The following is a 72,089-nucleotide window of genomic DNA, read 5'->3' on the forward strand; positions in this document are numbered from 1 at the left end:
TGCTAAGGTCTATTTAACGCTGGTCTGACCAATCAGAATCCATGTTTCAAGATTGTTTTGATCATGCGGACTGGGATATGTTCCGGGTTGCCTCTGAGAATAACATTGACGTATACACGGAAACGGTGACTGAGTTCATCAGGAAGTGTATAGGGGATGTTGTTCCCACTGTGACTATTAAAACCTACCCAAACCAAAAACCGAACAAGCTAAACACCTTCTTCGCCCGCTTTGAGGATAACACAGTGCCACTGACGGGGTCCGCTCACAAGGACTGTGGGCTCTCGTTCTCCATGGCCGACGTGAGTAAGACATTTAAGGCTGCCGGGCCAGATGGTATCCCTAGCCGCATCCTCAGAGCATGCGCAGACCAACTGGCTGGAGTGTTTACGGACATATTCAATCTCTCCCTATCCCAGTCTGCTGTCCCCACTTGCTTCAAGAGCTTGCAGGGTACCTATGTAAGATGATGATGTTCATTGACTATAGCTTAGTTTTCAACACCATGGTACCCTGCAAGCTCATCATTAAGCTCGGGGCCCTGGGTCTGAACCCCGCCCTGTGCAACTAGGTCCTGGACTGCCCGCAACCACAGCTCTCCAGAGGGCGGTGCGGTCTGCCTAACGCATCACCGGGGGCACACTGCCTGCCTTCCAGGACACCTACAGCACCTGATGTCACAGGAAAGCCAAAAAGATCATCAAGGACATCAACCACCCGAGCCACGGCCTGTTCACCCCGCTATCATCCAGAAGGCGAGGTCAGTACAGGTGCATCAAAGCTGGGATCGAGCGACTGAACAACAGCTTCTATCTCAAGGCCATCAGACTGTTAAATAGCCATCACTAGCCGGCTACCACCTGGTTACTCAACCCTGCACCTTAGAGGCTGCTGCCCTATGTACATAGACATGGGATCACTGGTCACTTTAATAATGTTTACATACTGTTTAACTAATTTAATATGTATATACTGTATTCTACTGTATTTTAGTCAATGCCACTCTGTCACGACTTCCTCCGAAGCTGCCACCTCTCCTTGTTTGGGCAGGCTTCGGCGTTCGTCGTCACCGGCCTTCTAGCCACTGCCTCTCCTTATCTCATCATTCCATTTGTTTTGTCTTGTTTTTACACACACCTGGTTCATCAGTGCCTGTATAAGTGTTCCTTCTGCCCCCTTGTCTTTGTGTGTGATTGTTTATTGTGGAGGATAGCTAAGCTCGGTGGAGCTCCGTGTATTTTGTATTTCCCTGTGTGCCTTTTATTTTCCAGTGCGCCTGATTTGCGCACTAGTGTTTGACGCATTTCTGCGTACCTCTGTATTTATTTACCCTCCTGTGCCTGACTCCTTCGACATCACCTCATCATACACTCAGACATTGCTCATCCTAATATTTATATATTTCTTAATTCCATTATTTTACTTTTAGATGTGTGTATTATGAATTGTTAGATACTACTGCACTGTTGGAGCTAGGAACACAAGCATTTCGCTACACCCGCAATAACATCTGCTAAATATGTGTACGTGACTAATACAATTTGACTTGATATGAAAAGTTGTTTGACTTCAGCTCAGCGCATTCAGTTTCTGGGTCTCGTTCTGGACTCGGTTCTGAATCATTCGTTTTTGTCCCAACAGAGGAGGGTCTCGTTCCGGCTCTGTCTGGCACAGTTTCAGCTGGGGCACTCGGTGCCTTTTTCGCTTGTGCCTGCGCTGGGTCTCTCTCTCTCCTAAATCTGGCCCGTTATCTGGTCATATGGAGCCTCTCTCATTTCCTGTCGCTCAGTGCGACGTATCTTCCCAGGTCTCTCAACGTGGGTGCGGATCTACTTTCCAGGGATGGTCCTATCTCTATGGAGTGGAGACTGCACCCCTCGGGATTGGCCTAGATATGGGACCGGATCGGCAGGGCTGATGTAGATCTTACACATCACGAGAAAACGCTCATTGTTGTCTGTTTTTCTCAATAAGGGATCTGGGCACTCCGTTGGGAACATATGCTTTGGCATATCAGTGGCCTTGGACCCTGCTCTATGCATTCCTCCGGTGGACCTGATTCAGGCCACCGTGGAGAGGGTCCGTCAGGAGAGTCTGTTGTTGATTCTGGTGGCTCCCCATTGGTCCAGACAACCCTTGTTCCTGGAGATCATCCGCCTGCTGGGCGAGGACCCGTGGGGGGTTGCGTGTTTTTGGATTTGTCACCCATGATCGCAGATATGGGATCTGTAGGTTTTGCTCCTGAAAAGGTTGAATTTTACGGCTAGGGGCTTACCCTCTAATGTGATTTTGTCTATACAGTTAGTGCATGCACACTCTATGAGAGGTTGTATACATATAAGTGGTGTGCGTTTGAGGGTTGGTGTCAGATTAAAGGAGTTTCTACTTTTCAGAGCCATTTTGATGTTCTAGCAATAGCTTTTTGAGCAGGGCTTTTATTTTTCTATATTGAAAGTTTGTGGCAGCCATCTCGGCGTTGCCTAGCGGTGTGCATGCTCACTCACCTATGGGTGTGGCGGCTTCTTGGGCAATGTTCAGGGGCTTGACAATTGGTTATCTGTGCTGCTGCGAGTTGGGTTTCCCACTTACCTTTGTGAGGTTTTATTGGTAGGATGTAACTGCTCTCAGTGTGGCTTATAGTGTTCTTATGGCTGCGTCCTGGAATGGGTGTTAGGCAGCGTGCAGGTTGCGAATTTATCCGGGTTACCACAGTTTCCATGTGGGTTTGAACCTTGGGCTACAGTGATTTGTCGATGACGCGGTGTGCGAATGAGCATTATCAAGTCAAAGCAGGTGCCTGTTGGTTTGGACTTGCAGTTTCTTGTGTGAGTTCTGGCATTTCAGACTCCTTAGGTCTCTGTGTAAGCCTTTTTGGAACTGGTTGGGTCTATGGACTTGGGCCGCCATGGTTGATGTTAGGCAACGTTTTGTCTGGTTTCCCTGTGGTTTTGAGCCTTGGGCTGCCTTGATGTGTGGCAGCGTGCAGAGTGTGTATTTCTCAGGGTTAACACAGTTCCCTGTGGGTTTGAGCCTCAGGCTGCCGTGGTTCATAGACTCTGGTCAATGCTATGTTGAGCGTGTTTGCACTTTACCAAGTCACGACAGGTGTTCTGTTGTTTTGGACTTGTGGTTCCTTGTACGAGTTTTGACATTTCAGGCTCGCATGGTAAGTATTGTTATTGGAATCGTGGGATCTATGGACTTTGTCTACAGTGGCAGCGTGTCAGTGTGCATTGCCAACTTGCAGCAGGTTCTGGTTCCTTATATGGAGCTCTGACAGTTCAGGCTTCTCAAGTAAGTATTAGGGAAAAGGTGGCTTCTGTAACCCCTTTTTTTAGCCGGTAGAACCTGTATGTGGTTGGGCTGCCGTGGGCCTCCTAGTTTGTGCCAGCTTGGTGCGTTATTGTATCTCCCCATAGTATGGCAGCCTTGTGACCAACTGAAAGGGAATGTACTGTTATGAATATAACTAATGTTCCCTGTAGGAGGGAACGAGGTATAACATATTTTGGCCCCTGGCTGTCAGCGGGTTTGGGCCCGCTGAAGAGCGGTACTGAATTGAGGAAATGAATGCGAGTCCTGGTGTTATAGCCAGGAAGGCAGGGCTTCCAAGGGCGGCCTCTGCATTCATTGGCCTGTTGGGCATGTTTTTAAGTTTTCTTTAGGTGAATATGATTGGTTGTTGACTCCCCATAGTACGCTTTACCTGTTTCTCTACTTCAGGGAACAGTAGTTAAATTCATAACTGCAAGTTTCGCAAAAGGCCACAAAGTTCTGTAAATCGACAACATTGTTCCAAAAAATACTTGTAGGTGATTCAAAAAAACTGTAATACCAAATGCACAGTTTGAAAGAAAACCTTTATTTAAACTAGGCAAGTCAGTTAAGAACACATTCTTATTTACAATGACAGCCTACCAAATGGCAAAAGGCCTCCTACGGGGGCTGGGAGGTTACCGTCGTGGTAAGCTGCCTAACAGACAACCCGCAGAATTGCTCCAGCAATGTGTTAAATGCTCGGTCATGGCTTTCGGCCAAGGTCTGGAACCCTTCCATGAGACCACGAAGCAACTCCTCGTGCCTTCCAATGGTGGCTCCTTGGGAGGAGATGGCATGGCGGAGCTGGTCCGAGTCTGCTGGGTCAGTCATGGCCAGTTCGTACTATCACGTTTCAGGAGAAGACCCAGATGCAGACAGTGTCAAAGTAACAAAAGTTTATTACAAAAACAGGGGGCAGGCAGTCTCAGGGTCAGGGCAGGCAGAGGTCAATAATCCAGGGTGGTGTGACAAGGTACAGAACGGCAGGCAGCCTCAGGGAAGGCACAATGGTCAAAATCGGGAAAACTAGACAACAGGAACTTGAAAAAGACAGGAGGACGAAACAAAACGAACTGGCAACAGACAAACACAGAACACAGGTATAAATACACTGGGGATAATGGGGAAGATGGGCGACACCTGGAGGGGGGTGGAGACAATCACAAAGACAGATGAAACAGATCAGGGTGTGACAGAGAGCTTGTAAGGGTTGGTGTGAGGTGTGACCCAGGTGCAGTGCAGGATAGACATTAGGCAGTAGGCAGAGATGGCGAAACAAGGATCTTTGCTGATGGTCTTTACACGAAAAAGAAAGTCGGAGCAAATAAGACTCCAAAAAACAGGCTAACAGTCAAAATACGAAATACTAACTGTGAATAGTTGTGTGTTCTGTGCGCAAGTGTGCAACAAAAGTAACCAAGGTGAGACATAGCAACATCACAACATTGCTAGGGAAATTACCCAAGATGATCTTAACTTCGATTACAAATACAAAATTAATGTGCCACCTTTACAATACATTTTCATAAAAAAGTCAGGGATTTGTGTCCATCCTCCCGATTCAGAATACTGCATATAATTTTCATAGTCATGGCACACTTTGTGTAAGAGCTATTGAATATTGAAAGCCGAAAACGTAGTTTGATTTTGGCCAACAAAAAAAGTGTGGATTGTTCTCCATCCACCACTGATTCAGAATACACCATCTTTATAGTCATGGGATGCTTGGTTCAATAGCTATTGATGAGAGAATACCGAATATCCACTGAATATCCAATATATCGTGAGGAGAGTAAATAGCTGCATGTACTGTAACTCAGCAGCTAAGAAACATGAAATTGCTATACTGGCTGTTTGTGTCATGCTTATGTTTGCAATACTGACAGCAAAGTTTGTGCGAACATGTCGATAATGTATCTTATGTAAAACATGTAAATTGCTGCATGTAGCCCATTCCCCTCCTGAAAAAATTACATGAAATCGTGCCTATGCTCAGTAGCCTACTGAGGATATGCAATAGTTCGAACAGTTTTGTGTACAACATTAAGTTTGTAGGCTACACCAGTGTCCAGACAAAGGCGATCAAGGAGGGGGGAGCGGCAGCAGAGCACTCAGCACAGCAGCTACGTAGGCAGCGGAGTTGGCACTCAGCTACGTTTAAAAAAAATCCTGCGCATGCGCAAAAATATTTAAACCACTACAACTTATCCAGAACGCTGCAGCCCGTCTAGTGTTCAACCTTCCCAAGTTCTCTCATGTCACCCCGCTCCTCCGCACACCCAGTTGAAGCTCGCATCTACTACAAAACCATGGTGCTTTCCTACGGAGCTGTGAGGGGAACGGCACCTCCTTACACCCAGATCCTACACCCAAACGAGGGCACTACGTTCATCCACCTCTGGCCTGCTAGCCCCCCTACCTCTACGGAAGCACAGTTCCCGCTCAGCCCAGTCAAAGCTATTTGCTGCTCTGGCATCCCAATGGTGGAACAAGCTCCCCCACGACGCCAGGACAGCGGAGTCACTGACCACCTTCCGGAGACACTTGAAACCCTACCTCTTTAAGGAATACCTGGAATAGTATAACAGTAATCATTCTATCCCCCCCCTGCCCCACTGGCTATCTTAAGTTGAATGCACCAATTTGTAAGTCGCTCTGGATAAGAGCGTCTGCTAAATGACTTAAATGTAAAAAATTTAAAAATATTACTATTTTTGGCCAGGGCAAATTGGGATAATGAAACACTGTATCCATAGCATTTCTGGGTAACAATTAAGTACATTACTGTAATAGTTTTCCAGCAGCCCTTTTCTGCAGTTCAATGACCTAGTTGGGTGGAATGTTATTCATATTTTTTTATATTTCATAATTAAACAATTATTTGAAACCGCCGAAAATCCAGTGTTTTTGTCTTCTGTGACATATACAGTGGGGAAAAAAAGTATTTAGTCAGCCACCAATTGTGCAAGTTCTCCCACTTAAAAAGATGAGAGAGGCCTGTAATTTTCATCATAGGTACACGTCAACTATGACAGACAAATTGAGAAGAAAAAATCCAGAAAATCACATTGTAGGATTTTTAATGAATTTATTTGCAAATTATGGTGGAAAATAAGTATTTGGTCACCTACAAACAAGCAAGATTTCTGGCTCTCACAGACCTGTAACTTCTTCTTTAAGAGGCTCCTCTGTCCTCCACTCGTTACCTGCATTAATGGCACCTGTTTGAACTTGTTATCAGTATAAAAGACACCTGTCCACAACCTCAAACAGTCACACTCCAAACTCCACTATGGCCAAGAACAAAGAGCTGTCAAAGGACGCCAGAAACAAAATTGTAGACCTGCACCAGGCTGGGAAGACTGAATCTGCAATAGGTAAGCAGCTTGGTTTGAAGAAATCAACTGTGGGAGCAATTATTAGGAAATGGAAGACATACAAGACCACTGATAATCTCCCTCGATCTGGGGCTCCACGCAAGATCTCACCCCGTGGGGTCAAAATGATCACAAGAACGGTGAGCAAAAATCCCAGAACCACACGGGGGGACCTAGTGAATGACCTGCAGAGAGCTGGGACCAAAGTAACAAAGCCTACCATCAGTAACACACTACGCCGCCAGGGACTCAAATCCTGCAGTGCAAGACGTGTCCCCCTGCTTAAGCCAGTACATGTCCAGGCCCGTCTGAAGTTTGCTAGAGTGCATTTGGATGATCCAGAAGAGGATTGGGAGAATGTCATATGGTCAGATGAAACCAAAATATTACTTTTTGGTAAAAACTGAACTCGTCGTGTTTGGAGGACAAAGAATGCTGAGTTGCATCCAAAGAACACAATACCTACTGTGAAGCATGGGGGTGGAAACATCATGCTTTCGGGCTGTTTTTCTGCAAAGGGACCAGGACGACTGATCCGTGTAAAGGAAAGAATGAATGGGGCCATGTATCGTGAGATTTTGAGTGAAAACCTCCTTCCATCAGCAAGGGCATTGAAGATGAAACGTGGCTGGGTCTTTCAGCATGACAATGATCCCAAACACACCGTCCCGGCAACGAAGGAGTGGCTTCGTAAGAAGCATTTCAAGGTCCTGGAGTGGCCTAGCCAGTCTCCAGATCTCCACCCCATAGAAAATCTTTGGAGGGAGTTGAAAGTCTGTGTTGCCCAGCGACAGCCCCAAAACGTCACTGCTCTAGAGGAGATCTGCATGGAGGAATGGGCCAAAATACCAGCAACAGTGTGTGAAAACCTTGTGAAGACTTACAGAAAACGTTTGACCTGTGTCATTGCCAACAAAGGGTATATAACAAAGTATTGAGAAACTTTTGTTATTGACCAAATACTTATTTTCCACCATAATTTGCAAATAAATTCATAATAAAATCCTACAATGTGATTTTCTGGATTTTTTTCCCTCATTTTGTCTGTCATAGTTGACGTGTACCTATGATGAAAATTACAGGCCTCTCATCTTTTTCAGTGGCAGAACTTGCACAATTGGTGGCTGACTAAATACTTTTTTTCCCCACTGTATAAATTGTAATATTGGGATTTAAACTCAAAATGGAATATATTTTCAAATCTATATCTGACATGGTACAGGTGTCTTCTTTTTTTAAGCCCATAACCATGTGTGTGAGGTGAGGTATATACTTTTGTTTCAAAGTAGATTTGTTTAAGACTACCAAGAAACACTGTGTGACCCTGATTTAGCCCACTGCAGTAAAAGGTTAAAATGGTCTGTCTGGGAGTGGTCTGAGTGAGGCGTCTAATTGGCTGAGAGGTTTGGAACTCTTTGTTATTTAACTGATCATTTTTACATTTTACATTTTAGTCACTTAGCAGACGCTCTTATCCAGAGCGATTTACAGTTAGTGAGTGCATACATTATTTTTTTCATACCCCCCGTGGGAAACGAACCCACAACCCTGGCGTTGCAAATGCCATGCTCTATCAACTGAGCTACATCCCTGCCGGCCATTCCCTCCCCTACCCTGGACGACGCTGGGCCAATTGTGCGCCGCCCCATGGGTCTCCCGGTCGCGGCCGGCTACGACAGAGCCTGGATTCGAACCAGGATCTCTAGTGGCACAGCTAGAGAAGCCGGTGTTTATAGGCTATACAGTTCATTCGGAAAGTATTCAGACCCCTTCCCTTTTTCCACATTTTGTTATGTTACAGCCTTATTCTAAAATTCATAATAAAACATTTCCTCCTCAATCTACACACAATAACCCATAACGACAAAGCGAAAATGTTTTTTTAATTTTATTTAAAATTGATTAAAAACAAAAAACTGAAAACCTTAATTACATAAGTATCCAGACCCTTTGCTATGAGACTCGAACTTGAACTCAGGTGCATCCTGTTTCCATTGATCATCCTTGAGATATTTCTACAACGTGGTTGGAGTCCACCTGTGGTAAATTCAATTGATAGGACATGATTAGGAAAGGCACACACCTATCTATTTAAGGTCCCACAGTTGACAGTGAATGTCAGAGTAAGAACCAAGCCATGAGGTCAAAGGAATTATCCGTAGAGCTCCGAGACAGGATTGTGTTGAGGCACAGATTTGGGGGAGGGTACCAAAAAATGTATGCAGTATTGAAGGTCCCAAGAACACAGTGGCCTCCATCATTCTTAAATGGAAGAAGTTTGGAACCACCAAGACTCCTCCTAGAGCTGGCCGCCTGGCCAAACTGAGCAATCAGGGGAAAAGGGCCTTGGTCAGGGAGGTGAACAAGAACCCGATGGTCACTCTGATAGAGCTCCAGAGTTCCTCTCTGGAGATGGGAGAAACTTCCAAGGACAACCATCTCTGCAGCACTCCACCAATCAGTCCTTTATGGTAGAGTGGCCAGACGGAAGCCACGTAAAGTAAAGCCTCAGTAAAAGGTACATGACAGCCCGCTTGGAGTTTGCCAAAACGCACCTAAAGGACTCTGTTACGAACCCCGTGGCTTTAAAAGACTAGGGTGGATGGAAAAGAGACCGTAACATAACTCATGCAAATTAGAATATTGCCATGGAACAGTGAGAACAAAAATACACCGACATCCAAAAAGCTACCGTCAAACACAAAAATCTTTATTATAAATACACGGTAAACGGCTTGGGGAAAAGGGGCTGAGCAGGACCCAAGGAATGAAACAAAGTTTTAAAAAAAAAAACTCTACTGATCTTGCATGCCTCAAGAACCGCTAAGCTACTGCTAACCATGGGTGGTCCGCTCAGGTCTAACTAGTGTTTTTAGACAAGGTTTTCCTACAGGTAATGTATGCCCAAGGGCGCCTTGCTAAAAATCCCCTTTTCCCAGGAACAAACAAACAACATAGTTACCATATGGAGTAAACAGCAAATGAGTGAGTACACAAAAAGACCCCACAGTATCCATACTCACAAACAAAAAGAGTCTCTGTCAGAAAACACAACTGACTGGCGTTTAAAGCAAGAGGATGTGTGATGAGATTAGGTATGAAAACCAGAAACAGGTGGTGCAATCAGGAGAAGTGGCCACTGCTTGGTCCACTTCAGCAATCAGCAGATGAACTGATGACTGACAGGTGAGACACACCAACGACCTCCAATCCAGTCCTCTGTAGCTCAATTGATAGAGCATGGCGCTTGTAACGCCAGGGTAGTGGGTTCGTTCACCGGGACCACCCATACGTAAAAATGTATGCACACATGACTGTAAGTCGCTTTGGATGAAAGCGTCTGCTAAATGGCATATCATATCAATCAGGAACAAAAGGGACACCTGTGATTAGGACAGAAGGCAAGGAAAAACACAAAAACACAGGATACCTGTGTCCGTAACAGACTCTCAGACCATGACAAACAAGATTCTCTGGTCTGATGAAACCAAGATTGAACTCTTTGGCCGGAATGCCAAGCGTCACGTCTCAAGGAAACCTGGCACCATCCCTACGGTGAAGCATGGTGGTGGCAGCATCATGCTGTGGGGATGTTTTTCAGCGGCAGGGACTGGTATACTAGTCAGGATCGAGGGAAAGATGAAAGGAGCAAAGTACAGAGAGATCCTTGATGAAAACCTGCTCCAGAGCGCTCAGGACCTCAGACCGCAAATGTTCACCATCCAACAGGGAAACGACCCTAAGCACACAGCCAAGACAATGCAGGAATGGCTTCAGGACAAGTCTCTGAATGTCCTGAGTGGCCCAGCCAGATCCCGGACTTGAACCTGATCGAACATCTCTGTAGAGCCTTGAAAATAGCTGTGTAGCGATGCTCCCAATCCAACCTGACAGAACTTGAGAGGAACTGCAGAGAAGAATGGGAGAAACTCCCCAAATACAGGTGTGTCAAGCTTGTAGCATCAAACCTAAGACTCGAGGATATAATCGCTGCCAAAGGTGCTTCAACAAAGTACTGAGTAAAGTGTCTGAATACTTATGTAAATGTGATATTTCCGTTTTACATTTTTGCTTTTTCATTATGGGGTATTGTGTGTAGTTTAATGAGATACATTTTACATACATTTTAGAATAAGGCTGTAACGTAAGAAAATGTGGAAAAAGTCATGGGGTCTGAATACTTTCCGAATGCACTGTACACAATAACACTAATTCTTTACCTGTATAACAACCTTTGTGTTACCAATAAACAATTGAAATCTGTTCGTCTTATTATTTCTCTTCTCCTAATAGACTTTCCTTTTTAAGCTTACTTCTTAACAAAACAATATTATGATTATTCTATTTTTTCCTGACTGTAACGAAACATTCTGCACCTTTTTCACAACATAACTCAAACATTGAGCCTTCGCATTAGTCCTTTGTACTTGTCATTTTTCAGTTTATATTAGTTTTCGTTACCCCTTGCAGTACAGGATCATTTTTTAATGACAAAGTCTGTTAACTTCTGTGGAAGTTTAATTTGTCTGTGATGCCTGACTGGCTTGTATGTCTGTGGTCTTTGTGGTGATCCCTCACAGATAGTCTCTGGTTTGGACTCTATGTAATATCTCAGAGTAGGACTCTGTTCCACAGTCTCTTTCAGTTGTGTGGTGTCCTTTGGTTGTGGATCTAGCTCCTCAATTGTATACCTCTTCCCGAATGTTGTATTCCTGAAATACCTGGCTCCGGATGGAGATTGAACAACCACATTGTTTCCCTCTTTATTGATCACAGTGTGTGGTATCTTGTTGAAAGTTGTTGTGAACTTGTCTGTTTTGTCCTGTTTTAGGAGAACCTGTTCTCCGATGTCCACGTCAGAGTGTTTGGCTCTGCGACGGTTGTCTGCATAGATCTTTAATTTCCCTTTCTGCTCAGCATCATAGTCCTGTGTCTCCAGGTCACTCAGGGGTGTAGCTATATCCGGAAGCTTCCCCCTCATTTTCCTTTTGAAAAGGAGCTCAGCTGGGCTCCTGCCTGTGGGAGAGTGATCAATGGACCTGTAGACTGTCACGTACTTGTGTAGCTCCCTCTTCCAGTCCAGCCCCTCAGCTTGTGCAATGTGAATCCGTTTCATGAGGGAGGCATTTTGCCGCTCCACTTCACCATTTGCCTGTGCCAATTTTGGCATCGTTTTTACATGCTGTATCCCATATTCCTGGAAGAAGTTCTGGAACTGGGATGACATATACTGTGGGCCACAATCAGATTGGATTGTTAATGGTAGACCATGACGACTGAAAATTGTCTCCAGACTAGGGCTGTGGCAGTCACGAAATTTCATCAGCCGGTGATTGTCAAGCAAATAACTGTCGGTCTCACGGTAATTAACCGTTAAATAACATAAACACATTTAGCATCTCCTGGCTTCCACACATAGCCTACAAGCTATGTAGTAAATATATATATCTAATAAATGTATGTAATATAGCCTACACCTTCACAATAAATCCATAATTTATTTTAGACAGGTCTAAAGAAGCATGATATGAAAACAATGTAGTCTATTTCAGAAGAACAGAATAGCATACTCTGAGTTGTCCTTATGTTAGGTCCTGATCTGGCTATGCCAAATGGCTGTGGGCTACACTAGTTCATTTAGCAGACAAGATTTGCTTAGAATTCCGTGGCATTATTTTATATTATTTTATAGTATGAAGAATACAATTGAACAAAGCTGAATAAAATAGAAAGGATATCTTCTCCAAATGATTTGAGGGAGTGTGCACATGCAGCTATTCTGTGTTGAGCAGTTAACAAAGAAATAGGTACTCCTATATGCTTAATTTAGAGTTATTAATATAACTTTAGTTGTTCTACAAACATTGGGCTATATGTTTTGAATTTTAATACATTGTAAGGCTGCATGATGCAACTCTAATGGTGATTTGAAAAAAGTAACTTGAAAGGCATGAGCTCTGCTTTGTTTTTTTGCGCAGGCTGTACACACTTCGTCAGTCTCTCATTCACAAAGAAGCACTTGATAACGCCTTGAATTTCCCGGTGGCATCCCCTTTGTGTGGCCATAATGCACCCAAAATAAATCCATGCCTTTTGCAGCCCTAAATGCTGCCCACTCCAAAGCACCTTTGATCTCACTCACATTGCTCTCCATCAAGTGATCAGGTGTTTTTCACAGGCTACAAGTGAAGACATTGGGAATGCAACTGTGCATGTCCTTATCCAATTCCGAGGTGCATATTGAAGATATTGGAAGTACTGTCCACAATTACTTTTCGTCAGCCAACAAGATGAGTAGGCCTAACGAACAGCAAAAGCATTAGCCTATGTCAATCTACTATCCCCCATAGTACAAAAGTCGACCTATTCTATTATGTGCGTGTCACGCTCATTGAATGACGGGTCAGACCAAGGCGCAGCGTGATATGCATACATGTTTATTTTAACTGAATAAACACCACGACAATACAATAAACGAAACGAAACGTGAAGTCCAAGGTAGTACAGAAAACAAACCTTACACGGAACAAGATCCCACAACTAGACAGTGCCAATAGGCTGCCTAAGTATGGTCCCCAATCAGAGACAACGAGCGACAGCTGCCTCTGATTGGGAACCACACTGGCCAACATAGCACTATACATACTAGATCACAAACATAGAAAACGCACAACAAGGAATATACACACCCTGACTCAACATATAAGCGTCCCCTGAGTCAGGGCGTGACAGTGCGAGAAATAAATATTCCAAACATAGTCTGGGACAGTTGTGGGATGCGATAGATCCCAAATTAATACAACCACTAGAATCAAAAAAACATTTTTACGCAATAAGGCTGACCCAACAGATCAGAACGTTTAGCTTAAAATATTGATAAACTATTAGGCTATTTCTTCACATTATAAGCGCAGCGATGCGCACACGGCAGTAGGCTTTAAGCGCAAATGTTCCATCAGCGGGAAAACACCATTATCAAATGTGACCACAAATGCGATTATGCATGTAATGCTTTTATTATAAAGGTGCATTTTTATGGTGACAATTATCTTCCCCAAACTTGAAACTCACGCGCTGCTTATGTATCCTTGTAAAGCGAATTAATGTGCTTAATTTTAATAAGTTATTTGGCCACTTTAGTAGTGATACAAACCTTATTAAAACATATAGGCCTATGGGCTAGGCTACATGAGGTGTGCAACTACGATTAGAAAAAGTTGAAAAAAAAGGCATTGTTTCTTATGCTGGGCATCATTCACAAGTGATAATATATAATTCACAACTGATAGGCTAATGTTGTCACCCATCAGACTATTCTTGATTTAATCTTGTCTTTACATATACTAAATAATATATGTGTGACATTTGTTTTGATTTAGAATGGACCATTATCATGCACCTGTATGGAAACAGGGGCAGCGGGAAAAAATACGTAATCTATGCACTTAAATAGCGAATGGAGGACGCTTTTCCCTGTGGTTTATTGTCATGCCAGCCAGGTAGGCTATACTCCTGTTGTAAATATAAGCAATGTGCTTAATATTAGGAAAGTTGAAAAAGAAATATAGTAGGCCTAGCCTATAGAAAGCTGATCCTCCTCTTTTTAGTAGAGGCCATCACTCTGTTTTCTCGCACAATTGCATAGCCTATTGAAATGTTGTGCAACATGTGCTCATGGGCTCTCATTAAGTTTTTGATTAGATTTTCGAATTCATTTACATTGATGTCAGAGTGATTAGAGGGACAATAGAGTGCTTAGTACCAGGCAGTTAGCAAGTTTGGTAGGCTACTAATGACCATCAGCAGCATCAGAGCAAGGAGAAGCCTAATTACCGTGACTAAACGGTCACGTGGTATTTGACTGCCTTGACTCGTGACTGCCGGTGTGGCGGTAATGCGGTCACCGCAACAGCCGTACTTCAGACTATCAATCACCTTTTCTGCGGTAATAGATTGCATATCATATTCATAATATCTGCTGTAATAGTCTACAACTACTATTATTGAGTGTCCTGTTGGTAGTGGACCCAATAGGTCAGTGGCGACGTCCTGCTACGGCCCATCAGGTAGCGCTGTGGGTCTCAGAGGTTCTGGCACATTTGGTCGTGCTACAATCTGACAACCATGGCATGACTTGACGTTTCTCTCTGCAGCCTTGTCCATGCCCGACCACCATACTTTACTCCTGAGATGTTGTTTTGTGCCTACAATGCCCAAATGTCCCTCGTGTGCTAAGGCTAGAGCCCTCTGCTGCTCGGCCATGGAAATCCAATTGATGAAGCTCCCGACAAACAGTTATTGTGCTGACGTTGCTTCAAGAGGCAGTTTGGAACTCGGTAGTGAGTGTTGCAACCGAGGACAGACGATTTTGTCTCTCCCAACCCCTGCATTGATTCTGTTTGTGGGTAAGTTGTTATTAGTCTAAATACACTGTAGTCCTAGCCTGTTAGATTGTGAAAAAGATGGGTAGAGACAATGATGTGTGTCCACATTTAATGGAAGGTCAGCTGGGGTCAACTGAAGGTCATGCAGTGAATGTACTATATGATTATAGACTGATTGTGTTGTGGATAATGGCTTGGTTTTCTTAGTCAAGCCAATCTGAACAAGTCGCAGTCTGAGGATCTCGCTATCAAAGCCTTGTGAATCATGTGCATTGTGGAAACGACTGTATGTATCCCATCTGTGTCTTTGCAAGCGGTGAAAAAACTATTTACATATCTGCCACAGTACACAATAGTCGTGTGTATGATACTCTATGTAGAGAGAACTATGTGTCTTTTGTAATTTCCCAGGGAGGGAGCTACCTCCTATTTCCAGTGATGTGAGGCAGAAACAGAGGTTCTCCATCAACACACTTCCCCCCAATGATTTATTGATGTATTGTTTCCACGGTGTTGCAGGGAAGACATAGAGCGAGCCACAATCTCAGGGGACTGGAGGGATGTGAGGGATTTCTACCTGACCACCTTTGACTCCTTTCTAGAGATCAATGCTGCCTTCAAGGTAATTGCTTTTCAAATGGTTCCTGCTGGCTTTTTGTTTTATGTTGTGAGTTAGGCTTTTCCCCAAAATAACTTACCAATTTTTTTATATTCTAAATCCTTTGGTTTAGATTAGTTCCACTTCTTAAATTATTGATATTTGCAGCACCTGTTTCTCTGTTGTGAATTCTCTTAAGAAGGAAAGCATACAGAACAGCATGTGCTCGTTCTGGAAAGTGTTATTCATGAGGAAACCAATAGTGCGTAATGTAACAGAAAAACTGTTCATCATCTATACAGCTCATAACGGTCCGAGCCTTGTTTTGTTGGCGTCATGCGAGAATGGTTCAACACACACACACACACACACACACACAGTCTTGTGCAGCTAACCTTGTGGGGACATACAATTCAGTCCCATTCAAAATCCTATTTTCCCTAACCCCTAACCCTAACCCTAACCCTAACCTTAACCCAAAAACCTAACCTTAACCCTAACCCTAAACCAAACCCTAGCTCCTAACCCTATCCCTAAAACTAACCCTATCTCCTAACCCTAACATTAATTCTAACCTTAACTCTAAACCCCTAGAAATAGCATTTGACCTTGTGGGGACCAACAAAATGTCCCCAGTTGGTCAAATGTTTCTTGGTTTACTATTCTTGTCGGGACTTCTGGTCCCCACAAGTATAGTTAAACACGTCCACACACACACACACACACACACACAAACACACACACACACACACACACACACACACACACACACACACACACACACACACACACACACACACACACACACACACACACACACACACACACACACGTCCTCCCTGCCAAACAAGTCCAGGGTTTGGCACTAGCAGGTGCCCCTTGTGAGAAAACCGTTTGAGATGTCATTAAAAAGCCCTGAAATAAAACCATTTAACAGCGGGAAACCCTATTTTCCTCATTTCTTAGAAAGAAGCTAATGGCATATTTAACACAATAGAGGAATCTGGAGTCAACTCAAAATGTGTGAATGCTGTTTATGATACTTTACTCTGCACAGTAAGTACTGCTAACATGACATGTCTAGGGAAAAGGATATCGTATGGCAAAATAAACAAATGAAATCATATTCAGATTTTTTGCCCTAAATGTTATTTGTGAAACTAGCAGCATTTGGGTCATATTCACCCGATTTAAAGGTTAACTCATGTTTTTTTTATCTTTTGGTATTTGTTTCATTAGTCCATTGTTGATATATTCCCAAAATGTTTTGCATGTCAGCAATCAAGTTTTCAAGATATATCATTTCAAAATACAGAAATACAGCCAGTATTATACCTTTTTTTGCTAAATGCATCATACCGGCTGTATTTATGAAATTAAATCCAATGTTATTCGTCACATGCTTCGTAAACAACAGGTGTAGACTAACAGTGAAATGTTTACGGCCCTTCCCAACAATGCAGAGAGAAAGAAAATAGAGAAATAATAGAAAAGTAAAATACGTAATAAAAGTAATAATAGACAACTTGGTTACACACAAGGGGTACCAGTACTGAGTCGATGTGCAGGGGTACGAGGTAATTGAGGTAGATAGTTATATATAATTAGGAACAAAGTGAAAGATAGTAAACGGTAGCAGCAGCGTATTTGATGAGTTAAAAAAGTTAGTGCAAAAAGGGTCAAAGCAGATAGTTAAATAGTTAACCAAATAGCTACCCGGACTATTTACCAGTCTTATGGCTTGGGGTTAGAAGCTGTTCCGGGTCCTGTTGGTTCCAGACTTGGTGCGTCGGTACTGCTTGCCATGCGGTAGCAGAGAGAACAGTCTATGACTTGGGTGGCTGGAGTCTTTGACCATTTTTAGGGCCTTCCTCTGACACCGCCTGATAGAGATGTCCTGGATTGCAGGGAGCTCGGCCCCAATGATGTACTGTGCAGTGCGCACTACCCTCTGTAGCGCCTTACGGTCGGATGCCAAGCAGTTGCCATACCAAGCAGTGATGCAGCCAGTCGAGATGCTCTCAATAGTGCAGCTGTAGAACCTTTTGCGGATCTGAGGGTCCATGCCAAATCTTTTCAGCTTCCTGAGAGGGAAGAGGTGTTGTTGGGCCCTCTTCACAACTGTGTTGGTATGTTTGGACCATGATAGATCCTTAGTGATGTGGACAGCGAGAAACTTGAAGCTTTCGACCCGCTCCACTACAGCCCCGGCGATGTGAATGGGGGCGTGCTTGGCCCTCCGTTTCCTGTAGTTCACGACTAGCTCCTTTGTCTTGCTGATGTGGTATGTGAATTGGTGTGGTGTTGATGTGAGCCATGACCAGCCTTTCAAAGCATTTAATGGCGGGGTCATAGTCATTTAGACAGGTTACCTTGGCATTCTTGGGCACAGGGACTCTGGTAGTCTGCTTGAAACATGTAGGTATTACAGACTGGGTCAGTCAGAGGTTGAACATGTCAGTGAAGACACTTACCAACTGGTCAGCACATGCTCGGAGTACGCGTCCTGGTAATAAATCTAATTAAATAAATGTATTTTCAAATTTTTGCCATTTTTAGTTGCCACATTGTGCCAGTTTCGGGTGGTCTAAATAATGAAATATGATGTCTCATTTGGCTGACTGTATACATTTTCATTTCCTCCTTTCACTGAAAACTATTTGTTGTGTTTTTAGACCCAGAACGAAAGATGACCTTAGGGCATACTTAATCTTAGTTCAGGTAACATTTACTCCTTAACTGAACATCTTACTAAGTACTGTATATGCACTAGTACGTTTTGTATTTAAAAGTATGTAAAAGTGTCATTTTATAAAGTGTAAAAAATAATGTTTTCTGTTTCATGCTTTGTTTTTTGTGTATAATTTATTTTGGAAAAAGCTTGGACTGGTGCAAATGATCAGTAAATCCCTTTGTTGTTAAACCGTTAATTTCAGGACAGAAATAAAATGGCTATACTGCTCCCATCATCAGATTTTTGTTTTCAATTAATCCCTGTCATTTCCTGTGGAAAGTGGGTTATTTTGTGCTTTCCAAACCACCACTGCCACAGGCTTAAAGAGACTGTGAGGGTCCCATATACCCTGTAGTATTCTAGCCTCTGGGTTCCACTGAGACTCCTCTGTGGTTGCATGTGAAGTGATACAGAGGCGGCAGTTCTGGCTCACTGGATTCAGTGGCAGGACTACTGTCTGCTCTCGCATCAGTTCTGAAGATGGTTCTGGCTGTAGTGTAGTGAGTCTGCTTTATTTTGTGGTCTTATTTCTGTGTTTTTCATAGTGAGACAGTAGTTCTTTAGATGTCTAGGTGCTTATATAAAGATGATAGTCTTGTTGGTTCAGAATGTTTCGTTTCAGTGTACTGTGGTAGTGGATGTTAATTTAATACCTACAGTATACCGTGTCTCTGTTCCTCTTACACTAGAGTACTTTTTACTGCAACAGTAGTTCTGTCTGTTGGTCTAATGCCTAGCTATACGGTACAGTGGGCCAGGCCAAGCAAGACATGCTGGAATCCTTAGGCCTCCTCCCCCTCCATACAGCCCATTGACTCCAGTCATGTCTCAGTCAGTCAGTGCACAGCAGTACTGCAACAACTACTCTCTGTGCCCTGAGCTAGCTGTGTGACTAGAGTCGTTGATTTGACTTCACCTATTTCACTTAACCTCAAATCTAGTAACCCTAGTCCTTCTAAGGAAAATGCTGGTGATGTCATTAATTTAACTCCTCAGAACAAATGTGTACATGCTGTAACTAACAGTGTAGGACAATTGTAAATAAGATAGGAAATTGAATACAAAATAGAATTGCTTTAGCCTATCTATAAGTGTAGGTCTATTCTCTTGTTAAACGTTAATGTAGAGAATTTGGGTGGTTGATGGACTGGGAGACACACAGCACACATCTGATCAGCCAGATCCTTGATGTCATGTTCCATGTTCTCCATGGAGACAGGTTGAGGTCATTCTGGATTGCTGGAATGTCGGTTTCTTGTGGGATGCTATTTTTTCGGAGAGGCTGAATGTTTTACGGTTTTCGCTGAAGTTCAGTGCATAGAAACCTAATAAACAGACTGGACCATCATCAGCTTTTAAAGCTTTTGCTTGAATCTCTCTTTTCCCTATATTGGTGCTTGTTCCTTTTTTAAGCACACTTGCATTCCATTCTGGATTTTTAATAAAGAGTACATGTGTTTATTTGTTTTCTAGAACCCTCAGTATTCCAGCACCAGTACCTATGTGATCGCCCACCTACTGAGACAGATAGCTGCCCTGTCCGAGGCTGACCACCATTTGCTAGTGCACTGGTTTAAAAATTAAGTGCAGTCTGCAGTGTGTCTTATAAAACATTTTTCATTATAAAACGTTCCATGTGTCTGTTTCACAGTAACACAGCCCACAGTTATGAATGAGTTAAGTAGTGAAGTATTTATGATGTTCATAGAGATGACTCACACCCAGCCTGTATCCAGTTTAAGTATGAGTTGCCCAGTTTCTCCCTGCACATTGTCACAATCGTTGATTAAGTAGTCAGACCAAGGTGCAGCGTGGTATGCGTACATGTTTTATTTACGAATAAACACTTCACAAAAATAACAAACAACGACCCGTGACATTCTATGGGCTATAACGAAACTAGCCAAACAGAAACAAGATCCCACAACCCAGGCAGGAAAACTGGCTGCCTAAGTATGATCCCCAATCAGAGACAACGAGCGACAGCTGCCTCTGATTGGGAATCACACCCGGCCAAACATAGATATACAATCACATAGAATTTCACACCCTGACCAAACTACCTACAGAATAACAGTCTCTCCAGGTCAGGACGTGATACACATAGTCACACCCAAACAGTACCTTAAGTTGACTATGGCCTGTGGTTACATAAACGAAGTGTGTGTGTGTGTTCCTGTTCCTCCCTCCTCCCCAGACTGACTCCAAGGCGTTTCAGGCAGCTGGTGGCGCGTCTCCTTCACTTAATCTCCACTCGTCTGTTCCCGGCTCCTCCTGATGAGCTGTCCCCTCTGAACAAGTGCTCCTGGTGGATTCCGGCTGCCACCAAGTTCCTTGGCCTCTTCAATAAGTCATGTCCACAACATCGGGAAAAGGGGATGTTCACAGGGCTCTGGGTACACCGCAGTGCTGCGTAAAACAGTGTAAAACAGTATGTGCTGTAAAACCTGATACTCACACATAGGCTGATGATTGTGGATTACAGGAAAAAAAATAGGACTGAGCAGTGGAACAGGTTGAGAGCTTTAAGTTCCTTGGTGTCCACATCACCAACAAACTATCATGGTCCAAACACACCAAGAGAGTTGTGAAGAGGGCACGACAAAGCCTATTCCCCCTCAGAAGACTAAAAAGAATTGGCATGGGCCCTCAGATCCTCAAAAAGTTATACAGCTGCACCATCGAGAGCATCCTGATTGGTTGCATCACCGCCTGGTATGGCAACTGCTCGGCCTCCGACCGCAAGGCACTACAGAGGATAGTGCGTACGGCCCCGTACATCATTGGGGCCAAGCTTCCTGCCATCCAGGACCTCTATACCAGGCAGTGTCAGAGGAAGGCCCTAAAAATTGTCAAAACTCCAGTCACCCAAGTCATAGACTGTTCTCTCTGCTACCGCACGGCAAGCGGTACCGGAGCGCCAAGTCTAGGACCAAAAGGTTTCTTAACAGCTTCTACCCCCAAGCCATAAGACTCCTGAATAGCTAATCATGGCTACCCGGACTATTTGCATTTCTCCAAAAAGTACGATCTTTGTCCCCATGTGCTGTTGCAAACCGTAGTCTGGCATTTTTATGGCGGTTTTGGAGCGGTGGTTTCTTCCTTGCTGAGCAGCCTTTCAGGTTATGTCGATATAGGACTTGTTTTACTGTGGATATAGATACTTTTGTACCTGTTTCCTCCAGCATCTTCACAAGGTCTTTTGCTGTTGTTCTGGGATTGATTTGCACTTTTCGCACCAAAGTACGTTCATCTCTAGGAGACCGAACGCGTCTCCTTCCTGAGCGGTATGACGGCTGCGTGGTCCCATGGTGTTTATACTTGCGTACTATTGTTTGTACAAATGAACGCGGTACCTTCAGGCATTTGGAAATTGTTCCCAAGGATGAACCAGACTTGTGGAGGTCTACAATTTATTTTCTGAGGTCTTGGCTGATTTCTTTTGATTTTCCCATGATGTCAAGCAAAGAGGCACTGTTTGAAGGTAGGCCTTGAAATACATCCACAGGTACACCTCCAATTTACTCAAATGATGTCAATTAGCCTATCAGAAGCTTTTGAAGCCATGACATCATTTTCTGGAATTTTCCAAGCTGTTTAAAGGCACCGTCAACTTGGTGTATGTAAACTTCTGAATTGTGATACAGTGAATTATAAATGAAATAATCTGTCTGTAAACAATTGTTGGAAAAAGTACTTGTGTCATGCACAAAGTAGATGTCCTAACCGACTTGCCAAAACTATAGTTTGTTAACAAGAAATGTGTGGAGTGGTTGAAAAACAAGTTTTAATGACTCCAACCTAAGTGTATGTAAACTTCCGACTTCAACTGTATCTATGCATAGTCACTTTAACTCTACCCACATGTACATATTACCTCAATTACCTCGACTAACCGGTGCCCCCGCACATTGACTATGTACCGGTACCCCCCTGTATATAGCCTCCCTACTGTTATTTTATTTTACTTATCTATTTTTTACTTAACCAACAATGCAGTTTTTAAGAAAATAAAATGTTAAGGGCTTTTAAATAAGCATTTCACTATTCGGTGCATGTGGCAAATAACATTTCATTTGATTTGATTAGGCCTACCAGAAACAGAGCGAAAGTATATTTGTTCAAGGGAGGCTGTAGTTTCAGGTGCTGTCAGGAGGGTGAAGATCAGGGGGTGAAGTGGTTTTTCATGCATATAGAACCTGGGTAGAGATAATATTTCAGGTGTAAAGTAATTTATAGACGTGTAGATAAACTCTAATGCCATGGTATACCCTGTCCACACCAGACACAGCTAACAGCATATCCACGCCTCCTATAATCTCTTTCACAGACTTCTACAACATCACCTTGGACCACATCGACATCATGGAGCAGTACCACACCTGGCAGAGCCACGGGAACTCCAACAAGTGAGTCACCAGTCTACAGGAGCAACACTCATATCCCATAATCAGAGCCAGGAGTTTTTCCTGACCAGGACATTTTAAGAGCCCTTCTTATAGGCCATAACTTCTTCTTGGTTAAATGTCTTCAATTCTGAACAGAGTTGGGAAGCCCTGCTGGGAAGAATGGAAACCACAGCAAGTCATTTTCCCATTTCTCTATTAATCAGTATGAGTCAGTGATTGACAGCACATGGCACAGAGAGCAGAACACAATGCACATCAAATATACAGTGCATTCGGAAAGTATTCAGACCTGTTTACTTTTTCCACATTTTGTTACGTTACAGCCTTGTTCTAAAATTGATTAAATCGTTTTTTCCCCTCATCAATCTACATACAACACCCCATTTTGACAAAGCAAAAACAGTAAAAAAAAAAAATAATAATAATAATAATTCACATTTACATAAGTATTCAGACCCTTTACTCAGTACTTTGTTGAAGCACCTTTGGCAGCGATTACAGCCTCGAGTCTTCTTGGGTATGACACTACAAGTTTGACACACCTGTTTTTGGGGAGTTTCTCCCATTCTTCTCTGCAGTTCCTCTCAAGCTCTGTCCGATTGGATGGGGAGTGTCGCTGCACAGCTATTTTCAGGTCTCTCCAAAAAGTATTGTTTCTCATGGTCTGAGAGTCCTTTAGGTGCTTTTTGACAAACTCCAAGCGGGCTGTTATGTGCCTTTTACTGAGGAGTGGCTTCGGTCTGGCCACTCTACCATAAAGGCCTGATTTGTGGAGTGCTGCAGAGATGGTTGTTCTTCTGGAAGGTTCTCCCATCTCCACAGAGGAACTCTGGAGCACCTCCCTGACCAAGGCCCTTCCACGATTGCTCAGTTTGGCAGGGCAGCCAGCACTAGGAAGAGTCTTGGTGGTTCCAAACGTCTTCCATTTAAGAATGATGGAAGCCGCTGTGTTCTTGGGGACGTTCAATGCTGCTGAAATGTTTTGGTACCCTTCCCCAGATCTGTGCCTCGACACAATCCTGTCTCGGAACTCTACGGACAATTCCTTTGACCTCATGGCTCTGTTTTTCTCTGACATGCACTGTCAACTGTGTGTGCCTTTCCAAATCATGCCCAATTAATTGAATTTACTACAGGTGGACTCCAATCAAGTTGTAGAAACATCTCAAGGATGATCAATGGAAACAGGATGCACCTGAGCTCAATTTCGAGTGTCATAGCAAAGGGTCTTAATACTTAAATAAGGTATTTCTGTTTTTTATATTTAATACATTCAAAAAAACGGTTTTTGCTTTGTCATTATTGGATATTGTGTGTAGGCTGATGAGGATAACAATGCCGGGGGGGGGGCAATGCCGCGGTTTTAGAGGCCCTCTTGGCCGCAGAGACAACATTTGCTGTTTTAAAGCTAATTACCTGCAATTCTACACATTTTGTCATGGGGCAGAGAGAACATTTGACAGTTTTAAAGCTAGTTTCCTGCAATTCTACACATTTGTCATGGGGCTGATGAGACATAAATTGCAGTTTCAATGCTAAGTTCCTGCAATTATACACATTTTGCCATGGCTTATCAAATTTCAGAGAGAATCCATATATTTCTTAAAACCCATGCAAGATTTATCAAATGTTTCTCTCTCTCATTTCAGATACTGTATGCAATGCAATGGAAAGTAAATCAGCTTTTATTTAAATCTCAGCAGAATTAGAATATTAGCCATTAAGCCACATTCACACTGCCAATAAAAACATAATAACTGTGAGTGTGCTTGTGCTTGTTGCTTTTGGAGGCACGGAGTCTCTTTCTCCTTCTCTCTCAGTCCTCCAAGCTGAGTTATTCTTCTTTCCATACATTTTAGAAGTGCGGGCTGCTTGCCTAGACTAAATTAAAACTGTGGCCCGCTCATTAAACAATGGGAAACCATCCCATCTACTGAACACTCAACTGCTTTTTTTGTGTCAGAAAGTTAATGTCAGCTTTTCATAGCCGAGCTGTGAAAGGCACAATAATGTTTCAAGTTTGAAGGTCAGTGTTTTCATCTGGTTAAGGAATGCTACTGAATGCACCTGGGAATGTTTTCAGTCTACTTTTAGAATACTACTATATAAAATATCATTAGAGTAGACATTGAATAGACGTTTGTGTTACATTAGGCCTGTGGAGGGGTTTTCCCAGTCCCATTTATGCCCCTTTCACTGGATTAAATATCAAACCTGTTTGTTTTTTCAGGCATGTTCACCTACTTGAAGGATTCCTGTTGTCATTGGTTCAGCAGCTGGAAGTGTGACAACTACTCAGAGTTTCAATTGGTCGGGACTGTATCCTTTCATTCCTAACCCAGGAATTACTGTGTCAACGTTTTCAGATATACAGCAGTCTGCACCACACACACAACAGATGAGTCAATGCTGGAAAACCACACTGGAGAAACAGATACGTTAATGTATTTTTGATGCTATAAATCTGTCTAACCATTGCAAAAAGTGCATACATCTCCAATATCTGCTTATTATCTATCTATATTTCATAGGACTTATGTAAACCACTTTTGCGAGACATGAACAATAACAGAATCTTCATGATATAATGTCAAGCATGATGTTTCCTGCGTTCAATAAGTAAGAGATACAAAAATGTACAATTTCAAACCACTGAACATTAGGTGGCAGTGGCCACCTAATCATTATATTGACCTAATCATTAATATGTCATGTCAGTGTAAGCCAACGTTATCTGACATAACTTTCTTAGGGTTGTCCTCTAGGCTTGGCCGGTATCCAGATTGTCATACCTTCATACTGACCTTGTGCCATACCGAGATATATTCGGTAATACCGGAACTGAACACAAGGGGCACGATTAAAAAACCCCACTGAGCTTTTGTAATCCTAAGGTTAGCAATGCTAACAAGTACATGTAAAATCCCATAGAGAATGCTAACTGAATGCTAGCTAAATCCTAACGAGCACATTGCGAACATTTTATACAGTCTGACCTAAACTATTTGCAAGACAGACATCCAAGCTCACAAAGTTATACAAGTAACTCAAAAATGCTACTCACAGTGTGCTTCATGCACAAAACAAATATTAGACAGCAAGGCTCTTGATCAATGATGGAATTTTGTAAGAAGCTAACCACTTAGCTAGATAGCTAACTAGCTAGTAAATTATGAGCAAACCAAATGCACTAATGCAGAGCATTTAGCAAATTTTAGAGAGTTAACTTAATAGTTATAAGATACACTACATGGCCAAAAGTATGCGGACACGTGCTCATCGAATATATCATTTCAAAATCATGGGCATTAATATGGTGTTGCTCCTCCATTTGCTGCTATAACACCCTCCACTCTTCTGGGAAGACTTTCCACTAAATGTTGGAACATTGCTGTGGGGACTTGCTTCTATTCAGCCACGAGCATTAGTGAGGTTGGGCACTGATGTTGGCTGATTAGGCCTGGCTCGCAGTCGGCGTTCCAATTCATCCCAAAGGTGTTAGATGAGGTTGAGGCCAGTCAAGTTCTTCCACACCGATCTAACAAACCATTTCTGTATGGACCTCGCTTTGTGCACGGGGGCATTGTCATGATGAAACAGGAAAGGGCCTTCCCCAAACTGTTGCCACAAAGTTGGAAGCACAGAATCGTCTAGAATGTCATTGTATGCTGTAGTGTTAAGATTTCCCTTCACTGGAGTTAAGGGGCTTAGCCCGAACCATGAAAAACAGCCCCTGACCATTATTCCTCCACCAAACTTTACAGTTGGCACTATGCATTGGGGCAGGTAGTGTTCTCCTGGCATCTGCCAAACCCAGATTCGTCTGTCGGACTGCCAGATGGTGAAGCGTGATTCATCAATCCAGAGAATGTGTTTCCACTGCTCCAGAGTCCAATGGCGGCGATCTTTACACCACTCCAGCCGATACTTGGCATTGCGTATGGTGATGTTAGGCTTGTGTGAGGCTGCTCGGCCTTGGAAACCCATTTCATTAAGCTCCCGACAAACAGTTCTTGAGCTGACGTTGCTTCCAGAGGCAGTTTGGAACTCAGTAGAGAGTGTTGCAAACGAGGACACAGAAACCACTGTTCTGCGATTGGTCGGCCTGGTGTGCGTCTGCCTTGTAGTGGGATGTCACAATCAATCAATTAAAAAGTAGATACAAATATTCAAATTTAATACAAAACTTAAAATAAATAGTTTCAGCGGTATTGACTGTATTGAAAAAACATTTTCAAACGTATTTTATAAAGCCCTTTTTCAAATCAGCAGTTGTCACAGTGCTTTACAGATACCCAGCCTAAAAACCCAAAGAACAAGCGATGCAGAAGCACAGTTGCTAGGAAAAACTCTCTAGAAGGCTGGAACATAGGAAGAAACCTAGAGAGGAACCAGGCGCCGAGGGGTGGCAAGTCCTCTTCTGGCTGTACTGGGTGGAAATTGAAAGGGATAGTGTAAGATTTTGTCACTCACGCCCTTTTTACTTGCCCAGAGTCAGATGAACTCATGGATACTATTTTTATGTCTCTGCTTGCAGTTTGAATGAAGTTGAAGGTAGCTTTGTGAGCCATTGCTAACTAGCTGTTCCCATAGCCTTCCAGTCATTGCGGTAACACTAGTTAGCAACTTCCTTCAAACTGCACGCAGAGACATAAAAATGGTATCCATGCGTTAATCTGACTCTGGGTAAGTAGAAAAGATTTTGTGAACTTTCACCTCAGTAGTTGGAATCATATCAAACATTTTGAGTGAGTTTACCTTGTTTCTCAGCCCTCTGAATAGCATTCTGTCAACATCTAGTCCAGTTTATAGCATATTCTTTAGTGCAGCATCTCTGTTTTCATTAACTGCCATAGTGTGACAATTAATTAAAGTAAATTACATGAGTGTGTTTTCAAGAGATGGCAATAGAAAGTAGTAAAGAAATTGAGTGAATAAGTTTTTCCTTATGTGTGTTTCAAGGGAGGGATGTATTAATACATTGGAAAGTTGATCATATCCAGTTTATTCCTACCTACAGGTGAGCTGGGGCTTGTCAAAGCTCTGTGTTACATAACATCAGCCTGTGACTAGCGACCTAGCAGGGCTGTGTGCAAGCTAAGTGCTAAACTAGCCAACCTGTTTCCATAGTCATCGCAGTCTGTCAGGTGGTCATGGAAAGAGCCAGGTTACAGAACAGGCCGAGAGTTAAAGCTCTGAGACTACATCTGAATCCCTCTTCCACTATAAAGCTCAAGGCAGTAAAAGGCAGCATGTCAAATAAAAGCCAGATGGATGAGGAAGGCCCCTCTTATAGCTCACAGTTTGGTCTTTGATAAGGACGGTGGATCACAGCCACTTACCTCAGTTTTTTTACATTGACAGTGTGTATGTTTCAGTGATGTTACAGTTACGTTTTGTACAGTGCCGTTCTTACTTTGTGCATGTTGCTTGGAATTTGTACACGTTGCAATAGTATTGTGCTGGAATTGAGCCTGCATATTGCTTTCACTTCCAATGAGATGGGTAGAGACACGTTGCAAAATGAGACTACAGGGACAGGGAGAGATTCAGAGGAGAGCTATTCAGAGAGAGAGTGAGAGGGAGATTTTGACATAGAGACAGCTGAAGACAGCCGGTTGTCCTGGCATTACCTCTGATTGCCCTGGGGCCAGAGATGCAATGTCAAGTAGTCAGTCTGTCAGCTCCTGTACTGATATAGCCTGGCAGGCTACTGTACCACTCTCTCAAAGCACATTGTACAGCACATTTATGTGTAATACAGTATGTTCCCTATAGCCTACTATTAAGTCTTTGCCCTCAAACTCCCCAAAATAAACGTGTGAAGCTCCTTCCCTTTGTTTATTTTGTTTATTTCTTTATTTCACCTTTATTTAACTAGGTAGGCCAGTTGAGAACAAGTTCATATTTACAACTGCGACCTGGCCAAGATAAAGCATAGCAGTGCGATAAAAACAACAACAACACAGAGTTACACATGGGATAAACAAAAACATACAGTCAATAACACAATAGAAAATCTATATACAGTGTGTGCAAATGTAGTAAGTTATGGAGGTAAGGCAATAAATAGGACATAGTGCAAAATAATTACAATTTAGTATTAACACTGGAGTGATAGATGTGCAGAAGATTATGTGCAAATAGAGATACTGGAGTGCAAATTAGCAAAATAAATAACAATATGGGGATGAGGTAGTTGGGTGGGCTAATTACAGATGGGCTGTGTACAGGTGCAGTGATCGGTAAGCTGCTCTGACAACTGATGCTTAAAGTTAGTGAGGGAGATAAGAGTCTCCAGCTTCAGAGATGTTTGCAGTTCGTTCCAGTCATTGGCAGCAGAAAACTGGAAGGAGTGGCGGCCAAAGGAGGTGTTGGCTTTGGGGATGACCAGTGAGATATACCTGCTGGAGCGCACACTATGGGTGGGTGTTGCTATGTTGACCAATGAGCTAAGATAAGGTGGGGATTTGCCTAGCAGTTATTTATAGATGACCTGGAGCCAGTGGGTTTGGCGATGAATATGTAGTGAGGGCCAGCCAACGAGAGCGTACAGGTCACAATGGTGGGTAGTATATGGGGCTTTGGTGACAAAACGGATGGCACTGTGATAGACTACATCCAATTTGCTGAGGAGAGTGTTGGAGGCTATTTTGAAAATGACATCCCCGAAGTCAAGGATCGGTAGGATAGTCAGTTTTACGAGGGCATGTTTGGCAGCATGAGTGAAGGAGGCTTTGTTGCAAAATAGGAAGCCAATTCTAGATTTACTTTGGATTGGAGATGCTTAATGTGAGTCTAGAAGGAGAGTTTACGGTCTAACCAGACACCTAGGTATTTGTAGTTGTCCACATACTCTAAGTCAGACCCGCCGAGAGTAGTGATTCTAGTCGGGCGGGCGGGTGCAAGCAGCATTCGATTGAAGAGCATGCATTTAGTTTTACTAGCGTTTAAGAGCAGTTGGAGGCTACGGAAGGAGTGTTGTATGGCATTGAAGCTCGTTTGGAGGTTTGTTAACACAGTGTCCAATGAAGGGCCAGATGTATACAAAATGGTGTCGTCTGCGTAGAGGTGGATCTGAGAGTCACCAGCAGCAAGAGTGACATCATTGATATACACAGAGAATAGAGTCGGGCCGAGAATTGAACCCTGTGGCACCCCCATCGAGACTGCCAGAGGTCCAGACAACAGGCCCTCCGATTTGACACATTGAACTCTATCTGAGAAGTAGTTGGTGAACCAGGCGAGGAAGTCATTTGAGAAACCAAGGCTATTTAGTCTGCCAAGAAGAATGCAGTGATTGACAGAGTCGAAAGCCTTGGCCAGGTCGATGAAGACGGCTGCAGAGTACTGTCTTTTATCGAACGCGGTTATAATATAATTTAGGACCTTGAGCGTGGCTGAGGTGCACCCATGACCAGTCGGAAACCAGATTGCATAGCGGAGAAGGTACGGTGGGATTCGAAATGGTCGGTGATCTGTTTGTTAACTTGGCTTTCAAATACTTTCGAAAGGCAGGGCAGGATGGATACAGGTCTGTAACAGTTTGGATGTAGAGTGTCACCCTCTTTGAAGAGGGGGATGACTGCGGCAGCTTTCCAATCTCTGGGGATCTCTGTAGCTCAATTGGTAGAGCATGGTGCTTGTAACGCCAGGGTAGTGGGTTCGATCGCTGGGACCACCCATACGTAAAAATGTATGCACACATGACTGTAAGTCGCTTTGGATAAAAGCGTCTGCTAAATGGCATATTATTATTATTATTATTATTATTATTATTATTATTATTATCTCAGATGATACCAAAGAGAGGTTGAACAGGCTAGTAATAGGGGTTGCTACAATTTTGGCGGCTAATTTTAGAAAGAAAGGGTCCAGATTGTCTAGCCCAGCTGATTTGTAGCGGTCCATATTTTGCAGCTCTTTCAGAACATCAGCTATCTGAATTTGGGTGAAGGAGAAACGGGGGGGCATGGGCAAGTTGCAGCGGAGGGTGCAGAGCTGGTGGCCGGGGTAGTGGTAGCCAGGTGGAATGCATGGCCAGCCGTAGCAAAATGCTTATTGAAATTCTTGATTATCGTAGATTTATCGGTGGTGACAATGTTTCCTAGCCTCAGTGCAGAGGGCAGCTGGGAGGAGGTGCTCTTATTCTCCATGGACTTTACAGTGTCCCAAAACTTTTTGGAGTTAGTGCTACAGGATGCACATTTCTGTTTGAAAAAGCTAGCCTTTACTTTCATAACTGATTGTGTGTATTGGTTCCTGACTTCCCTGAAAAGTTGCATATCGTGGGTGCTGATTGATGCTAATGCATACGCCACAGGATGTTTTTGTGCTGGTCAAGGGCAGTCAAGTCTGGGGTGAACCAGGGGCTATATCTGTTCTTAGTTCTGAATTTTTTGAATGGGGCATGCTTATTTAAGATGGAGAGGAAAGCACTTAAAGAACAACCAGGCATCCTCTACTGACGGAATGAGGTCAATATCCATCCAGGATACCCGGGCCAGGTCAATTAGAAAGGCCTGCTCGCTGAAGTGTTTTAGGGAGCGTTTGACAGTGATGAGGAGTGGTCATTTGACCGCGGACCCATTACGGACGCAGGCAATGAGGCAGTGATCGCTGAGATCCTGGTTGAAGACAGCGGAGGTGTATTTAGAGGGTAAATTAGTCAGGATGATATCTATGAGGGTGCCCATGTTTACGGATTTAGGGTTGTACCTGCTAGGTTCCTTGATAATTTGTGTGAGATTGAGGGCAACTAGTTTAGATTGTAGGATGGCCGGGGTGTTAAGCATATCCCAGTTTAGGTCACCAAGCAGTACGAACTCTGAGGATAGATGGGGGGCAATCAATTCACATATGGTGTCCAGGGCACAGCTGGGGCTGAGGGGGGTCTGTAGCAAGCGGCAGCAGTGAGATACTTATTTCTGGAAAGGTGGATTTTTAGAAGTAGAAGCTCAAACTGTTTGGGCACAGACCTGGATAGTATGATAGAGCTCTGCAGGCTATCTCTACAGTAGATTGCAACTCCGCCCCCTTCGGCAGTTCTATCTACACAGAAAATGTTGTAGTTGGGGATAGACATTTCAGAGTTTTTGGTGGCCTTCCTAAGCCAGGATTCAGACACTGCTAGAACATCAGGGTTGGCGGAGTGTGCTAATGCAGTGAAAACTCAAACTTAGGGAGGAGGCTTCTGATGTTAACATGCAAGAAACCAAGGCTTTTACGGTTACAGAAGTCAACAAATGATAGCGCCTGGGGAGTAGGAGTGATACTGGGGGCTACAGGGCCTGGGTTAACCTCTACATCACCAGAGGAACAGAGGAGGAGAAATAAGGATATGGCTAAAGGCTTTAAGAGCTGGTCTTCTAGTGTGTTGGGTACAGAGAATAAAAGGGGCAGATTTCTGGGCGTTGTAGAATAGATTCAGGGCATTATGTACTGACAAGGATATGGAAGGATATGAGTACAGTGAAGGTAAACCTAATCGTTGGGTAACGATGAAAGAGATAGCATCACTGGAGGCACCGATTGAGCCGGTCTCCGTGTGTATGGGGGGTGGGACAAAGGAGCTCTCTGAGGCAGGTTGAGCGGAACTGGGGGCTCTACAGTGAAATGGTATAATAATAACTAACCGAAACAGCAATAGGCAAGGCATATTGACATGGGAGAGAGGCATAAAGCAATCACAGGTGTTAATCGAGAGAGCTAAGACAACAACTGGTAATGGCGATGAAAGTTTGGGCTGAGGCTAAACAGATAAACAGGACAGATAAACAGGATGGGGTACTGTGTAAAGGACTGGTCCAGCAGGCATCAGCTGTGTAGCTGAGTTATCATAAGGTCCAGTGAACAGCAATAGGTGAGTCCGGGAGCAGTTCGATAGCTGCTACGGCACAGGCGAGCAGGAGACACGGCTGTTGATTGTGTGTGCTAGCGGGCTGTGGCTAATCAAATCAAATCAAATTTTATTGGCCACATGCGCCGAATACAACAGGTGCAGACATTACAGTGAAATGCTTACTTACAGCCCTTAACCAACAGTGCATTTATTTTTTTATAAAAAAGTAGAATAAAACAACAAAAAAGTGTTGAGAAAAAAAGAGCAGAAGTAAAATAAAATAACAGTAGGGATCTTCTAGCAGATGGATCTTCGTGGTCGTCACAACGGGAAGCCTGTTGAAACCACATCAGACGATTACGTCGGCAGACTAGTCTTGATGGATCAGCGGGGCTCAGTGTCGACACTAGGAGGTCCCGTCCGGTTGACAGAGAGGTAGATAGCCGGGAGATGGGCCTGGCTCCAGGCTAGCTCAAGGCTAACTGGTGCTTGCTTCAGGTCAGTGGTGATTAGCCAACAACAACATCCATTCGGTTGCAGCTAGCTAGTTGCGATGATCCGGTGTTAAGGTCCAGTGATTCAGTGATTCCGGCAGAAAATCCAATATGTGCCTTGTTGTGTCGAGAAAACGTTGCTAATTATTCTGTGAGACCAAGGAAATCCGCTGACGCTGTACTTTGATCATAAAAGTTTATTTATATCAAAGGGTTACAGCTTCAATTTACAGATACCTGCCGGCATCTGGAGAACAGCCAACCCAAATTCTAAATATGCTATTCTGACCTCCTTTGTCTCAACCAAGTATTTATCCTATGTAATCTGATATGGGTGTTTCCCCTACAGACCAATCCCAGGAGGTCACCTAACAGACTTCCTCTGCTTTAGGGTGCCCCTCTAAAACTGCTCTCCAGATGTCTCCCTGGGCCAAATCAACATTCTCTAAGCTACCATTTGCAAACATTAACAAAGTCATAAATTCCTCAGATACTACATATTCCCCCCTTCGAGACAAATTAAGTCTTGAAAACAAAAAGAATAGGATTATGACAAGTAACAATTTATCTTATTGAGTATCTTTAACAATAAACTAAAAACACATTTTTCTATGGAGTGTAAATACATTTCTATGAAATATGAACAAATCTTTATGGAGTGTGAATACATTTCTATGAAATATGAACAAATCTTTATGGAGTGTGAGAGCGAAAAACCTGTCTGGCAGCCTTCTTTCCAAATATCCATCCATCAATCAAGACAGTAAAATTCTCTCACGGCCCCTCTGCCCCAGGCAACCACCTAAGTACTCCAGATCAATTCATAAATCTTTATCAATGCATCTTAACCTATGATGCAATTTGAATACACATGAAAGCCTCAGCAAACAAAATACAATCAAAAATGTCCACATTCAGGCTGGTCGACCCATCAGACCCTCCTGTGGATTCTCTCTATCCCTGCCTAGACCCCATGTCCCTAAGCATCCACGAAATAAACAAAAACATCTGAGATCCCCACATGTACCCAATAACAGCAAATATCATTCTACAAAAATTTATACAGAAAGAATATGACACAAATTATGTATTACACATGCAAATATGTCTATATATCATTGCAGACACTGGAATGTAGTCCACTGCACTTCATCTCCTCAGCAGTGTCGACTTCCAATGCAACGTCGATGATGGAATCTGAACATTTCCACACCTTCCTTGTTCCACTTCCTCCAGTCCATTCATATTCTCCTTTCATATTGTCCATGTTTGAGTATTTGAATCCCCTCTACATATTCCCCCATATGCTTCTGGAAGAAAAGAAAAGACCAAACAGTATCTTTTGCAAAACAACACATTCAAATTAAAACATCAATATCAACTAAAAATATAAAAATGATATATAAAATGAATCACATACCATTTCCCCCCTTTGATTCATAACAAAATACTAAAATCACACTAATATTTAAAAACATTAGAAAAATGATCGGATATTCAAAATTGATATCTATCTATCAATACTCCTTTGAGTCTTGACAGAAGGTTAAACCCTCTTATCGTTTCATTCGCAAAACCCTTCAAATTATAGGTAATGTTATCTATGTTATCTTCCCAAATTTTACACCATACCATGGAAAAATCCCCACTTCTCTCTTAGACTTATCCTCCAATGATAGGCTTCCCAGACTATGAAACTTCTCTCTTTCAGAATCAGATGTATCTCTTTCCCCTTGCTACCCCTCTTTTAATTTTAAAACCTCATATGGAAGCTTCAACATCGACATGTAACAACATCCTGTCCATCCATAGGGTAAGAATATATACGCTTTATCACCACAAACCCACCAAATATCTCTAAAATTCCTAATAGTCACATTACCAGGCAAAATTTGATCTTTCACCATCAAAGTCCTGCTCTTCTTACTAACTGGAACATAAAAAGTTACATTATATTTCTCATTACTAACCTTATGTTCATGCTTACCCAAAGTCATCATATAATCATCACAATCTGATATTCCCATAAACATCCCCTTTCCATCATATGTTTTATTAGAACAAAAACAGCTTTTAGCCCTCACTGGTTTCCTCCCCAATGCTTCATGAAGCGCTGTTAACTGATTTTACTTCCCATCTAATAAATTCACATAGGGTAATTCACTTAACCAATAACACTTAAACCTAGGCCTAAACAAATGTTTCCACAACAACATTATTTTCTCTCTTAATGATTGTTGCTGATACAACATCCATTATAAAACATAAGATTGACACATACTTGATAGAAGTTTAGCTACCTTCTAAGATTCAACCCCATTTTCCTTATGCTGAAATTCTCAACAGACATGGACCCTCAAGATTCCTCACTGATCTTACAGAATGAGTTAACTCCTTGAACTAAAGATTCCTACCTTCCCATCCATCTTTAATTTACAAAACAGAAGAATCAAATCCATATGCCTTCCATTTAGTTTCTCTCTTCCCTAACGAACTGTATTGATCAGATATATCTTCTTGTCTTTCATTAAAATCAAAGAACTCATCCTGTACCTCCATGATAGTATTCTGCACTATTTCAGATGAATCTGCATCATTCTCTACTACCATCTGCTCTCCTATCTCAACACTATCCTTACTACCATTGACAGCACTCTCCATCCGTATCATAAACTCCTGAGTCACTCTTGCTACATCCTTTAGTTTCAGAAAAGTTGTTGTTGGTGTCTGTGTCATATTTCCTACATTTGTTATTGCCGTCGTACCATTAACCTCTCTCAAAGTTACTATTAAAATAGTTGCTTTAGTTGATGTATTAACACCCTTAACTATTTCCAGTGGGAAAGTTACAGATATCCTCTGTGTAGTATTTACTGTTGGAGTGGCTACTGTAATATACTTCTCTTGAACTCCTTTGGTGACTGTGGAAGCTTCAACAGACTTCAAATCTTCCATCATAAGCGTCACCTTACGAGTTACATAGCCTTATAACCAATAATTCTTAACCGGAACAAATTTTAATGCTTGCACTAGATAAGCACACATATATTCTCCCTGATCTTTCCATGTAACATTACGCAAAATAAGTGAGCAATCACTCATAACCCTCTTCCACTTCATATCGTTGTTCAAAATATACTTCCTTTGACTAAATGAAACAGCTTCTACTTCTAGTCTTCATAACAACACTTCTTCTCCATAATTATCTCTCCACATGAGAGGAATCTCACCTCTACACATTCCTTCTCTCACATCTACAAGGAAGATGAGCTGTACCACCCATCCTAACCCTAATGACAGTCTTTTCCTCTAAAATTGGTGCTGGAGCGATTGGCTCCCTTGTAATCAAATGTGATATATTTATAGCTTTAATAACTGTCAATGTTGAAAGAGTTGAAATGCTTGTCACTGTTGTTATAATAAGCTGAAGTGTTGATGTCATTGTCGTTGATTCATCCATTCTCCCTAAAGCTTTGAAGTCTTTACTTGTATTTCCATCTATCACCACTAGTGTCACTACATTAACTCTCAGTCCCAACTCTAATCCCTCACTTTCAAACTGTTGATTATAAAAAATACATTCATAATCACCTTGATCTTCCTGCTGGGAATTGTAAATATAGATACTGCAATCACCCTCAATCTTCATTCTTCTCTTATCATTCAACAACGCATACTTTCTCAATGCAACTGCTCCTAACAGATCTAAACTCCTACCATATCTATCTTCCCACTGAACTCTAAATTTCCCTTCACCACTGTTCTCTCTCTCTTCCTACTAACATTGAAGCTTAGCTGACTCTCCTAGAGTTCCTTCAACCCTAGTTTTCCTAACTTTTTTGATCTGACTTTTCTCCTAACTTTTCAAAAACCATTTCACTGATTTATCCACAAATTCCTTTCCCACTAATTTTAGGATATGTGATCGGGAAGTCCCCACCTGCTTATGACTTCTTTACACACAGACTTGGCAAACGACTGAGCATCTTTTAGCTTAGTTTGACATCTTATTCACCTCTTAGTGTAGGAATGTAACCAAGAATAACAGTCACCCCCTGTAAACATTATTTTTCAGACAGATTGTCCTCCTTCCTATGATATAATCAACCTTTTCAAGCAGATATGATTCCCAAAAACCCTACTCCTTTATAATCTTCTCCTAACCTTAGCCTTCTTTAAAAAATCTTCACTGAGATTTCCAATCCAGAATACTAAAGACAAATCCATTTCTGTCATCATCAACAATTGGTAAACCTTTTCCTTTGGCACTTCTACCAGACAGCCGTCTGGTGTACATCTTATTGTACAGTTCAACTTACACAATGCATCTCTTCCCAACAATGCAATAGGTGTATGTTCTGATACCAGTATGGGTATTGTAATTTTCTTAGATTTTTATAGCAGAGCTCAATTGGTTCCTTAAGAGTAATCAACTGTTTTACTCCCTCAAATCCCTATCCTAATTAGTTAATTTTACATAGTGAGATGTGTAACCTCTTCAGGCTGAACACAGATAAAAGCAGCTCCACTATCCACCATCACTTCCCATGGTCGGTTGTTTATTTTCACCTCAATTGTTTGATATTTTTCCGGTCCTGATGCTACCAGCTGACACCCCCCTTTCGGATCTTCTAGGCACTCTAGAATCCTTGCTCCGGGCCCCTATAGGGGTTCACCTGTCCTCCAGATGATCTTGACTTGCTCCTGTATCTACCTCTGAAATTCCCTCTGATGTTTCCTCCTGGCCCATTGCACTCACATCAAAGTCACCAACCTGTCCACAATCATAACACACTTCTGGAGATTGCTGGAAGTATGGCTTAAATCTTCCTCCTCTTCCTCTTCCTAAGTCTTCTCGTCCTCTTCCTCTCCAATTCTTTCACAGTCCAGAAACTATCTATGGAAATGAAACAACTTGTACCACTAGTTGTGGCTGGTACAATTGCATTTGACCTTGTTCAGTTGAAGCTGTGGCAGTGATTGTTGATTTAGTGCACACTGATTCTTCATAACCAAAGCTTTTCTTCTCCTTCTTATTCTCCCACCAGTTGTATTTGATTGAGTTTTCTGAGAGTTTCTTGGTCCTGTTCTTTCTGGTTGTGTTCCTTTTTCCTGTACAGATCCACTTGATGGGCTATATGATCTGTATAGACGCCTTTTGTCATGCTTCCAAGTCCAACCACCTCTGCGAGTTTGCTCCTTACTGGTGAGGGCAGTCCCATCTGCAGTTTAGCTCTCAAAATTGACTGCTCAATTTGACTCACATCTGGATCATTTCCGGTAATATTTCTCCACACTTGATGGACTCTTGACACATAGGCTCTCGGATTTTCTTGTTGTCCTAGTGGATCAATCAGAATGTTATCAGGATGCACATTTGTTGGAAACGAATCTTTCAGTGCTCTCCACAGCCTATTATTACTTGCAGCCAACAATTCAGGGTCATTCACTGCAGTCCCTACATATCTATTAAGTCCCGCTCTCTGAAATATTTCTTCCATATCAGGAATCCCAAGGAGATTAGCCAGAAGTCTCTTAATGTCTCCTATGGCAGACTATGTTCCCACCATAATTTCTTCCTCTTTCTTGAAATCCAAGGATATGCTCCATCTTGAAGAGTAGACAGCTTCTCAAGTATATCTGGCATATCTGTATTTTTCAAAGGCTTATATTCTAAGTTTTGTCCTCGAATGATCACCTTGCATCATCTTCTTACTTGTGCTCCCTTGTCTTGGCCTTAATGTATACCTCTTCTCCAATTCTTGGGATCCTTTTCTCAGCAGTTTTTTCTCCTCTTCTGTATCTTCAGCTTCTTGAGTTGTTGTTCCAGTTCTCTTACTTCTTCTAAATTATTCGCTTTACCCAGGCATAATACACATCGGTCTATATCTCTTTCTATTTCTTCTGTGCTAGTCATTGTTGGATAAAATCCTCTTGAACATAAAGCACCTTTAATCTCCAAATCTTTATCACTTTCTCCATCTTCACTTTCCTCAGAGATCGAATCTCTAGTATCCTTCTTCCTTCAACTTCCATCAGAGATCAAATCTCTAGTATCCTTCTTCTTTCCTCTCTTGCCAACTTCCTTCTAATCACAGAGTCATATCCACCCATGATCTCTTCTCAATCACTCTGATCATCATCATCATCATCTTCAAGTTCCATCTTCCTTAACCTCACTCCACCCTTAGTTTCCAGACATCTCATTTTCTTACTACTTTTGGAGTTTTGATTCATTTTTATGGTCGTTTCTGCTTGTCCTCTCTCTATTATTCGTTCATCCTCATCTCTGATGCAATAATCACCCTCCTGAATGATCACTGGAAGCTGAGGATAGACGACCTTAAACTCTACTTCTTTCTCATAAGGTGGGGGTCTTTTTGCTGAATCCGTATGTGAGAAAGGTGTACTGACTTCTGTCATTAGTTTTTCTGTCACCTTCACTGCTTTTACAATTTTCTCTATACCTTTGTTTCTTTTATCGCTGGTATCTTTTATCAGTTTTTGTCCTTCATTTTCAAACAGCTTAAGAACACCCAGCTCTCTTTGTCTCTTTTCTTTACATTGTTCCCTTTTTTTCCCCTTTCTTTTGATCTGCTTTATGAATTGACAGAAGCACTTTCATTATGTTGATGACGTCAGGGTTAAGAGTCCCTTCCACTGGCCATGGTTGTTCAATGTCAGGCCAACGTTTATTCCCTTTTCCAGATAACCTTGCAATACCATTAACTAGAGGATTACTATTTTCAACTATATCAACAGGTGTAATTACTTTCATAGTCTTGATGTCCTTTTTCCCCATTGTAACAACTCTTTTATATTCCTTTATTGTGAATTATTTTATTTTTTTAGACTATATAGCTTATAGTTTCCTCCCTTTAATTATTAATAAAAACTAAAAATATATATATATATATTTTTTAAACAATTAATCAATCAATTTATGTATAATTAAAATATGTATTTTTTTTTTTTTTTTTACCAATTTATTACTTAGTGGCAATCTTACCACATCCAATCAGGAAAAGTAAATGAAAGTAGTCAACTTCAGAGCAATCCAAAAAAGAAAGACCTACAATCCAGCAACACTACAGTACTCACAAACCAATTGCTTAATAAGCACCCAATTACCTTAATTTACAGAATAATGTCAGTACATTAACTCTAATCAAACCAACTTATTCACAAAAACTCCAATATGCAATTACATCAATTGATCAGTCTGTTGCCAAGTCCCTGTCAAATTGTCATAACATCAAATATGCTAGGCAACCAAAATATCCTGTATGGGAAGGTAAGTTTTGTAAATAGAACAGTACTGGCCTTAGTTTGACTGGATCCGTTGCAGCAGACTCTGTCGCAGCACACCCTGTCGCTTGATGTACACGTCAGCAATTCATCTCTCTCTCTCTCTCTCCTCCTCCCTCTTATCGTCTCTCATATCACAAAAGAACAAAGAAACAGACAAGAATTTAGTAGTTTATGCACTCACTGAGTTATTTCAACCATTCAATACTCCTCCGTTCACATTCGCTCTAAGAAATAAGCAAACTTAACTCAGGAATATTTATAGATAGCTCAATAACATTTTATTTTATTTATTTTATTATTTTAATTTTTTATCCGTCAACATATCTCTCATCTATCAATTCAATAGGTCTCAAGAAAACAGTTTCATCGTCAAACAACAGCCGATTTAACAACCAGAATACACTATTAGTCTCTAAATCTTCTCTCTCTTTGTCTGCGTCTCCCCGCAGCTCAGTGGCACATTTGCCCTACGTAACTCTAGAGTCATAAAATCACGCGCATGCGTAGTTCATACACCACTACGATTTCAGAGTGGATGGAGCTCTCTCCCAGCTCTCTCCAAGCTAGACAACAGAAAGTAGACAGTCCCGCTGTACTTCCTCTCTTTTACCCCTCATAGACAAACAATAACACTTAACAGAGCTCACAAACCATAGGACACAAATCCTACTCTATTCTACACAAACATACATACAGTTTAAGAGGCTTAATCCATTCCAATGGACCCCTAAGGTAGCATGCAGCATGTAGCATGTATCATGTATCATGTAGCATGTAGCATGTAGCATGTTACCTCCATTGCGCCGTATAATTCCTTTGTTCCTAAATTTAGGCTTTCACGAGGTCCGCGGAAATTCAATGAGCGGTCACATCAATCATATAATTCGTCAACCACATGTTGAGAGGTAACTTATAATAATAATAATATAATATGCCATTTAGCAGACGCTTTTATCCAAAGCGACTTACAGTCATGTGTGCATACATTTTTGTGTATGGGTGGTCCCGGGGATCGAACCCACTACCCTGGCGTTACAAGCGCCGCGCTCTACCAGCTGAGCTACAGAGGACTTGCAACCGAATATATATACCACAGCCTCAAGCCCCCTGGACTTACCTAAATACACCTAACGTGCTGTTAGGATTTTCGGCCCATCCTAATGATCGCCTCCTTAGAGGGCTAACATAGATTCGCAATGGTTCTAATTTGTACACATTTACCTTGGCCTTATTCCTTTCAATCTATTTTTCTTGAATTTTATTCAAGCAAAACATCCCTATAGACACTCCCCCCTTTTTGCGTTGTTTACCAGCGCAAACAAATTTAGAACGGACTCCTATCCCACAGCATATAACCAACAACGCACACACGCAAGTTCTTAACGGTGCATTTATTCAACGCACAGATACACAGACACACGAACTAACCAGAGCCCAAAGTGGTGAGAAAACTCACCCTTATCTGCCGGACTCTGGAGCCAGAGTCAGCTCGGCGCCCATGAATGGAATGCTGAGAAAAAACGCAATTTGTCCAAATCCTCGTCGCCATTTTGTTTTGTCGAGAAAACGTTGCTAATTATGCTGTGAGACCAAGGAAATCCGCTGACGCTGTACTTTGATCATAAAGGTTTATTTATATCAAAGGGTTACAGCTTCAATTTACAGATACCTGCCGGCATCTGGAGAACAGCCAACCCAAATTCTAAATATGCTATTCTGACCTCCTTTGTCTCAACCAAGTATTTATCCTATGTAATTTGATATGGGTGTTTCCCCTACAGACCAATCCCAGGAGACTTCCTCTGCTTTAGGGTGCCCCTCTAAAACTGCTCTCCAGATGTCTCCCTGGGCCAAATCAACATTCTCTAAGCTACCATTTGCAAACATTAACAAAGTCATAAATTCCTCAGATACTACAGCCTAACATTGTACAGTGAGATTCTGATTGTTATGTAAGGCCAAGAATCAACCATGAAAATAATTGGAAAGCCAATGACATTGAGTTTTGTAGTAGGTGGCTGTTCATTCCCTTCACTACAGAAACCCTGTTGAATTTCCCATGGTTCTGTGAGTGTGTGAAAGTGTGCACAAAGGTGTGTGTATGTGTGTGTATGTGTGCATGTGTTCGTAAGAGGGTTGTGTGTGTCTGAGCAGTCTGCATGCATGTTTGCTTATGTGTTTGTACTCTTGAATACAGGCACCCACTCTACCTGCAGTTACCACATTATAAAGGTATCTGTGTGCTATTCCTCTGAAATATAGCCAAAGTGGCTCCGTCTGTGTGTGTGTGCAAGGGTGCGTGCGTTACTGCTTGTGTGTTGTTTGTGCATGCGTGATTGTGTGTGTGTGTGCGTGCCTGTGTGTGTGCGTAGGCGGAGATTTAATGGACTAAATGTTCTGTCCACCTGCTGGGATTTGTAGTAAAGGGGCGGTGGCTGACGTAGATCCATCAATCCTATTAGGCAATGTTCAATCATTTGAAAATAAATTGGATGACCTAAGATTTTACTACCAACGGGACATTAAAAACTGTAATATCTTATGTTTCACCGAGTCGTGGCTGAACGACGACATGGATAACATACAGCTGGCGGGATATACGCTACATCGGCAGGATAGAACGGCTGATTCCGGTAAGACAAGGGGTGGCGGTCTGTGTGTATTTGTAAACAACAGCTGGTGCATAAAATCTAATACTAAGGAAGTCTTGAGGTTTTGCTCGCCTGAGGTAGAGTATCTCATGATAAGCTGTAGACCACACTATTTACCAAGAGAGTTTTCATCTATATTTTTCGTAGCTGTCTATTTACCACCACAAACCGATGTTGGCACTAGGATTGCACTCAATGAGCTGTATAAGGCCATAAGTAAACAGGAAAACGCTCATTTAGAGGCAGTGCTCCTAGTGGCCGGGGACTTTAATGCAGGGGAACTTAAATCCGTTCTACCTAATTTCTACCAGCATGTTAAATATGCAACCAGAGGAAAATAATCTCTAGACCACCTTTACTCCACACACAGAGACGCGTACAAAGCTCTCCCTCGCCCTCCATTTGACAATTCTGACCAGAGACGCGTACAAAGCTCTCCCTCGCCCTCCATTTGACAATTCTGACCATAACTCTATCCTCCTGATTCCTGCTTATAAGCAAAAACTAAAGCAGGAAGCACCAGTGACTCGGTTAATAAGGAAGTGGTCAGATGACGCAGATGGTAAGCTACACAACTGTTTTGCTAGCACAGACTGGAACATGTTCCGGGATTCTTCCGATAGCATTGAGGAGTACACCACATCAATCACTGGCTTCATCAATAAGTGTATTGACGATGTCATCCCCACAGTGACCGTACGTACATACCCCAACCAGAAGCCATCACAGGCAACATCCGCACTGAGCTAAAGGGTAGAGCTGCCGCTTTCAAGGAGCGGGACTCTAACCCGGACGCTTATAAGAAATCCCGCTATTCCTCAAAAAGTTATATAGCTGCACCATCGAGAGCATCCTGATTGGTTGCATCACTGTCTGGTATGGCAACTGCTCGGCCTCCGACCGCAAGGCACTACAGAGGGTACTGCATACAGCCCAGTACATCACTGGGGCCAAGCTTCCTGCCATCCAGGACCTCTATACCCGACGGTGTCAGAGGAAGGCCCTAAAATTTGTCAAAGACTCCAGCCACCCTAGTCATAGACTGTTCTCTCTGCTACCGCACGGCAAGTGGTACCGGAGCGCCAAGTCTAGGTCCAAAAGGCTTCTTAACAGCTTCTACCCCCAAGCCATAAGACTCCTGAACAGCTAATCATGGCTACCAGGACTATTTGCATTGGTACCGTACGTTATGTTAAAATTTCCTGTGTTATTGTGTTGCACTAATATATTAATTGTCACTGAGTGATGTGCAGTGATTTCATATTGTCTGGGCATTGTTAGATGGCTCAGGAAAATAGCTTTTTGACACAAGACACTGATCCTGCTTTGGTGAAAACTGATCACCTAAAATTGTCTAAACTGTCTCTGAATCAGTGTATTGTCCTTAACTCTATGTGTCAGCTCATGGGTCTCGCTGTGTACAACAGCATTGGTTTGGACATCCACTTCCCTCCATACTGCTACAAGAAGCTCTTGACTCCACACATCGCAGTGCTAGCTGTGCCACTAGAGATCCTGGTTCGAATCCAGGCTCAGTCATAGCCGGCCGTGACCGGGAGACCCATGGGGCGGCGCACAATTGGCCCAGCGTCGTCCAGGGTAGGGGAGGGAATGGCCGGCAGGGATGTAGCTCAGTTGGTAGAGCATGGCGTTTGCAACGCCAGGGTTGTGGGTTCGATTCCAGTATATAAAATTAAAAAAAATTATGCACTCACTAACTGTAAGTCGCTCTGGATAAGAGCGTCTGCTAAATTGACTAAAATGTAAAAATGTAATGTAACCAGAAAACTCCTGTTGGCATGGCAACCGCCACCCTGGGCGACCTGCATCAGGTTATGCCGGTGCGTCTTCTATGATTGCTTTATCTCAAGCACAGCATTTAGAGTAACAAAACGTTCTGAGGATAGGAATCCTCATCAGTATAGGTAAATTTGACTGCAGACCGGCGTGGGTTTTAGGGGGTTAAAGTAAGGATCACAATACCCCAGTTAACCAGCAGGGGGACCAACAGTTCAGCTTTTCTGTCTTTACTCCCAAACGTTTTCCTTTGGACTGGATCCAACCTCTGAAACTCATTTGAATTAATTTAAATTAATCAGTATTTTAAACTTTTCCTCTACTTTTTATTCAGTCTGTCCAATGTGAAACAACTCTCAGGTCTTTTATTCTAAAATGTACACACCCATTGCTGACATGGTGTTTCTTGGTATAAGTTTTGGCACAGTTTTAATTGTTAAACTGTGCCAGATGCTTGCCTCCTCTTTTTTTGGAGGGGGGCTTTGTTCACAGTTACATAAGAGTGGGGGATTGTTATCTCCCCTGTCTGTCCTAAAAAAAACACACATTATGACACTGTAGCTTCGGTGAAGCAGGGTGGCGGGCCTGGCATACTCTAAGTGCCACAGTAATGCTGCCCTGGCTCCCTTTGGGGCATGACAGGCAGGCACAGCCATGCCACTGTATGACCGATCAGAGATTGTGCCCTCACCTTATGTAATTACTTTGCAGTTGAGCTGATTCAAGGAGATGGTTAAAAATTGTTTGCAGTACAGTCCCATCTGCAAATGCAATTGTCATAGTAATTACATGGTGAATGGTTTGCTGAATACACATTTGTCCAGACACAGATTATTAGTTTTCAAACAGAAGCTTGCTAACATAATGTGCACATTCATGCAGGCACACATAGTAATACATCACCTGTGTACAGTCCATTGACAGTAAGTAATAAAAGTGACATACATTATTTTCCATTTCAGGACCTAGCACATGGGCTTGGAGAGCTGTTCAGCTATGCGGGCAATGTGGAGGAAGACTTCTATCTGACCTTCCAGGTATGGACCATCTCCGCTCCTATTTATTACCTGTGCAAGGGCAACAGTGCACCAGGGGTCCAATTCAGACCCGAGTTAAGCATGTGTTAATGGAACATAATTCCCTTTTTATGCACTTTTCTCGCTATGCATATTCTGACCTTAAACTTAAGCATGAGAATAGCATGCTATTCACCTGCTATTCGGGGTGTAGATCGAATAAATGAAGGTGTGGCAGAGGTGTCTACAGATATGCCGTATTCTGTCCTTGACTTAATTCCCTAATAATTTCATCACCTTTATGCATGAGGAAACCATGAATAAGGTGTAGTGAACATACCGGTTCCAAGTGGAAAAAGCATCTACTTTCAGTTAGAAATAACACCATTCTCCAAGCACTATAATTTACAACTTGATAAGAGCTATTAATAAGAACTAGGTAAATGAGTATTCCATTTGGATAAGGGAATTGTAAATATATGGAGATTTTAAACTAGTTACAGAAAGCTAAGGATGGATCAACAACATTGTAGTTAATCCACAATGCGGACCTAAATGGCATAGTGAAAAGAAGCAAGCCTGTACAGCAGGGTTCTTCAATTCCGGTCCTGGAGGGCCGAAACACCTCTGTTTTTCATCCTCTCCTTCTAATCAGGGGCTAATTCAGACCTGGGACACCAGGTGAGTGCAATTAACTACCAGGTAGAAATAAAAAACAGAAGTGTTTCGGCCCTCCAGGACCGGAATTGAAGAACCCTGCTGTACAGAATAAAAATCTTCCGAAACATGCATGTTCCGAAACATGGATCAACAATAACTAAATCAACTGACTATGAATGTGTCATTATTGTGATTTTAGTCTGCCTGGGAGTGTCTTTATTTAAATTTGTATGCCTTGTCAGCATTAGTAAGCTAAGAATGTCAGAGGTCAAAATCAGTCAGCACTCTTATCAATCTATCTTCATTCTATCACCACTTATCATGGGTTATGTTGTCACACCTCTGAAATATTATGAGACTGAGATTAAGATCTTTGTAAATGTGCATTTTGGCCTCTGAGTCAAGGAAACCCAAGGTTTCAGGGTCTTTCACCATTTTACTGGGTGAAGGGTCTTTCACCCTTACTGAGGCAGAGGTATACTCACTGAACCGTATTCAGTTCACACCCACCATCATCCATTACCCCTCTATATGACAGCTCCTATATGCTATATCCTTCACTCACCAGCTGAGTTCAACACCAGAGCAAATACATTATCTATGCCCCTGGTTACTGATTACAGTAGGCTATTTTTAAGCCCACATGTTTACCGTAAGTGAATGTTGACCATAAACTAATATAAGCTTTCACAGGAAATCCACTCTCTTCTTGTAAAGATAATGAGTGTATCATTGTATCTAGATTTTCCAAGAGGAGCTTGGCATTGTCAAGTCCTATAACCTGAAACCTGGAGGTGACAAGATCCCAGTCAACAAACAGAACAGAAAGGGTGAGTAGGCCTATACTGTAGGCTAAAATATGAGGGGTAGACATACAGGGGCCACAGGATGTGCTTTGTTTTTATTCATCCCATCTCTAACACAGCTTATTCAATGAATCAATTAGTCATGGTCATCAATTTAAAACACTCTACAATGAAATCAAGCTTCGGCCCTCCAGGACTACATTTCTGTTTGAAAATCAGAGACGTGCCATTCCCTTAAACCTAATTCCCGTTAGTGTGTCTTTTTCTGTTCCACACGTTATGTCACAATGCTCCTCTTTGTGTTTGAGTATGTGTCTCCTCTATTTGTGGGTGTGAGTGGCTTATTCAATTATTTTCTTTCTCTGCAGAATATGTTCAGCTGTACGCTGATTTCCTACTGAATAAGTCAATTTACAAGCAGTTTGCAGCCTTCTATCATGGCTTCCATAATGTGTGTGCATCACACACTATGATGGTGAGTCAGGACTTCTCTGGGCATTCTGTGGGGGTGGGGTAAAAGTCGGCTCAGCTCCCAGGTTCTTGGAGGTCTTTCATTGTACGATAAGAGTTATTCACGTCACTGTGGTCAGAAAACATCCAGATGAAAATTCTGATACAGGTGTGTAACCGTAGGGCCTACTCATGCAGTTCTGAGTAAAAGTAGGAGAGAAGCTAATATCAGAGTGTGTGTGTGTGTGTGTGTGTGTGTGTGTGTGTGTGTGTGTGTGTGTGTGTGTGTGTGTATCTCATATATACAAAACTTCTACCCACCAGCCCCCTCCTGTTCCCAATGGTCCCTCTCCTGGGGTATTTGTCCCAGGGCCTCCTGGGACAAATGTGTTAACATCTAGTTACTGCAGCAAAAATCTAACACAGTTGGCTACTGTTGAATACCGATCTGCCAGAGACAAAGAAAAGCTTATGTTCTCCCCGACCCAGACTTGGCCAGCGGGGTAGCCTCATATTGGGGTGGTGGGGTGACACTCATGGGCTGTTGCACTTTATAGATACTGTATCATGAGCCTGGGTGTAATTATGTGTTTCCAGGCTATATTATAGATGTCTGGACACAGCAGGCACTGTGGTGAGTGGGCCAATATGTGCAAACATTTCTACAAACCTGTTTTTGCTTTGTCATTATGGGGTATTGTGTTTAGATTGATGAGGATTTTTTATTCATTTAATCCATTTTAGATTAAGGCTGTAACATAACAAAATTTTGAAAAAGTGAAGGGGGTCTGAATACTTTCCGAATGCAGTATAAATATATACTGAGTGGATTCGGCTATTTCATCGAACACACAGCCATGCAATCTCCATAGACAAATATTGGCAGTAGAATGGCCTCACTGAAGGGCTCAGTGACTTTTAACGTGGCACCGTCATAGGATGCCACCTTTCCAACAAGTCACTTCCTCAAATTTCTGCCCTGCTAGAGCTGCCCCGGTCAACTTTAAGTGCTGTTATTGTGAAGTGGAAACATCTAGGCGCAACAGCTCAGCCGCGAAGTGGTAGGCCACACAAGCTCAAAATCGTCTGCCCTCGTTTACAACACTCACTACCGAGTTCCAAGCTGCCTCTGGAAGTAATGTCAGCACAAGAACTGTTCGTTGGGAGCTTCATGAAATGGGTTTCCATGGCCGAGCAGCTGCACACAACCCTAAGATCACCATGCGCAATGCCAAGTGTCGGCTGGAGTGGTGTAAAGCTCGCCGCCATTGAACTCTGGAACAGTGGAAACGCGTTCTCTGGAGTGATGAATCACGCTTCACTATTTGGCAGTCCGACAGACAAATCTGGTTTTGAGAGATGCCAGGAAAATACTAATTGCCCCAATGCATAGTGCCAGCTGTAAAGTTTGGTGGAGGAGGAATAATGGTCTGGGGCTGCTTTTCATGGTTCAGGCCCCTTAGTTCCAGTGAAGGGAAATCTTAATGCTACAGCATACAATGACATTCTAGACGATTCTGTGCTTCCAACTTTGTGCAACAGTTTGGGGAAGCCCTTTCCTGTTTCAACATGACAATGCCCCCGTTCACAAAGCGAGGTCCATACAGAAATGGTTTGTCGAGATCGGTGTGGAAGAACTTGACTGGCTTGCACAGAGCCCTGACCTCAACCCCATCGAACACCTTTGGGATGAATTGGACCGCCGACTGCGAGCCAGGCCTAATCGCCCAACATCAGTGGCTGACCTCACTAATGCTCTTGTGGCTGAATGGAAGCAAGTCCCTGCAGCGATGTTCCAACATGTAGTGGAAAGCCTTCCCATTAGAGTGGAGGCTGTAATAGCAGTAAAGGGGGGGACCAACTCCATATTAATGCCCAAGATTATGGAATGAGATGTTCGACGAGCAGGTGTCCACATACTTTTGGTCATTTAGTGTATTTTTGATTTACAATGGCCCTCAAAAAATAAAAATGTCATCCATAGCCTGCACTCAAATAGAGAATTGAGGTTATGTTCAGTTACTTTTTTAATATGCCAGGTAGGCTACGCTGTTTGTAAAGCGGATTAATTTGCTTAATCTTTAAGAATTTAGCAATGCAAATAGCAGCACGAGAGAGCTGGAATCCACTTTTATTAAACAGTGGCCAGTCAAAACTGTTTTCACACGCGATTCCGCAATGACTGGGCTTAAAAGAACATGTTTCACTAGGCTCTGTAGGCCAAGGTTTCCCAAACTCGGTCCTGGGGCCCCCCCTGGGTGCACGTTTTGACAGAGTTTGTGAAACCCTGATGTAGGCCAACCATGTTCCAGGGGTCTTGGGCCTATAGGCTACGTTTGGAGTTATTTGGCCACTTCAGTTGATATACAAACCTTAGCAAAACATATACAGTGAGGGAAAAAATTATTTGATCCCCTGCTGATTTTGTACGTTTGCCCACTGACAAAGAAATGATCAGTCTATAATTTTAATGGTAGGTTTATTTGAACAGTGAGAAACAGAATAACAACACAAAAATCCAGAAAAACGCATGTCAAAAATGTTATAAATTGAATTGCATTTTAATGAGGGAAATAAGTATTTGACCCCCTCTCAATCAGAAAGATTTCTGGCTCCCAGGTGTCTTTTATACAGGTAACGAGCTGAGATTAGGAGCACACTCTTAAAGGGAGTGCTCCTAATCTCAGATTGTTACCTGTATAAAAGACACCTGTCCACAGAAGCAATCAATCAATCAGATTCCAAACTCTCCACCATGGCCAATACCAAAGAGCTCTCCAAGGATGTCAGGGACAAGATTGTAGACCTACACAAGGCTGGAATGGGCTACAAGACCATCGCCAAGCAGCTTGGTGAGAAGGTGACAACAGTTGGTGCGATTATTCGCAAATGGAAGAAACACAAAATAACTGTCAATCTCCCTCGGCCTAGGGCTCCATGCAAGATCTCACCTCGTGGAGTTGCAATGATCATGAGAACGGTGAGGAATCAGCCCAGAACTACACAGGAGGATCTTGTCAATGATCTCAAGGCAGCTGGGACCATAGTCACCAAGAAAACAATTGGTAACACACTACGCTGTGAAGGACTGAAATCCTGCAGCGCCCGCAAGGTCCCCCTGCTCAAGAAAGCACATATACAGGCCTGTCTGAAGTTTGCCAATGAACATCTGAATGATTCAGAGGAGAACTGGGTGAAAGTGTTGTGGTCAGATGAGACCAAAATTGAGCTCTTTGGCATCAACTCAACTCGCTGTGTTTGGAGGAGGAGGAATACTGCCTATGACCCCAAGAACACCATCCCCACCGTCAAACATGGAGGTGGAAACATTATGCTTTGGGGGTGTTTTTCTGCTAAGGGGACAGGACAACTTCACAGCATCAAAGGGACGATGGACGGGGCCATGTATCGTCAAATCTTGGGTGAGAACCTTCTTCCCTCAGCCAGGGCATTGAAAATGGGTCGTGGATGGGTATTCCAGCATGACAATGACCCAAAACACACGGCCAAGGCAACAAAGGAGTGGCTCAAGAAGAAGAACATTAAGGTCCTGGAGTGGCCTAGCCAGTCTCCAGATCTTAATCCCATAGAAAATCTGTGAAGGGAGCTGAAGGTTCGAGTTGCCAAACGTCAGCCTCGAAACCTTAATGATTTGGAGAAGATCTGCAAAGAGGAGTGGGACAAAATCCCTCCTGAGATGTGTGCAAACCTGGTGGCCAACAACAAGAAACGTCTGACCTCTGTGATTGCCAACAAGGGTTTTGCCACCAAGTACTAAGTCATGTTTTTCAGAGGGGTCAAATACTTAAATCCCTCATTAAAATGCAAATCAATTTATAACATTTTTGACGTGCATTTTTCTGGATTTTTTTGTTGTTATTCTGTCTCTCACTGTTCAAATAAACCTACCATTAAAATTATAGACTGATCATGTCTTTGTCAGTGGGAAAACGTGCAAAATCAGCAGGGGATCAAATACTTTTTTCCCTCACTGTAGGCCTGGCTACATGACTATGATATTAAAAAGTCACAAATAAATGCATGCACTGTGCATCATTCACAAGTAATAATATTCTCACCTTTCAGACTATTCTCAATTTAATCTTGACTTTACTAGTGCTTCATTTGAGCCAGATCCTGCCGGAATAGGATCCAGCACCTCTCATTTTTGGGCTGTTTCGTTCCAGAACCTATTTGGCCAGATCAGGTACCTCTCATGGCATGAAAATGTAAAAATTATAATAAAAGCGATCAAAGTTCATTCGAATTGGCTCTTCGTTAATTCTCCTGCCCTCTCCCCCCCAAAAAAGTAATGTGAAAAAGTAGATTTTCAGCCTGAGCCTGATATTCTAGTTGATTCGGGTTGGGCCAGACAGGGTTTATGGTTTATGCAACATCGTAACCTGTGTTTGAGACCAACACGTGGCATGGCGTGGCTGTGTGAGAAGCGCGCCTGTATCTCTCACAGAACTAGAATGAGATTCACTTTATATGATCTCTCTCCCTCTCTCTGCTCTGAAAAGAAGGCCTATAATGTAGCCGCAGAGGATCAATAGCTTATTTAAAAAATATTGCCTAGTTGTGGATTGTGTGTAGCCCAATAACACATGCTGAGTAACAAGGCATAGCCTACAGTTGTGAACGTGCGGCAAATCTTTCAGTGAACAGCATGCAGACAAAACAGGCCTTTGGCAATATTTTAAATACAATCAATGAAAACACAGGTTGCAAAGCAAATGGCTCCTGCTGAAAAGAGAAGACTCTAATCCGTATGCTGTAGGCTACCAAAATATTTGATCAACTTCCAAATATTGTTTTACAAAGTAAAACAAGAGTGATATAGGCTTTTGGCACGAACGCGTCGGCCATCACCGGCGAGTGAGCTAAACATTATTGGTTGAGTCAGTGAAACTGTAAAGCATGTTTAGGACTATAATTTCCTCCTCATATTGTAGCCTACAATATGTGCGTCTCCACATGCCTAGGCTATTGATGGATTCAAGACAAGGTTGTTTTTATTGATCTCAGATTCTCAGTTTGTCAGTGTCAAAGTAGCCTGTCATTTCGATAATTTGTGTAATATTAAAAAACATTCTGCCAGTCTCCAGTCATGTAGAATTACTTAGAATTGCATGCGTTTATAAAAGTACGCTTTTTCCGGGATCCTAAGCTACTAAACATTTTCCCCATCCGTGCAACTTCTGTAAGTGCCTCAACCTTACTGCTCTATGCCACTACACAAATGCAAAGATATGCATAAAATGCTTCATTATAAGAGCCAATTTATACTTGATTTGAAAATGTGGTCGGAGACTCCGTATGGAGGGTGTGACGCATTTACAGAGCCTCTGGAGGCACGCAGAGGCAAAATTGAGATCCATATACCCATCACTATGTGCCTCCCAAATTTTGTAACAATGCGGAGGGCTCTGTATAGCTCCACATTGACATTATTGGTTGATGGTAGGTGGTGGCGGGAGGTCCTGTATAAACATAAAACTCACTTCCTTGACAACTTCCTTCACAACAGCTCTGCTCAACAGCTCTGCGCTGCTCCATGAAGCGCAAGAAGTATGAATGCCCTGACTACTGCAGAGGCCGTATCACCGTAAATGCTGCATGCACGGCCAATGCAGACGTCGGAATGACCATGCAGTGCCTTTAAAGGTGATTTTTTTTCTCATGCGTTTCTGTACCTCAGAGCTCACCAGGTCACCCCGCTCCAGCTCACTTTTTGTTCCAGCACCTTCCGATTTACAAATTTAGCACTGGTCTTTACATATACTAAATAATGTGTGAAATTAGTTTTGATTTAGAATGGACCATTATCATGCACCTGTCGGTGCAGGGGCAGGGTAAAAAAATACCATATGCGCTTGAATAGCAAATGGAGGACGCTTTTCCTGCGGTTCATTTTCATGCCAGCCTGGTAGGATAATCCGGTTGTAAAGCGAAGCATTGTGCTTAATATTAGGTAAGTTGATAAATAAATATAGTAGGCCTAGCCTATAGAAAGCTGAAGGGATCATCCAATTTTTAATAGAGGCCATCAAAACTCTGTTTTCTCATGCAATTGCATAGCCTATAGAAATGTTAAGCAACAGGAACACTTATTTCATTCCATGCATCAACCAGCTATGAGGAGCTGGCTGTCACTGTGCAACAGGTGATCCGATTTCACTCAAACTTAATGCCAGGGCTCTCATTAAGTGACAATTTTGAGGGCCTTCCTCTGACACCGCCTGGTATAGAGGTCCTGGATGGCAGGAAGCTTGGCCCCAGTGATGTACTGGGTCGTACGCACTACCCTCTGTAGTGCCTTGCGGTCGGAGGCCAAGCAGTTACCATACCAGGCGGTGATGCCACCAGTCAGGATGCTCTCGATGGTGCAGCTGTATAATTTTTTGAGGATCTGAGGACCCATGCCAAATCTTTTCAGTCTCCTAAGGGGGAATAGGCTTTGTCGTGCCCTCTTCACGACTGTCTTGGTGTGTTTGGACCATGATAGTTCGTTGGTGATGTGGACACCAAGGAACTTGAAGCTCTCAACCTGTTCCACTACAGCCCCGTCGATGAGAATGGGGGCGTGCTCAGTCCTCTTTTTTTTTCCTGTAGTCCACAATCATCTCCTTTGTCTTGGTCACGTTGAGGGAGAGGTTGTTGTCCTGGCACCACACGGCCAGGTCTCTGACCTCCTCCCTATAGGCTGTCTCACCGTTGTCGGTGATCAGGCCTACCACTGTTGTGTCGTCGGCAAACTTAATGATGGTGTTGGAGTCGTGCCTGGCCATGCAGTCATGGGTGAACAGAGAGTACAGGAGGGGACTGAGCACGCACCCCTGAGGGGCCCCCGTGTTGAGGATCAGTGTGGCAGATGTGTTGTTACCTACCCTTACCACCTGGGGGCGGCCCGTCAGGAAGTCCAGGATCCAGTTGCAGAGGGAGGTGTTTAGTCCCAGGATCCTTAGCTTAGTGATGAGCTTAGAGGGCACTATGGTGTTGAATGCTGAGCTGTAGTCAATGAATAGCATTCTCACGTAGGTGTTCCTCTTGTCCAGGTGGGAAAGGGCAGTGTGGAGTGCAATAGAGATTGCATCATCTGTGGATCTGTTGGGGCGGTATGCAAATTGGAGTGGGTCTAGGGTTTCTGGGATAATGCTGTTGATGTGAGCCATGACCAGCCTTTCAAAGCACTTCATGGCTACAGACGTCAGTGCTACGGGTCGGTAGTCATTTAGGCAGGTTATCTTAGAGTCCTTGGGCACGGGGACTATGGTGGTCTGCTTGAAACATATTGGTATTACAGACTCAGTCAGGGACATGTTGAAAATGTCAGTGAAGACACTTGCCAGTTGGTCAGCACATGCTCAGAGTACACGTCCTGGTAATCCGTCTGGCCCTGCGGCCTTGTGAATGTTGACCTGCTTAAAAGTCTTACTGGGAAAAGCTGGGACCGAGAGACTGAAAAACAGCTTCTATCGCAAGGCCATCAGACTGTTAAACAGCAATCACTAGCATATTAGAGGCTACTACCTATAGACATATACTAGAAATCACTTGCCACTTTAATAATATTTACATATCTTGCATTACTCATCTCATATGTATATACTGTATTCTATACTATTCTACTGTATCTTAGTCCATACTGCTCTGACATCACTCGTCCATATATGTATATATTCTTAATTCATTCCTTACTTAGATTTGTGTGTATTGGTTATATGTTGTGAAATTGTTAGATATTACTTGTTAGATATTACTGCACTGTCGGAGCTAGAAGCTCAAGCATTTCGCTACACCCGCAATAACATGTGCTAAATACGTGTATGTGATCAATAAAATTTGATTTTATGTGATATATACAACTATTCATTCCTTTTTCAAACTTTCACCTGGCCAACAACCCCAGATCCTCCCCTCACCCTGCCGTGGAGTACAATATTAAGTATTCAATATCACAAAGGGGGCAGCATGTTTTCTAGCAATGCGGAAACATAAATGTCGGCCCTGCCAAAAATGTCCCATACCTGGGAGAGCCTCCACTCCTGAGACAGAGGGTCCTACCTGGATAAAAGATCTGCACCTGAGTTGAGGCAACTGGGGACATGCGTCTCCCAAAGCGAAAGCATGAGCACACTGCTCCCCAGCAATAGGGAGCGAGCCAAGGTTAGGATGGAGAGAGACAGTCTCTCCGCATCTGTTGATGCACACCACCACTGACATATTGCAGCACAAGCCGGCCCAACAAAAACAGGGGGAAGCACCTAAGCGCCAGATACTCCGGATAATTGACATGTGGTGCGCTCCACACCAGTGTCCATACCCCCGAATCGAGTTGCCTTCTTGCTGTGCACCCCACCCTCGGGTCATGATCACCTGTCATTATCACCTTGCGGGATACAACTCAGCCCATGGGAGCTCCTTGACAATAGCAGAGGGGCACACCACTGGGCCATGGCCCGTAGGCCTGACAGGGACACCCAAAGTGACTGGCTTAGGCTGCGAGATGCATCCAGGTGAGTTGCTAGCACTCAGCGCTGGAAGTGCCATATTAACGATATCCCCACGGGAACAACTTCCGTCACAGAAGCCATCATCCCAAGTAGAATTTGGCAAAAACGCACTGTGTGATCCAGCCAAAATTTGGCTAAGCAGAGCCTGAACATGGACACCCTTCGTGGGGATAAATAAGCGTGATATGTGAGTGAGTCTAGCTTGAGACCCAGAAACGGAATGCGCTGAGAGGGAGTCAGACAACTATTTTTCTGGTTTCTTATGAAGCCTAGAGACTGAATATGGGACAGTAGCATGGATGTGTGTAACACTGCTTGCCCCCTCGACTCCGCCGCCACCAGCCAATCTCTGTAATAGCTGGCAGCTCGAGCATTCCGAGTTTTTAGACTGAGGTTTTTGCTGAGGGCACATAGGTCTAGAATGGGACGCAATGTTCCGTCCCATCATAACCAGGAATACCGGCTGTACCAGCAGTCCCGGATCTTTGACATAGGAACCACTCGGATTGCCTGCTTCTGGAGACGGGAGGATATTTCCTCCCTCTAAACAGGCACTGAGGCCTCGGGAACAGTCGAATTGTAGCCTGTACCCTGACATCACTGTTCGCATGATCCAGGGTGACACTGCACATGCGGGCCATTGGTCGGTGCAGGCAGCGTGACTCCCGTGAAGTGCCATCTGAAGGGACGTGATGCCACTTTGTGGACTGGGAGAGATTGGTGGAAATGGAAGAACCACTCCCTTCATCAAACTCACATACGGGAGACAACACAACACTGGGTACACTGGAACTCGGTTGAAAAAACATTATGTGCCAAGGTTTGCCTAAAGTCCTGCCTACACTGGGTACACGGGCTCCGGCGATCAGTGATGTACTCCGATTGGCCGTGTCACTTGGGGGTGCAGTTGTCACGACAAGCCTTGCTCGGTTTAGGTGGTAAGATGTGTTCCGGTAACCGGCTGGTACCCAGCGCTGGACCGCACGTAATAAAAAATAAACCCAGGGAAAAATGTTTATTGTGGAGGTTACCCACCGATCAGTCACAGGAACTGGTGACAAAGTGCCTTGTACCCTAGCTGGGAATGGGACAGACAGCTCTGAAAAACGGACCCCTTTTGTTGTAACAGACAGGGGCGAGTCGTAATTGAATCTTATTACAAGGAATGAAAAGCATTGAGCTGGAGACAGACAGCTCATATGAACCACAAAGACTACGTGTGGGATAATAGCATGTTCGTGTCCAACCCTGCTCGTTCCCTCGACTCCGCTACCAACAACTAGTCACCTATAGAGCCCATAACCTGTATCACTAGACACCTCATAGGGACTAGTGAGCTACAAGCAGGAATCAGCGATGAATCCCAGTAATGAGCCAGTTATGGGGGAGGGCCGCCCCCTTGTGTGACCCAACTTGTCACTCTCACCCTCGGGAGAATTATATATTCCTTGAACCCTGTGAACACAGTGGAATATGTGGTAACAGAGGGGGCAGCATTAAACATGGACAAGCTTCCAACATACATTGTGCTTCTGTGAGACTGTTTAGCCTGCATGAAGCCTGGCCCCTTTACGGGAGGCTTTTAAGCATAAGCTAGGGTAGCAAGCCGAAGAACACCATCCCAACCATGAAGGATGGGGGTTGACAGCATCATGCTGTGGGGGTGCTTTGCTGCAGGAGGGACTGGTGCACTTCACAAAATAGATGGCATCATGAGGAAGGAAAATTATGTGGCTATATTGAAGCAACATCTCAAGACATCAGTCAGGAAGTTAAAGCTTGGTCGCAATTGGGTCTTCCGAATGGACAATGACCCCAAGCATATTTCCAAAGTTGTGGCAAAATGGCTTAAGGACAACAAAGTCAAGGTATTGGAGTGGCCATCATAAAGCCCTGACCTCAACCCTATAGAAAATGTGTGGGCAGAACTGAAAAAGCATGTGCGAGCAAGGAGGCCTACAAAACTGATTCAGTTACACCAGCTCTGTCAGGAGGAATGGGCCAAAATTCACCCAACTTATTGTGGGAAGTTTGTGGAAGGCTACCCGACACGTTTGACCCAAGTTAAACAATTTAAAGGTAATGCTACCAAATTCTAATTGAGTGTATGTAAACTTCTGACCCATTGGGAATGTGATGAAAGAAATAAAATCTTAAATAAATCATTCTCTCTATTATTATTCTGACATTTCACATTCTTAAAATAAAGTGGTGATCCTAACTGACCTAAAACAGGGAATTTTTACTATGATTAAATGTCAGGAATTGTGAAAAACTGAGTTTAAATGTCTTTGGCTAAGGTGTATGTAAACTTCCGACTTCAACTGTAAGTGAAATAATCTGTCTGTAAACAAGTCCTAACCGACTTGCCAAAACTATAGTTTGGTAACAAGAAATTTGTGGAGTGGTTGAAAAATTAGTTTTAATGATTCCAACCTAAGTGTATGTAAACTTCCGACTTCAACTGTATATATGCTTAGTTTGATACACTGAAAACAAACTTAAAGATACCAAAAATAATTTAGTCCAATCAACCTTGCTAAATATCAAGTGGCTGTCCATGGTACTGATTTCTGTTTGTGTGTAAAAATAAATGTTTACTTACCCTACTCGTAGAATAGTTTAACGCCAATGCCATCCTTCTCTCTTTCATGTTGGCAAAACGGTCTATGGCTCTGTCATCCAGTACACTTTTAGTTTTTGTTGTCATAGGCTACCTAGCTAAAATGCTTGCTAGCATTCAATTCAAACATAAAATGCTTCCTCACATTGGCAACAATGAACCAGCTAAGTTAGCTAGCTAGTTAATGTGAGCCTACTAGGCTACATATTGAACTTCAATTGTCTCAGGCCAGTGGAAAAATATATGAATTTAAGGTTAGATCAGAATCACCGTCATAATAATTGGCCTGCATAGATAATTAAGTCAAAACAAGTTCAAATCCCCATCTCCATTAATGGCGTAGGAAAGGGCCGAAATAGCAAGCTAGCTACTGCAGGAAATTAACACAAGTAGACCAGAAACTGACGCGTTTTTCGGACAATGATGACGTTTTGTTTAGGATGTGATTTGATTGGTGTGAAGCCAAATCCAAACTGGCCTCCATTGCTGTGCCAGGACAACCCACAGTTGAGCTCAGCTCCTTTTTTTATCAAGGGAGGCCAAATGCTTGCTGGCATCAATCCATCAAATGCTACTGCGGCAACATGTCATACTCTTTTGTTCCAGACAGCATCAGATACATGGCTACACATACTGAGACAGAGGGGCGCGGTTTCCCTCGCTCAGATGATTTCTCCTGTGAGATTCAGCCACTTTAGAATAGACAGAAAATTATGAAAACACAGAGAGACGAAAGAGACAATTTATAATTTATATGTTTTATTGGTCAAATATTTTTGGAAGCCCTTGGCATCCATGAATACACGCCATTGCCCAGATCTGCCATTTTCAACCCGTATATGGGTACGAATGTAAAGAGTTTAAAAGGTTCATCGTCATTTAATCAGTCTCCTGATTATTTAATTATATTAGTAATAATATAGACTAGGGGATTCAGATTATACCAAATGCCCTTCTGAAGCAAAATATTTGTAAACGAAAACAAGACAGGATTGATGACTAGTAAAAGAGGGGGCCATCTCCAAAGCTCCGTTGCTATGCTGTTCATTGCCCTAGAGACCCCAGAATAGCCAAGTGACCCAGTTAAGTCACCTTGTTTGGGTTCACGAGGACATCACACACATACATTCAATCCTTTCATGGTCATGTCCTCATACATCTCCTACCAGCCAGAATTTAGAGATCACAGATAGGCTCACCTTTGAAATAGAAATGTAATTTTACCTAACACGCCCTGACCAAATCTGTAGGCGCATCTCAATCCTCACCATATACAGTAGGGAAAAAAAGTATTTAGTCAGCCACCAATTGTGCAAGTTCTCCCACTTAAAAAGATGAGAGAGGTCTGTAATTTTCATCATAGGTACACGTCAACTATGACAGACAAAATGAAAAAAAAAATCCAGAAAATCACATTGTAGGATTTTTTATGAATTTATTTGCAAATTATGGTGGAAAATAAGTATTTGGTCAATAACAAAAGTTTCTCAATACTTTGTTATATACCCTTTGTTGGCAATGACACAGGTCAAACGTTTTCTGTAAGTCTTCACAAGGTTTTCACATACTGTTGCTGGTATTTTGGCCCATTCCTCCATGCAGATCTCCTCTAGAGCAGTGATGTTTTGGGGCTGTCGCTGGGCAACACAGACTTTCAACTCCCTCCAAAGATTTTCTATGGGGTTGAGATCTGGAGACTGGCTAGGCCACTCCAGGACCTTGAAATGCTTCTTACGAAGCCACTCCTTCGTTGCCCGGGCGGTGTGTTTGGGATCATTGTCATGCTGAAAGACCCAGCCACGTTTCATCTTCAATGCCCTTGCTGATGGAAGGAGGCTTTCACTCTTCAATGCATGCTCTTCAACCGAACGCTGCTTGCACCCGCCCACCCGACTAGAATCACTACTCTCGACGGGTCTGACCTAGAGTATGTGGACAACTACAAATATCTAGGTGTCTGGTTAGACTGTAAACTCTCCTTCCAGACTCACATTAAGAATCTCCAATCCAAAGTTAAATCTAGAATCGGTTTCCTATTTCGCAACAAAGCCTCCTTCACTCATGCTGCCAAACATGCCCTCGTAAAACTGACTATCCTACCGATCCTTGACTTCGGCGATGTCATTTACAAAATAGCCTCCAACACTCTACTCAGCAAATTGGATGTAGTCTATCACAGTGCCATCCGTTTTGTCTCCAAAGCCCCATATAATACCCACCACTGTGAACTGTACGCTCTTGTTGGCTGGTCCTCACTACATATTCGTCGCCAAACCCACTGGCTCCAGGCCATCTATAAATCACTGCTAGGCAAATCCCCGCCTTATCTTAGCTCATTGGTCACCATAGCAACACCCACCCGTAGTCTGCGCTCCAGCAGGTATATCTCACTGGTCATCCCCAAAGCCAACACCTCCTTTGGCCGCAATTCCTTCCAGTTCTCTGCTGCCAATGACTGGAACGAAATGAAAAAATCTCTGAAGCTGGAGACACTTATCTCCCTCACTAACTTTAAGCATCAGCTGTCAGAGCACCTTACCGATCACTGCACCTGTACACAGCCCATCTGAAATTAGCCCGCCCAACTACCTCATCCCTATATTGTTATTTATTTTGCTCATTTGTACCCCAGTATCTCCATTTGCACATCATCTCTTGCACATCTATCATTCCAGTGTTAATACTAATTGTAATTATTTTGCACTATAGCCTATTTATTGCCTTACCTCCATAACTTGCTACATTTGCACACACTGTATATATATGTATTTCTGTTGTATTTTTGACTTTGTTTTGTTTTACCCCATATGTAACTCTGTGTTGTTGTTTTTATCGCACTGCTTTGCTTTGTCTTGGCCAGGTCGCAGTTGTAAATGAGAACTTGTTCTCAACTGGTTTACCTGGTTAAATAAAGGTGAAATAAAAAAAAATATAAAAAAACTCAAAATCTCACAATACATGGCCCCATTCATTCTTTCCTTTACACGGATCAGTCGTCCTGGTCCCTTTGCAGAAAAACAGCCCCAAAGCATGATGTTTCCACCCCCATGTTTCACAGTAGGTATGGTGTTCTTTGGATGCAACTCAGCATTCTTTGTCCTCCAAACACGACGAGTTGAGTTTTTACCAAAAAGTTCTATTTTGGTTTCATCTGACCATATGACATTCTCCCAATCCTCTTCTGGATCATCCAAATGCACTCTAGCAAACTTCAGACGGGCCTGGACATATACTGGCTTAAGCAGGGGGACACGTCTGGCACTGCAGGATTTGAGTCCCTGGCGGCGTAGTGTGTTACTGATGGTAGGCTTTGTTACTTTGGTCCCAGCTCTCTGCAGGTCATTCACTAGGTCCCCGCGTGTGGTTCTGGGATTTTTGCTCACCATTCTTGTGATCATTTTGACCCCACAGGGTGAGATCTTGCATGGAGCCCCAGATCGAGGGAGATTATCAGTGGTCTTGTATGTCTTCCATTTCCTAATAATTGCTCCCACAGTTGATTTCTTCAAACCAAGCTGCTTACCTATTGCAGATTCAGTCTTCCCAGCCTGGTGCAGGTCTACAATTTTGTTTCTGGTGTCTTTTGACAGCTTTGGTCTTGGCCATAGTGTAGTTTGGAGTGTGACCGTTTGAGGTTGTGGACAGGTGTCTTTTATACTGATAACAAGTTCAAACAGGTGCCATTAATACAGGTAACGAGTGGAGGACAGAGGAGCCTCTTAAAGAAGAAGTTACAGGTCTGTGAGAGCCAGAAATCTTGCTTGTTTGTAGGTGACCAAATACTTATTTTCCACCATAATTTGCAAATAAATTCATTAAAAATCCTACAATGTGATTTTCTGGATTTTTTTTCCTCAATTTGTCTGTCATAGTTGACGTGTATCTATGATGAAAATTACAGGCCTCTCTCATCTTTTTAAGTGGGAGAACTTGCACAATTGGTGGCTGACTAAATACTTTTTTTCCCCACTGTATACTATAATGTCATCAGCTCATTGAATGTCCTGCCCTCCCACTTATGTCAATTCCAATTATATTTGTCACATGCGCCGAATACAACTTCTCAGTGAAATCCTTGCTAATGAGCAGTTCTCAACGATGCAGAGTTATTCTTAAAAATAATAATACAAAAATAGTAACAAGAGCAATAAAATAAAATACACAAGAATGGAGCATTCGGAAAGGATTCAGACCCCTTCCCTTTTTCCACATTTTGTTAGGTTACAGCCTTATTGCAAAATTGATTAAATAAAACATTTTCCACATCAATCTACACACAATACCCTATAATGTCAAAGTGAAAACTGATTTTTAGAAATTGCGTATTTACAAAAGTATTCAGATCCTTTGCTATGAGACTAGAAATTGAACTCAGGTGCATCCTGTTTCCATTGATCATCCTTGAGATAATTCTACAACTTGATTGGAGTCCACCTGTGGCAAATTCAATTGATTGGACATGATTTGGAAAGGCATACACCTGTCTATATATGGTCCCACAGTTGACCGTGCATGTCAGAGCAAAAACCAAGCCATGAGGTCGAAGGAATTGTCCGTAGAGCTCCGAGATAGGATTGTGTCGAGGCACAGATCTGGGGAAGGGTACCAAAAAATGTCTGCTGCATTGAAGGTCCCCAAGAACACAGTGGCCTCCATCATTCTTAAATGGAATAAGTTTGGAACCACCAAAACTCTTCCTAGAGCTGGCCACCCGGCCAAACTGCGCAATCGGGGGAGAAGGGCCTTGGTCATGGAGGTGACCAAGAACTTGATGGTCACTCTGACAGAGCTCCAGAGTTCCTCTGTGGAGATTAGAGAATCTTCCAGAAGGACAACCATCTCTGCAGCACTCTACCAATCAGGCCTTTATGGTAGAGTGGCCAGCCGGAAGCCACTCCTCAATAAAAGACACATGACAGCCCTCTTGGAGTTTGCCAAAAGGCACCTAAATGACTCTCAGACCAGGAGAAACAAGATTCTCTGGTCTAATGAAACCAAGATTGAACTCTTAGGCCTGAATGCCAAGCATCATGTCTGGAGGAAGCCTGGCACCATTCCTACAGTGAAGCATGGTGGTGGCAGCATCATGCTGTGGGCATGTTTTTCAGCAGCAGGGATTGGGAGACTAGTCAGGATCGAGGGAAAGATGAACGGAGCAAAGTACAGAGAGATCCTTGATGAAAACCTGCTCCAGAGTGCTCAGGACCTCAGACTGGGGCGAAGGTTCACCATCCAACAGGATAACGACCCTAAGCACACAGCCAAGACAACACAAGTGGATTCGGGACAAGTCTCTGAATGTCCTTGAGTGGCACATCCAGACTCCGGACTTGAACCCGATCAAACATCTCTGGAGACCTAGCTGTGCAGCGACACTCCCCATCCAACCTGACAGTGCTTGAGAGGATCTCCAGAGAAGAACGGGAGAAACTCCCCAAATACAGGTGTGTGTGTGCCAAGCTTGTAGCATAATACCCAAGAAGACTCGAGGTTGTCATCGCTGCCAAAGGTGCTTCAATAAAGTACTGAGTAAAGGGTCCGAAAACGTATGTACATTTGATATCTCGTTTTACTATTTCATAAATTTGCACAAAAACAAAAATTGTATCTATTTCTACAATAAGGCTGTAACGTAACAAAATGTAGAAAAAGTGAAGGGGTCTGAATACTTTCCGAATGCACTGTACAAAGAGTACTAGTACCAGAACAATGTGCAGAGGCACAAAGTATGAGGTTGATACTGTATGTACATGAAGGCAGGGTAAAGTGTTATCATCCTACTTGTCGTTCACACTTGTCATATCAAAAGGTCAATTTGGCTGTTGCACAACCCCAAATAGCCCACTTCAGTCAACTAGTGTGGGGACACCACAACATCACAAACAAATTGTACACAACCAGATCAATGTCCAGGGGATAAAGATATACTGTACCTGGACAAATTTGGATTGTTGAGAATAGCCAACCTGGTGTCAGAGCATTTCGTTTTATTCTGTAAGTAAATCCAGGACACTACATTTAGTAAGATATGTTACGTTTCAAATGGATGTATTAATTTGTGGATGTCCATCAATTTCATATGATATGTTACAAATTACAATTCGTATTATATATGTTACGAATTTGCAAAACCTACTACAGTGGGGAAAAAAAGTATTTAGTCAGCCACCAATTGTGCAAGTTCTCCCACTTAAAAACAGTCACACTCCAAACTCCACTATGGCCAAGACCAAAGAGCTGTCAAAGGACACCAGAAACAAAATTGTAGACCTGCACCAGGCTGGGAAGACTGAATCTGCAATAGGTAAGCAGCTTGGTTTGAAGAAATCAACTGTGGGAGCAATTATTAGGAAATGGAAGACATACAAGACCACTGATAATCTCCCTCGATCTGGGGCTCCACGCAAGATCTCACCCCGTGGGGTCAAAATGATCACAAGAATGGTGAGCAAAAATCCCAGAACCACACGGGGGGACCTAGTGAATGACCTGCAGAGAGCTGGGACCAAAGTAACAAAGCCTACCATCAGTAACACACTACGCCGCCAGGGACTCAAATCCTGCAGTGCCAGACGTGTCCCCCTGCTTAAGCCAGTACATGTCCAGGCCCGTCTGAAGTTTGCTAGAGTGCATTTGGATGATCCAGAAGAGGATTGGGAGAATATCATATGATCAGATTAAACCAAAATAAAACTTTTTGGTAAAAACTCAACTCGTCGTGTTTGGAGGACAAAGAATGCTGAGTTGCATCCAAAGAACACCATACCTACTGTGAAGCATGGGGGTGGAAACATCATGCTTTGGGGCTGTTTTTCTGCAAAGCGACCAGGACGACTCATCCGTGTAAAGGAAAGAATGAATGGGGCCATGTATCGTGAGATTTTGAGTGAAAACCTCCTTCCATCAGCAAGGGCATTGAAGATGAAACGTGGCTGGGTCTTTCAGCATGACAATGATACCAAACACACTGCCCGGGCAATGAAGGAGTGGCTTCGTAAGAAGCATTTCAAGGTCCTGGAGTGGCCTAGCCAGTCTCCAGATCTCAACCCCATAGAAAATCTTTGGAGGGAGTTGAAAGTCTGTGTTGCCCAGCGACAGCCCCAAAACATCACTGCTCTAGAGGAGATCTGCATGGAGGAATGGGCCAAAATACCAGCAACAGTGTGTGAAAACCTTGTGAAGACTTACAGAAAACGTTTGACCTGTGTCATTGCCAACAAAGGGTATATAACAAAGTATTGAGAAACTTTTGTTATTGACCAAATACTTATTTTCCACCATAATTTGCAAATAAATTCATAAAAAATCCTACAATGTGATTTTCTGGAGAAGAAAAATCTCAATTTGTCTGTCATAGTTGCCGTGTACCTATGATGAAAATTACAGGCCTCTCTCATCTTTTTAAGTGGGAGAACTTGCACAATTGGTGGCTGACTAAATACTTTTCCCCCCACTTTATATAGTGCATTCGGAACATATTCAGACCCCTTCACTTTTTCCACATTTTGGTACGTTACAGCCTTATTCTAAAATGGATCAAATTGTTTTTTCCCTAATCACTCTACACACAATACTCTGTAATGACAAGCAAAAAACGTTTGCTAATTTATAAGAAATAAACGGAAATATCACATTTACATAAGTATTCAGACCCTTTACTGAGTACTTTGTTGAAGCACCTTTGGCAGCGATTACAACATTGAGTCTTCTTGGGTATGACGCTACAAGCTTGGCATACACACCTGTATTTGGGGATTTTCTCCCTTTCTTCTCTGCAGATCCGCTGTCAGGTTGGATGGGGAGTGTCGCTGCACAGCTAAGTCTCTCCAGAGATGTTTGATCAGGTTCAAGTCCGGACTCTGGCTGGGCCACACAAGGTAATTCAGAGACTTGTCCCGAAGCCACTCCTGTGTTTTCTTGGCTGTGTGCTTAGGGTCGTTGTCCTGTTGGAAGGTAAACTTTTGCCCCAGTCTGAGGTCCTGAGCACTCTGGAGCAGGTTTTCATCAAGGATCTCTCTGTACTTTGCTCAGTTCATCTTTCACTTGATCCTGACTAGTCTCCCAGTCCCTACTGCTGAAAAACAGACCCATAGCATTATGCTGCCACCACCATGCTTCACCGTAGGGATGGTATTGGCCAGGTGATGAGCAGTGCCTGGTTTCCTCCAGACGTGATGCTTGGCATTCAGGCCAAATAGTTCAATCTTGGACTACAGAGAATCTTGTTTCACATGGTGGATCTTTAGGTGCCTTTTGGTAAACTCCAAATGAGCTGTCATGTGCCTTTTACAGAGGAGTGGCTTCCATCTGGCCACTCTACCATAAAGGCCTAATTGGTGGAGTTGCAGAGGTGGTTGTCCTTCTGGAAGGTTCTCCCATCTCCACAGAGGAACTCTGGAGCTCTGTCCGAGTGACCATCGGGTTCTTGGTCACCTCCCTGACCAAGGCCCTTCTCCCCCGATTGCGCAGTTTGGCCGGGCGGCCAGCTCTAGGAAGAGTTTTGGTGGTTCCAAATGTTTTCCATTTAAGAATGATGGAGGCCACTGTGTTCTTGGGGACCTTCAATGTTGCAGACATGTTTTAGTACCCTTCTCCAGATCTGTGCCTCGACACAATCCTGTCTCGGAGCTCTACGGACAATTCCTTCGACCTCATGGCCTCATGGTTTTTCTCTGAAATGCACGGTCAACTGTGGGACCTTATATAGACAGGTGTGTGCCTTTCCAAATCATATCCGATTAATTGATTTTACCACAGGTAGACTCCAGTCAAGTTGTAGAAACATCTCAAGTTTGATCAATGGAAACAGGATGTACCTGAACTCAATTTCGAGTCTCATAGCAAAGGGTCTAAGTACACTGCTCAAAAAATTAAAGGGAACACTAAAATAACACTACCTAGATCTGAATGAATGAAATAATCTTATTAAATACTTTTTTCTTTACATAGTTGAATGTGCTGACAACAAAATCACACAAAAATTATCAATGGAAATCAAATTGATCAACCCATGGAGGTCTGGATTTGGAGTCACCCTCAAAATTAAAGTGGAAAACCACACTACAGAATGATCCAACTTTGATGTAATGTCCTTAAAACAAGTCAAAATGAGGCTCAGTAGTGTGTGTGGCCTCCACGTGCCTGTATGACCTCCCTACAACGCCTGGGCATGCTCCTGATGAGGTGGCGGATGGTCTCCTGAGGGATCTCCTCCCAGACCTGGACTAAAGCATCCGCCAACTCCTGGACAGTCTGTGGTGCAACTTGGCATTGGTGGATGGAGCGAGACATGATGTCCCAGATGTGCTCAATTGGATTCAGGTCTGGGGAACGGCCACATGAGGTCTAGCATTGTCTTGCATTAGGAGGAACCCAGGGCCAACCGCACCAGCATATGGTCTCACAAGGGGTCTGAGGATCTCATCTCGGTACCTAATGGCAGTCAGGCTACCTCTGGCGAGCACATGGAGGGCTGTGCGGCCCCCCAAATAAATGCCACCCCACACCATGACTGACCCACCACCAAACCGGTCATGCTGGAGGATGTTTCAGGCAGCAGAACGTTCTCCACAGCGTCTCCAGACTCTGTCACGTCTGTCACATGTGCTCAGTATGAACCTGCTTTCATCTGTGAAGAGCACAGGGCGCCAGTGGCGAATTTGCCAATCTTGGTGTTCTCTGGCAAATGCCAAACGTCCTGCACAGTGTTGGGCTGTAAGCACAACCCCCACCTGTGGACGTCGGGCCCTCATACCACCCTCATGGAGTCTGTTTCTGACCGTTTGAGCAGACACATGCACATTTGTGGCCTGCTGTAGGTCATTTTGCAGGGCTCTGGCAGTGCTCCTCCTGCTCCTCCTTGCACAATGGCGGAGGACAGCCTCCTCCACATCTCCTGATGTACTGGCCTGTCTCCTGGTAGCGCCTCCATGCTCTGGACACTACGCTGACAGACACAGCAAACCTTCTTGCCACAGCTCGCATTGATGTGCCATCCTGGATGAGCTGCACTACCTGAGCCACTTGTGTGGGTTGTAGACTCCGTCTCATGCTACCACTAGAGTGAAAGCACCGCCAGCATTCAAAGGTGACCAAAACATCAGCCAGGAAGCATAGGAACTGAGAAGTGGTCTGTGGTCACCACCTGCAAAACCAGTCCTTTATTGGGGGTGTCTTGCTAATTGCCTATAATTTCCACCTGTTGTCTATTCCATTTCCACAACAGCATGTGACATTTATTGTCAATCAGTGTTGCTTCCTAAGTGGACAGTTTGATTTCACAGAAGTGTGATTGACTTGCAGTTACATTGTGTTGTTTAAGTGTTCCCTTTATTTTTTTTAGCAGTGTACTTATGTAAATAAGGTATTTCTGTTTTTAATTTAATACATTTGCAAACATTTCTAAAAACCTGTTTTCGCTTTGTCATTATGGGGTATTAGTGTAGATTGATGAGGAAAAAAATTATTTAATCAATTTTAGAATAAGGCTGTAACGTAACAAAGTGTGGAAAAACTGATGAGGTCTGAATAATATCTGAATGCACTGTATGTTACGAATTTGCTAAATGTATAATATGTTATGAATTCTAGCTAAGTAGCTAACGTTTGCTAGGCTAGGGGTTAGGGTTAAGGTTAGGGTTACATTTAGGAGTTAGGATAAAGGGTTAAGGTTAGTGTTAGCTTAAAGGGTTAAGGTTAGTGTTAGGGGAATGTTTAGCTAACATACCTAAGTAGTTGAAAAGTTTCTAATTAGCTAAAATGCTAAAGTTGTCTGTGATGTGATTCAAACTTGGGTTACTAGACATTCACATTATTCTCCCATCCATCCACCCCGACCAATTACCCTACTTTTGTTTTTTCCTTAAGTAATCATCTGTCTTATGTAACCATACCAAACGTAAAATATACTAATTTGTGTAACTCGGATTTACGTTTACTATATTACGTCTAGTCTATGAGACCAGGCTGGAATATCATACTGTAAAGTATGAACCTCAGTGTCATTATGACCCCAGGAAGCTATTTTTGAACCTGATACCTTCCTGTGAGGGACACACTGATCGAGCAGCACACACCAAATGAAGCAACTCAACAATACAGAGGTCCTGTCGGCAGTGCCTATAAAACATCCCCACCACATTCTGCATTATAACACTGTCCGCTAATTATATAAGTCTGCCCTGGACACACTCATGTGGCCGGTACAGGTGCCCAGTGTCATCTCTGGCAGCCTTTCGTACCATGTTTTATAAAATGCCTGATGTAACCACACATCAAATCACCTGGAACGTGTTATATCATGGCTTGCATGCTGTTCCAAAATGTTGGCTGTGGTGTCTGTTGGATTGAGAAATACATTTGCCATGTCAGTTGGCACCGTTGGTCTCGTTTCCAGCTTGGTGTCCTTGACACACAGCTGCTATATTATAGCGGCACTGTAAGCCTGCCAAGCATGGCTACCTCAGTATCAACGGGGCCTGAATGGGGTGCCTGGTTACATGCAAGAGAGCTAAAAATTAGCCGGACATTGCTGAACAAAATGAAACTGAATAGACTATATCAATATTCTGCATGCTTCAATTCAGCCTATATACATTTTGATACACTAGATAGTCAATACCATAGTTATAAGTTGAATAAAGCCAATATGGATCTACGGTTGCCCTCTGTCTAAATGACAGTGTACACCTCAAAGCCAGGGGTCGGTCACCTTAGCCCATCATGTTGGACTCATGCCCGTTACTATGCACAGCCCTGAGTGGTCACATTGCACCAGGCAGATCAACTGCATGTTCTGGCTGAGCTGGGCTTTCCCCTCTACCCTTTAGCCAGCATGCCATGCTCTTGATTTCCATTCAACCTCCTCTCATACAACAGGCCATGTGAGCATTAGGCCTGTCCTAGTTGCTATAGGGGACTGGAGTACAGAGGATGTGTGTTAAGAGACAGATTACATTATTGATTGTTTTTGGGCTGTTCACCCGTCCAACATTTTACGCTCTAAATACATCTTGACCCTCTGAGGACAAGTGAGCATGTGTATATGACAGTAAACAAAAGAGTGGATGTAGGGTCAGTATGAATGGATGAATGTTTGTTATGTCAGCAAGTTCTGAACACTGATTGTGCTGTGTATATTTAGATGAATGTAGCCAGTGAGGGGTAACGGCTGTTCACTCAAGGCGGGTTGGGGTGAGGAGTGCACCACTCTCATCTTTGTTGTCACAGAAAGGCCCTCTGTCGAAGAGACTCACATGGCCTCTGTTTTTTCTGAAGGGTTACCCCAAATTCCACTCTTCTCTGTCCTCACATTTCCCCTGATGCTTGATAGAAAGGAAATCAAGCTCTGCTATTTCCACAATGACAACATAATGGAAGTAGACATAACTTTTCCATGTAATTTGAAAGCCTGTATAACAACATTCTAAATTGCAAGTACCGTGTTCCTCTTTAAGACTCTTTCTACACCTTCCTCCTCTCCCACCATCTCTTGCTCCCTCCTTCCCTCTCTCCTACCTCAATTTGAGGTTGATAATGCCCAGAAAGCATGGACATTGAATGGCTGCAGTCAGTAACACATGGACCAATCCTCAGTCATGGAAAACATGGGGCTCCCCTCTCAAATGTCACCATCCACACAGTAGGGCAGGTGGGCAGATGGTCCATATCTTTCCAAAAAATATGAGAACTTGTCACACCCTGATCTGTTTCACCTGTCTTTTTTGATTGTCTCTATCTTAAGAAAGGACAATGACCCTTCATGGATGTTTAGGCAAGGTTAGTTCTCACATCAATAATATTTATTCCAGTAGAGAAGGCCAATGGCACACTTAAAGGACTATTAGCAGCTTGATTGATTTGCTGCTGTCTATAGATTGGCCTTTTGAGAAGCCATGTGCACGTCATACTTGTTGTGACCTTTGGGACCTTAATTGATTTATACTTGATTCAACACTGATTCATGGTTGTGAGTCAGTCGACTTTGTCCATTGTTTAATAACTACAATTCTGCCCACTACCTTTGCCAATTCCTAACCATCTATATTTACAGTCTCGCTTATCTCCATCTCCAACCTCTTATCTATCAGCTATAGTCTAATCTAT

At 43.0% G+C, this 72,089-nt stretch overlaps 1 protein-coding gene across 1 annotated transcript; it reads left to right on the plus strand.

Moving 5' to 3' along the window:
* Positions 1–22,668: 22,668 nt before the first annotated feature.
* Positions 22,669–47,913, plus strand: LOC311133122 (putative E3 ubiquitin-protein ligase HECTD2; the record flags this gene model as incomplete). The annotated part of the gene is made up of 8 exons (XM_084166556.1): positions 22,669–22,820; positions 23,024–23,028; positions 25,051–25,139; positions 44,519–44,608; positions 44,902–44,958; positions 45,877–45,951; positions 47,333–47,420; positions 47,765–47,913. 8 exons carry the CDS (start codon positions 22,669–22,671, stop codon positions 47,911–47,913), a joined length of 705 nt encoding a protein of 234 aa, XP_084022682.1.
* Between the last annotated feature and the right edge of the window lie 24,176 nt (positions 47,914–72,089).

The sequence above is a fragment of the Coregonus lavaretus genome (genome assembly GCF_964263955.1).
Source record: "Coregonus lavaretus genome assembly, chromosome: 1".
NCBI classification, from domain to species: Eukaryota; Metazoa; Chordata; class Actinopteri; order Salmoniformes; family Salmonidae; genus Coregonus; species Coregonus lavaretus.